Source organism: Rhinopithecus roxellana, chromosome 14 (genome assembly GCF_007565055.1).
Source record: "Rhinopithecus roxellana isolate Shanxi Qingling chromosome 14, ASM756505v1, whole genome shotgun sequence".
Taxonomy (NCBI): domain Eukaryota; kingdom Metazoa; phylum Chordata; class Mammalia; order Primates; family Cercopithecidae; genus Rhinopithecus; species Rhinopithecus roxellana.
In genome coordinates, this window is record NC_044562.1 from 56046391 (window position 1) to 56118479 (window position 72089).

At 41.6% G+C, this 72089-nt stretch overlaps 1 protein-coding gene across 1 annotated transcript; it reads left to right on the plus strand.

Moving 5' to 3' along the window:
• Window positions 1-6510: 6510 nt before the first annotated feature.
• Window positions 6511-23602, plus strand: DDX18 (DEAD-box helicase 18). Its single transcript, XM_010367918.2, has 14 exons — window positions 6511-6705; window positions 9598-9882; window positions 11798-11941; window positions 13304-13439; window positions 13790-13890; window positions 14004-14203; window positions 14289-14403; window positions 16766-16905; window positions 17137-17298; window positions 17665-17817; window positions 18470-18583; window positions 21501-21557; window positions 21844-22021; window positions 23127-23602. The coding sequence occupies exons 1-14, from the start codon at window positions 6621-6623 to the stop codon at window positions 23267-23269; spliced, it is 2013 nt and encodes a 670-aa protein (XP_010366220.2). The 5' UTR covers window positions 6511-6620; the 3' UTR covers window positions 23270-23602.
• The last annotated feature ends 48487 nt before the right edge of the window (window positions 23603-72089 follow it).

Genomic DNA, 72089 nt, shown 5'->3' on the forward strand with positions numbered 1-72089 from the left:
ATTAATTATCTCTCCCATTTTCTTCTTTCCCTTTCTCCTTTCTACCACCATTCTCCAAACTTGTTTCCTCTTCCTGTATTCTATATAACACATCCCAAGCTGGAAAATTCAGAAGCATTCTTTACTTTTCCTCTCGTTTTACTCCCACATCCAATTGGTCACCCAGTTATGTTCTTTCTTTCTCAGAAAATATATTTAAACTCATTCTGTTCTGACACTGTGAGCTTCATAACATCCCTGCTGAACTGCTGCAACAGTCACCTGATTGATTATCTCACCTCCATGCTCTCCACTGCTACCAGAAAGCATCTTCTTAAAACAGGATGCCAAACATTTATTGAGTGCCTGCTAAATGCTAGGTAATATGTGGGGCATAAAAGTCTAAATGTGACTAAAGATGTCTTTGACTCCTACTAAAGTGTGAGCACTTTGAGGGTGAGAGCTTTGGTTGATTTCTCTCTATCCCTAGCACCTAGCCTATTTCCCAGCATGTTATCCTTGATAGTCAATACTGGTTTGAAAATATGAATCAATGGAAAGTTCTAAGTGTGGGCGGTCTCTAAAGATAAATGAAATAACATTCCTGTCCTCAAGTAGGTAAAATTAGCTGAGAAGTTATAACGCAGGAAGGTAGTTTGATAAATTTCACAAAATCAGTTGGTGGGGAATCCGAATTCTCATTCATTTTCTTGGAGTAAAATAGCTAGGTAGAGCGTTGAGATCTAGTAGGTGCTTCCCTAAACCCATTCTCCAAAAGTGGTCCATTTTCAGAAATGTTTAAGGAAATAAGTTGGTGTGGTGATTGTAAAAAATATTATGAAAGGATGATCATGTAAATACCAACACTACTCCAAGAGGGTAAGGGGTTGGCAAGGAGGAGGGAGATCATGGGTTGTACTAGCTAAAATGAAGAACTAGTTTAAAAAGACAATGTGGTAAGGACCATGGGGTGGAAGTTAGCTTCTGGTTGGTGGTCACACCTCTCATTTATCCCCAAATACAAATTGTTTAGGAAATGGCAAAAATCACATTTCAGAAAATTTTCTTTACGCAATGTGGTATCCTGGATTAGATCCTAGGACAGAAAAAGAACATTAGGTGTAAGGAAGAGGTCTAGTTTCAGTTTTCTGCATATACAAAGATTAACTCAAGATGGATTAAATATTTAAATGTAAAACCCAAAATCATAAAAACCTTAAAGAAAACCTAGGCAATACCATTCAGGACATAGGCATAGGCAAAAACATCACGACGAAAACTCCAAAAGCAATTGCAACAAAAGCCAAAATTAACAAATGGGATCTAACTAAACTAAAGAGCTTCTGCACAGCAAAAGAAACTATTATCAGATCGAACAGGCAACCTACAGAATGGGAGGAAACCTTTGCAGTCTACCCATCTGACAAAGGCCTAATATCCAGAATTTACAAGGAAATTGAACACACTTACAAGAAAAAAACAAACAACCCCTTTAAAAGTGGGCAAAGGTTACGAACAGACACTTACCAAAAGAAGACAGTTATGCAGCCAACAAACATGAGAAAAAGTTCAACATCACTGACCATTATTTGAGAAATGCAAATTAAATCCACATTGAGATACCATCTCATGCCAGTCAGAATGGTGATTGTTAATAAGTCAGGAAACAATACATGCTGGTGATGCTGTGGAGAAATAGTAACACTTTTACACTGTTGGCGGGAATGTAAATTAGTTCCACCATTGTGGAAGACAGTATGGTGATTCTTCAAGGATCTAGAAGCAGAAATACCATTTGAACCAGCAATCCCATTACTGGGTATATACTCAAATCATTATACCATAAAGACATATGCACATGTATGCTTATTGCAGCACTACTTACAATAGCAAAGACATGGAACCAACCCAAATGCCCATCAATAATAGACTGGATTAAGAAAATGAGGAATATATACACCATGGAATACCATGCAGCCATACAAAGGATTGAGATCACGTCCTTTGCAGGGACACGGATGAAGCTGGAAGTCATCACCCTCAGCAAACCAACACAGAAACAGAAAATTGAACACCGCATGTTCTCACTCATAAGTTGGAGTTGAACATTGAGAATTCTTGGACACAGAGAGGGGAACAACACACACCAGGGTCTGTTGCAGAGTGGGGGGTGAGAGGAGGGATTTTAGAGGATGGGTCAATAGGTACAGCAAACCACCATGGCACACATATACCTATGTAACAAACCTGCACATTCTGCATGTGTATTCCTTTTATTCAGGAGAAATAAAAAGAAGAAAAGAAAAGAAAAAGGACATTAGTGGGAAAACTAGTGAAATCTGAATAAAGTCGAATTTAGTTAATAGTAATTTGCTAATGTTAATGTCCTTATTTTGATAAATGTATCATGGCTTTAAGTTGTTAACGTTAGGGAAAACTGGGTAAAGGGCACTGTCTTTGCAACACTTTTGGAAGTCTAATATTGTTCCACATAAGAAGTGTATTAAAAATAAATTCATTTCTGTCCTCTTATTTCCACAACATACTGGACAAGCAAGACTCAGTCTGTGATTCAATCATCAGTGGTCAGACTCTATGACTCAAAGGGAAGGGAAGTCAAATGCAGTTCATTTTAACATTGTCACTATGGCCTTATTCACTCAAGCTTGACCCAGCTCCTAGACTCTTTCCCCCTGCAAATCTCCTCCTATTCTCCTGGCTACAAATCTGCTCTTGATCCCTTGAATTGTTACTTAATAGCATATTCAGGCTTGTCTTTGACAGCCTTTTCTCTGACCTTAGATCTTTGTTTCCTCAAAAAATACCTCCCACCTGAGTAGCATGTGTCCTGCCCTCCCACTCATCCCTCTCTATTATCTTGCATTGTCTGGTTGTAATGTCTTCCCAACATTTAGCTTCATGTAAAGGTATCTTGTTCAATCACTTGGTTTACTTACACCTGTCTTCCCTTAACTAGGCAGTAATCTCTTTGGAAATAAGGACTTTTCCTGTCTTGTTTACTGCGGATTCCTGCGGCCTAAAACAGTACCTGGAACAGATAGATGGTATTTTTTTTTGAATTAATAAATGAATAAACTTCTTGAGAGAAAGGTTTCTGTTATATGTTTCTGTGTCCTCTCCAGCTCCTAGGACCACTGCAATAATAATGATTTGTCATGAATTGTGGTGATGTTCTTTAAAATAATCTCTCATTCTTATGTCCATCAGTTCACTGAAGAAGACCTTTCTTAAGTACCAGCCATCTGCTTTCTACTATGTAGAAATACACAGAACAAGACTCTGGTCCAGGAAAGTCAGGTCATGTGAAGGAGGCAACATCATGCTTATTTACAATAACATAGCACTTTTTAAGTTCCAATACACGACAGAGTGGTTAACCTTGTGGAAAATAGCATTTGAAAGTTCCTAGAAAATCACTTCAAGAGTCCTAATGCAGTGATTGGAGTGGATGAGTCAGTTATTTCTGGCTCACAATTCTATGATGTTGGTGAAATAGATTGATTTCTTTTCCCAGCGAAGTGGGACATTTGTTTTTTGAATGACAAGAAACCACACAAATCTGCTTTTTATTTTACAAACACTTGTCTCAGGTTTAAGGATCTCAAGTGAAAACTGAAAAAAAAAAACAGCATGAATAAGACCTGTTCTATGTTAAATTTAATTATTTTTAGTCAGGAAGTAAAACACAGCAACTCCTGGCCAGGCGCAGTGGCTCAGGCCTGTAACCCTAGCACTTTGGGAGGGGGAAGCAGGCGGATCACCTGAGGTCAGGAGTTCGAGACTAGCCTGATCAACATAGAGAAACCCCATCTCTACTAAAAATGCAAAATTATCTGGGTGTGGTGTTGCATGCTTATAATCCCAACTACTTGGGAGGCTGAGGCAGGAGAACCACTTGAACCCAGGAGGCGGAGGTCGCAGTGAGCCAAGATCATACCATTGAACTCCAGCCTGGGCAACAAGAGCAAAACTCTGTCTCAAAAAACAACAACAACAAAAAGACAGCAACTCCCTTCCTGGTTCTGCCTGCTGCTGGCTCAGTGCCAATGCACAATGAATACTGAATGACAGACTCCAACCCCAGACCCCTTCCCAAGGCTAGGATGTTGCTCCTGTCATGTGCTTCTTTTTCATTGCATCCATCATAGTTTACCATAATTGTTTAATTTTCTGTCTTCCCCATGTAAGCTCTGTAAGCTCCACACAGGTGAGCCAGGTCTATCTTGTCCACTATTTTATACCCAGGATTTAGCCCACGCCTACCACACACTCTTAGCACAAAAATGCTCAAAAAATAATTGCATCATGACTACATTATGCAATTGTTTTTTGGTGAATGACCATATTCTGAGGAGAGAGACCCCTGTGACAGAGAGCCCAAGCAAGAAGTTTTAAAGACTGAAACTCATTCTGAATAGATACTGGGATAGGCTCCAGCTGTGAGGAACAACAGACTTTTCAGAAGCATATGATTGTTACTTCACCCTCACAGATAATTTTTGAGTAGCTAACCCAATGACATTGCTTTCTTTGCTAGAGTAACTGCTGATGTGGCCTTAGAAATTCACTCTGTTAAAAATAACTCTCAACCCTAATTTTGAGAGTTGATTTGAAGTTATAATTTCTCATTCTTCTTCTAAAAATCCAGAAGAACTGGCATTGGTAGCTTTATCTACATTTCTTAAAAGGTTATCAATCCCTAACATTAAGCATTTCCATGCACCTCAAAGGATTGGCTTCTCTAATCTAAATGTCTTAAACACCTCGTAAATGTGTGTTTTTCTGGTTTTGAGCAAATGACTGTCAATCTTCCCTACTAGCTAGAAAAAGTCACTCTAGAAAAAAGAAAGTACCTTTCCATTACTACTACCAAAACACAGCCCCACAAATTTAAGTTACAACATAAAGGAAATAATAAGTTTTGAGCACTTTCTATATAGACGTCAGTTGTATCTATTTCAAAGTCACAGACCCAAAACTCACACATGTGATCATGTAAATATATATGTATGTACATAGAGATAGAGAAATAGATACATAGGTGTATACTGATATATATATAAATTTAAACTGGCATATGTATTTACACTGAGATAAATGTTTGTGTGTGTGTGTGTGTGTGTGTGCTTAAATTTCTGACTCATCCTTCAGCGTGCCTGATCACTAACAACTTAATCTAAGCACATGATTATTTGTCTTGGTTTTCCAGTCCAATCCAATATGATTTCCAAGTCCATTCTTTCACATTCTGTTTAAACTCCCTTCCAAGTTTGCTCCCTCTCTGTTCCTCCCTATAATCATGTCTAATCTCCAGGGTCTCATGTTCTGCCACTCCAAGTAAACAGGTTAATCCAGGTTTCATGGACTCTTCCAGTTGTTTAGCTCAAACTGATTATTATTAAGGGGAATTTTAGGGCATTGGGCCAATTTTTAAAGACAAATATGAATTTGTATGGAAATCTCTAAGTATTTTAATGTTGATAACAATTTTTAAAAAAATTAAATACTGTATGCATACCCCTGTCTTCCTCCCCATCCCAAAAAAAAGACGACTATTAGCTAGTCAGATTGCAATTTCTGTCCTGGACTCCTGAAGGGTCCATGGGTATACTTAGGGAATATATAAACCTCTTTTTCAAACTGCAGTCAACCTATTATTAATGTAGTAAAGTTAATTTAAATTCATAGCAATTAGTATTTTTAGTAAGTTAAAAAGAATAATTTAGGATGGAATGAATGGACTTGGAGGAAAAATAGAGTGAAAAGCAAGAATATTATTTTGAGAAATGTCATATTTATGTGTGTATGTGTGCCAAGTTACACAGAAATTGTATTTCTGAGGAGAGTGGCCAAACAAGTTTAGAAACGCATGTATATAATTTAGTTTTATTCAGTTTCCCAAATACAGTCATCCCTCAGTATCCACAGGGGATTGAGTCCGGGACCCTCTATGGGTACCAATATCTTAGGATACTCAAAACCCTTACAAACAATAGTGTAATATTTGCATTTATTTTACACCCAACCTCCAGTATACTTTAAATCATTTCTAAATGACTTGTAATACCTTATACAACCTAAATGCTCTGAAAGTGGTTATTAAACTGTATTATTTTTAATTGTTTTTTTTTTTTTTTTGTAATGTTTTCAATGAGGGAGTTGGTTGAATCCACAGATAGGAAACCCAGGTACAGGGAGGGTCAACTCTAATTCTGCACCCACAGAGGATAGGAACATAAAAATGCCGACTCCCTATGGGCTGCTTCCCCTCCACGCTCTTTCTTCAATCTTCCTGTAGGGGGTGCTCAAATGAGCTTTTAGTACAGCGTGAAGCCAGTGCACGGCCTGGCCTCCACTTCTCCAGGGGGCGATGTAAAGTTTTTGGTCGTTAAAGGTATCGTGCTGCGCGCGTCTGGAAGCATTTCCACTCTGGAGCATTCTCGTTCCGCCGGGTGCCAGCGTTCCTGTGACGCACTTCCGGTTGGCTGAGCTGCGCACATGTGACCGGAAGGGAAGTAACGTCAGCCTTGAGAACTGAGTAGCTGTACCGTGTGGCGCTTGTTCTAGAGAACTGAATAGCTGTACTGTTGGCGCCTTGTTCTAGGCACTTCTTGGACAGCATGTCTCACCTGCCGATGAAACTCCTGCGTAAGAAGATCGAGAAGCGGAACCTCAAATTGCGGCAGCGGAACCTAAAGTTGCGGGGTGAGATGCGTTGACTCGCGATGGCTGAGGAGTCCCACGCGCCAGTCCTGGCGCGTTCGGGCGGCCGGGGGCCCAGCTGCTCCGTGTGACGGAGGCAGCTTCCCCTGCAGAGTGTGTGACTGGGGAGAGTGAAAAGGCAGGCTCCACTCGGGGCCTGCGCTGCTGCCGACTGGTCGCGTGACTCCAGCGCTGCTCCTGACCTTTCTGAGCAATCAGTTTCTTCTTACAGCGTTAGAGCAAGAGGCCTCCCGGTTCACTTCTAGGCTTGCGGCTAACCCTGCCTTTTGCATTTCCACTTTACCTTTTGATCCCCTCACCACCTGCAAGTCGCACCTCACCCCATCCCTCTTTTCCGGTTAGGCTACATGGAACGTTCTCATTTCCACCCACTTTTCACATCTATGTAATTCCCATATTTCTTTCTCCGAAAGCCCGTCTGGCTGTTTCTAGAGCTTCTTTGGTACTATTGCCTTCCTCTACCCACCTCCACACACTCTCCTAGCACTTTCTCACAAAAGCTTCTACATATTTGTGTCCTGCGCGGTCACCTAAATGAAAAGGATTTTACATGAATGTCACCTTTCTTACTTACCTCATTTGCAGTCCCAGTGTCCTGACAATGGGGCCACAGATCTTGAAGTAATTTTGTTAACTTATTGTCCAGGTTGAGATATAAACTTCCCGAGGGAAAGGTTGAAGGCACAGTGCCTTGCCCCAGTTGGTTTTCAACAGACATTAATTGAAAAAAAATTCTGCAGGAGGCAATAGGTTTGTGAATTTTAGGAATATGTTTTGAAGTACTCTTATATTTCTAATTCCTATAGAATAATACTACAGCATTACTAACTACTTTTCAGTGCCTGTGTAAGTAAATTTGAACAAAAGATGGTGTTTTCTCTTTTTCAGTAAACAAACAGGGAGCCTTTGGTAAGGACATTCTCAGGTACAGTCATGTACATAATAGGAGGGGGGATACGTTGTGAGAAATGAGTCATTAGGGGCTTTTGTCGTTCTGCGAACAGCTTATAGTACACAAACCTGAATCTACTACACACCCAGGCTACATGGTATAGCCTGTTGCTCTTAAGCTGTCATCCTGTACAGCATGTTACTGTACTGTACTGAGAGAATTGTAACACAATGGTAAATGTATGTATTGCTAAATATATCTAACCATAGAAGAGGTAGAGTAAAAATACATGTACATATGACATGAGAGATTTTTTTTTTTTTTTTTTTTTTTTTTTTTTTTTTTTTGAGACGGAGTCTTGCTCTGCCGCCCAGGCTGGAGTGCAGTGGCCGGCTCTCAGCTCACTGCAAACTCCGCCTCCCGGGTTGACGCCATTCTCCTGTCTCAGCCTCCCGAGTAGCAGGGACTACAGGCGCCCGCCTCGTCGCCCGGCTGGTTTTTTGTATTTTTTAGTAGAGACGGGGTTTCACCGTATTAGCCAGGATGGTCTCGATCTCCTGACCTCGTGATCCGCCCGTCTCGGCCTCCCAAAGTGCTGGGATTACAGGCTTGAGCCACCGCGCCCGGCCGAGAGATTTTTTTTAAATGGTACATCTGTATAGAGTACTTACCATGAATGGAGTTTGCAGGACTGGTAGTTACCCTGAGCGAGTCAGTGCGTGGTGAGTGAATGTAAAGGCCTAGGACATTACACGACTATAGACTTTATAAACACTGTACACTTGGGCTACACTGTTTAGGTTTTTAATACTTTTATTCTTAAATTAACCTTAGCCTGCTGTAACTTTTACCTTATAAACTTGTTAAATTTTAACACTTAGCTTACAACACAAGCACATTGCGCAGCTGTACAAAAAGTTTCCTTTGTCCTTATTCTATGTGATTTTTGTTTTTTTTTTTTCTTTTTAAGCTTTTTGTTAAAAATGTAAAGACATGGACATATTCAGTATCACTGTCTTCCACCTCCATATCTTGTCCCCCTGGAAGATGTTCAGGGGCAACGATAGGCATGGAGCTGTCATTTCCTATGATAACAGTGCCTTCTAAAATACTTTTCTCCCTGAGGCTCTTTTACAGTTGATTCTTACATTTTTTTTAATAAGTGGAAGGAGTACATTCTAAAGTAATGATCAAAAGTATAGTAAATACATAAACCAGTAACATAGTTGTTTATTATCATGTATTATGTATTGTACATAATTGTGTGTGCTGTACTTTATGTGACTGGCATCACAGTAGGTTTGTTTACACTAGCATCACCGCAAACATGAGTAATATGTTGCACTACGACATTGCAACAACTGATGGCACTAGGTGATAGGAATTTTTTAGCTCCTTTATACTCTTATGGAGCCACTGTATATATTGTCCTTAATTCACAGAAATATCATTGTGCACGCATTACTGTATTTGTGTGTGATAAATACTGGGGCAAATAAGTGGTCTTATCAACTGAATTTTCAACTCACTGCGGTCTAGAAGAGTTGAGGTTGAATGTTTTGAAGTGGTATGAGAAATAGTACTTGTGCGAATGAGTTGTAAATGTCTTTTTCAATATATCAGTTAATCATATGTTTATCAAATATTTATGTTTATTCTGTAACTACCATTATCTGACCTCATCTGTTTAAATATTTGACCTCATTGAAGTTTTCCTGTCCTAGACTCCTTTTAAGGAGTCAGAGGTACGGTTTTTTGAAGTTAAGAAATCAATATTGCTTTCCCTTTTCCAGTATTGTCTCTTTAAGATAACTTACTTTCCCTGTAAGGGAACACCATAAAATTATAAGTTGTTTTAATTACATGAAAGAGAAGAAAAGCTAAATAATTCGTGTCAGGAAGCCATGGAAGTTCTCATTTGGGATTTCAGTGTTTATAAGTAAACTTCTTTGTCACAGTGTATGTTCTGTTTATTTAAACAGGGGCCTCAAATCTGACCCTATCAGAAACTCAAAATGGAGATGTATCTGAAGAAACAATGGGAGGTGGAAAGGTTAAAAAATCAAAACATTGTGTGAATGTGGGCTTATCAGAAACTCAAAATGGAGACGTGTCTCCAGAAGCAGTGGAAAGTATAAAAGTTAAAAAATCTCCCCAGATATCCACCGTATTAGCCAATGGAGAAACAGCAATGCAGTCTCCCAATTCAGAATCAAAAAAGAAAAAGAAGAAGAAAAAGAGAAAAACGGTGAATGATGCTGGGCCCGGTAGGTGTTCATTATCTTTGAACTTCAGCCATTTAGTTTTTCACAGACGGTTATTGTTCCTCTTTCTATTACTGTTGTGTGCACATGCCATATGAGAATTCCCTGTACTCAACCAGTATATTAGAGATCAGCCTGGTAGCTAATGAAAACGTTTTATTGGCAGAAGCGGGGAGTCCATTTCAACTTTACTCAAAATACTGAGGAATAGACTTTTAATTTCACTAACCTTGAAGAAAACTTCACTCTCAGAAAAGACTGTCCTTAGAGTTCTAGAAATTTTCTCCCTTTGAAAAGAGTTTTAGTTACAAAGTATATAAAGTAGGAAACTTCTGAATAAACAGAACATTAATTTCCAAGTGCTAAGAATGGCAGGAGGAAAAGGAAGGAGTATTTTTTGAAGGTGATGGAATTTCAGTAAGCTCGGATGAAAGAATGCACATTTTAATTGAGATTTGTACAAGCAGAGATTTCAAGGTAGGATAAGATAGGGGTCAGCAAACTATCCCTCCTTCTACCTATTTTTGTAAATAAAGTTTTACTGGGTCATAGCAGTACCTATTTGGTTGTGTTTATGGCAGCAGAGATCATAGGACGTGCAAAGTCTAAAACATTTACTATCTGGCCCTTTGTAGAAAGTTTGCTAATCCCTGAGTTAGAACATCCTATTCATGTATTTTACCTGAAATAAGAGTTTTATTTAGAAAGGAGCTTTGAACTTTCCCAAACATGCTACTGCCTTCATGATGCCTTCAAACAAAGGTCATTGTAATCCTGTTCTAAAATTTTTGCCTTCACAATTCTTGTTTTGAGTATGCCCCAGGAAGTGGTATCATTTCTGCTCTCAAACATTGAATCACAATGATGGGAGTTGTAACCCTATGGGTTTTTGTTTGTTTGTGTATTTGTTTCTTAATGAGATGGGGGTCTCACTGTGTTGTCCAAACTGGTCTTGAACTCCTGGGCTCAAATGATCCTCCCACCTCGGCTTCCCAAAGTGCTAGGATTATAGGTAGAAGTTGCCACACCCAGCCATCTTATGGGTACATTTTAAGAACTATTCCAGGGAAAACAAAATAAGCCATGGAGGCCATCTGAAGATATCTATGGCTTTTGAACATACAAGTCCTACAAAGTTGACTATTTCTTGGAGGGGTGGCCGTAAGGTACAGGGAAGAGACCAGTACTGGGCTACAGAGAGTCCTGGGTTCTATTCTAAGTCATCGCTAATTGCTAATTGCTAATTGCTATTCTATACATCGCTAATTGCTGTATATTTGTATATAAGCCCAGCATGTGGTTAATCTGTTTGACCTAGAGTCGAACATTGAAAAGAGAAATGAGAAGTAGGACTGAAAAGGTAGTTGGGGCCATGTGAAAGTTGTGAATGTAGAAATGAGAAGCTAGGAAGCTCTGCCTTTCCTCCCACCCTCATCCTTGATAGCCAAGGAGCAGTCCAGTGTATGTCATCCAGGCAAGTGGATTGTTGCCCTTTACAGTCTATCTCTAGTAACATGAAGAGCCTTTGATAGTAATTGGCGTGGGAGGAAAAATGAGTGCTTATAATGAGTTGTTAAAGATTATGTTAATCAGATATGCTTTCTTTCCCCTCAGTGGAGTATGTGAAACTTATAATTGGTATCTTTATACTGTTTAGTTGAACTTGTTAAAGTTTTACATGAGATGGTATAATACATTAAGAAGCCTAAATGTTTGGTCACCAAGTCTGTTTGTACCCTGGATTTTTAAATATAACCAGTCATTTTTCATCTAACAGAATTCTTAACAAAGTAACACAGAATATATTTAGCTTTTGAAAATACACATCTTTACATCAGAAATCTTCTGTTTTGTTGATCTCATTTGGAATTTTATTTTAAGGAAAAAATTTTTCGGGTTTTGTCTTTTAAAACCAAAGATGCAAAAAAAGCAAAAACTGAAAACGAAGGGGAATCTGAAGAAGAAAATGCCAAGACTCCTAAAGAAACAGAAAATAACGTGGAGAAGCCGGATAATGATGAAGATGACAGTGAGGCGCCCAGCCTGCCGCTGGGACTGACGGGTAACGTCCAGGAAGTTTTTTAGACATAACTTCTTTAAAATGTACCTCTCTTAGAGGATTATAGGTTTGAAGGTTCAGTTGTGACTTTTAGTTTACCCGGAAAAAGTAACTATCAACAAGAAACTTCTTTTGTAAATCTTTCTGCTGCTTTTTCTCTTTATCTTCTATTTTGTGGTGTTTTAGTTCTTTTTGTTCCTTATTATTTTGCTTTTGTCCATTCCTGACACTAAATATTTTGTATGCACACAAGCAGCTTCTATGATTCTTTGGTTTGTCCTTTTCTAAGGCTCATTCTATGTTGTAACAGGAAAATCATTGACCCTGTACCAGGTTAACCTCCTTTGACCTCTGTTCCTTTATAAAGTCAAGTTTAGACTAGAATTCACTACTCCTAACCAGGTATGTCAAGGAGTTAATTGAGTTTGTTTGTTTGGTTTGGGTTAGTTTGTCTGTTAAAATGTTGAGGCCCAACCCCAGACCTGCTTAATACAAATTGCAAATGTTTTGGTAGTAGCTCTCAAGCAGGGAAATTTGCCCCCCAAGTAAGATGAGTAACTCATCCTGGTTTGCCCAGAACTTTTCCAGTTTTAGCACTGAAAGTCCCACATCCCAGGAACCTCCTCTGTCCCTAGCCTACTAAGATCATCCTAAGCCTAGGAGACATTTTTGCTTCTCGGAGCTAGGGGCAGTCTGCTGGCATTTGGTGAGTGGAGGTCAGAGATGCTGCATAATATCATCTAATGCACAGGATAGCGTTTCACAACAAAGAATTATGCAGCCCAAATGTCAGCAGTGCCAAGGTCAAGAGTGATTGGTTTAAACCCTGGGCATGTGGAGTGTGGGGAACCCCCGGATGATTTTGATGCCTCCTGCTGAAGAACCACTGTACTACTTGATACGTAGACTCAGCCTAACATTCTGTGGCTGTATCTAACTCTTCTGTGTCTTGCTGGAGTGAGATTAACAGTTTTTTTTTTAATTGACTTAGCACTCCGTTTTTATTAATGTTCGATGTTTTCACTTTTTAGATCAGATTTCTTAAGCATTTCATTTATCTCTGGACTCTCATTATTTTCCTTGTCTTGGTATTTTTATTTTATATAAATTCCTCGGTTATACCTTCTCTCTACCCCTTGTTTTGTTACAGTATAGACTCTGGACTATAACTTACACAGCCAGTAACAATGGAGAAACTTGAAAGATAAAGGATCTTTTTGTTGATATTATCAGACATGAATAATTAAGGTTTAGCCTTTTCTTACTGTGGGAAGCCTTTCTAGGCAAAATAGATTTAGGCAACTGTAGCAATACTAACTTTTTAAAAAAAATAAATTTGCTAATGATAAATTGTCTTCTGTTTAGGAGCTTTTGAGGATACTTCATTTGCTTCTTTATGTAATCTTGTCAATGAAAACACTCTGAAGGCAATAAAAGAAATGGGTTTTACAAACATGACTGAAATTCAGCATAAAAGTATCAGACCACTTCTGGAAGGCAGGTATGATTAACACTGAAGCTTAGATATTGGCATCTACTTTTAGAACTAGTAGATTATAAAGAACATACCAGTATATTCTGTTGATTTTCTCCTATATGTTGGGTCATGTATCCAGCATACATTAAAGACTTTAAGTTAATTACTCATGTTTGAAGGAAAGTGTTGGAAAGATATTCACTGCTGTTACAGCACAGTTCTGACTTATGATTTCAGTATATAACCCAGGTGATCAGTTTCAGCGATGTAGACTTCTTGTTCATTTTCTAGCCTTAGTGCCTAAAGTGTGTGTGTATAGTACATCGTAAATGAGTAGGCTAAATGTCTTTCTCCTTTCCCTTTTTAATATTTAGGGATCTTCTAGCAGCTGCAAAAACAGGCAGTGGTAAAACCCTGGCTTTTCTCATCCCTGCAGTTGAACTCATTGTCAAGTTAAAGTTCATGCCCAGGAATGGTAAGCTTTCATCTGCTTGTTTCTGCCATTATTTTACTAGAGGTTTTTTGTAGCTGTTACGGACTCAGTGGTGACAACCACGTTTAGACTTTCGCCATATGTATCATTTTTAGGAACGGGAGTCCTTATTCTCTCACCTACCAGAGAACTAGCCATGCAAACTTTTGGTGTTCTTAAGGAGCTAATGACTCACCACGTGCATACCTATGGCTTAATAATGGGTGGCAGTAACAGATCTGCTGAAGCACAGAAACTTGCTAATGGGATCAACATCATTGTGGCCACACCAGGCCGTCTGCTAGACCATATGCAGGTAAGAGATGCAGTGCTTGTCTCATTGTCTTGTATGAAACATAAACTGACAACTAATAGTTGTTCTTTGTCCTTTGTTTTGTTAGAATACCCCGGGGTTTATGTATAAAAACCTACAGTGTCTGGTTATTGATGAAGCTGATCGTATCTTGGATGTTGGGTTTGAAGAGGAATTAAAGCAAATTATTAAACTTTTGCCAAGTAAGTAGGTAGCATCTGCATTTGGTTTGCAAGGTATCTGTTGGAAGTAGATAAGTAGATTTTCTGTTCCTACAGAAAATCTGTACTAATGCCAGAACTTTACCATAGCCAAGTGAGATAGTTGTGCCAGTTAACCTGAAAGGTAGTTTGGAATACAAGCGTCAAACTTATTAATAACTTGATATAGTAGTTTTGCTGTTTTAGAAGTTATAATGCATATTAAACAGTCTTCACATAGGTCCTGTCCTCCACCTCTTGCCCGTTCTTACCTCATCTAACATCCCCCAAGTAGCTGTAGATTTGTTGCCTTACTTGTACATACCTTGGTTATAGTACTTGCAACATTATGAACTGGTTATAACTAAGCCCATGGTTTCCCTCATTGTATAATTTATTTTTTAAAGCTTTATCAAAGTATAATCAACATAATTATATGTACATTTATAATGTCCAATTTTATGTTCTTTGATTTGTTTACCACTGTGACACCATCACTGCAATCAAGAAAATGAACATGTCTATCCCACTCAAAGGTTTCCTCCTGCCCCTTTTCAGTTTCTCCCTCCCACCCCTCCTTACACACACACCTCGTCCCCAAGTGAGTATTCATCTGTTTTCTGTCACTAGATTAGGTTGCATTTTCTGGAAATAAAGTTGCTGTGAACAGTCATCTACAACTCTTTGTAGAGACATTTATCTCCTTTTCTCTTAAGTAAACCTAGGAGTGTCATAGTTGGCATGTGTTTAGTATATGTTTAACTTTTTAAAAAACTGCCAGATGTTTTCCAAAGCGGCTATACCATTTAACATTCCTATGAGCAGTGCAAGAAAGTTCCAGTTCCTCCTGTTAAGTCTTGACCATCAGGTAATGTTAGCCCCAAGTTTGTTCTCTTTTAAAGTTGTGGTATTCTTGTCCTTTACATTTCTATATAAATTTTAGAATTGGTTTGTTAGTTCCCCCCTCTTCCCTCCAAAAAAGTCTTGGATCTTGATTGAGATTTTATTGAATAGAGATTACTGGAAGAAAACAGTATTAACTCATAATAAGGTATATCTCCATGTGTTAGATATTTTATTTCTCTATAATATTTGGGGGGGGTTAGGATACAGGTTTAGTCACATCTTTTGTCAGATTTATCCCCAAGTATTTCATTAAAATTTCAAATTCCAATTGCTCGTTGCTTTAATATATGTACATGCACACACACATACATATATACACACACACAGTTGAATTTTATATTGATCTTGTATCTAGCAAGACAGTTAATCCTGTACTGAATGAATATTCAGTATGGCTTTCCAGATGATTGTAGCCTTTTGGATTTTCTGTATAGGCAATCATGTACAGATAAAGACAGTTTCACCTCTTTATTTATTTATTTATTCATTTTCTTATCTGATTGCCCTGGCCAGAACCTCCAGTATGGTACTGAATAGAAGTGATGAGAGCAGACATCCTTGTCTTGGTTCTGATCTTAGGGGAAAGCATTCAGTCTTTTACCATTAACTACATATGAATTTAGCTGCAGGTTTTATATACATGCCTTTTATCAGATTAAGGAAGATCCCTTCTGTTCCTAGTTTGCTGAGGATTTTTAATCAGAAATAAATGATCAGATTTTTTTTTCTGTCTGCTGAAGTAATCATGTTTTTTCTTTAGTTAACATAGTAAATTGTATTGGTTGATTTTTCAAATGTTGAACCACCCTGCATTTGTAGAATAAACCTGCCTAGTCATGATCCATTATCCTTTTTATATATTGCTGAATTCACTTGACTAAAATTCTATTTTGAATTTTGCATATGTGCTCACGAATTGTATTGGTACATAGTTTTCTTTCCTTGTTAATGTCATGTCAGGTTTTTGAATAGTGTAATGACTGACTTCAAAGAATGAGTTGACATATAAGTATAATAATAATAAATTATAATTATATAATAATAAGTATAATAAATTATAATAATAAATCTCTTTAATTTATTAGAGAGTTTGTGAATAATTGATGTTTCTTTCTTAAATGTTCAATATAATTCACCAGTGGAATCCATTTGGGCCTGGAATTTTCTTTACATGAAGTTTTCAACTAAAATTTCTTTAGTAGATATGAGGCTATTTAAAGTGTTCCTGTTTTCTTCAGTTGTTTGTCTTCGAAGGAGTTTGTCTGTTTCATCTAAGTTCTCAAACTTACAGACCTAGTGTTTCATGATATACCTGTTTTACCTTTTGTAATATTTGTAGAATCCGTAGAGACATGATATTTCCCATTTCTGATATCTCTACCTAGAATATTTGTAGTTGTGAGGCAATTGTAAAGATTCCCTAAAAGATTGGGGTTATTTTTATACGTATCTGTTTCAGCACGTAGACAGACTATGCTCTTTTCTGCCACCCAAACTCGAAAAGTTGAAGACCTGGCAAGGATTTCTCTGAAAAAGGAGCCATTGTATGTTGGTGTTGATGATGATAAAGCTAATGCAACAGTGGATGGTCTTGAGCAGGTACTTTTTACCAATAACTGAAAACTGTAGGGATCTTACTTGGTGTTTTTATGTAATTGTTGGAAGGATCATTCAGAAAGCAAATGGGTTAATGAACTTTTAAAATGCCATAGGTGAGGCATGACAGTTTACATACCATGTTTATCAGTGCTGTTGATCAAATTGCACAAGTTAGGAAACGGAAAATGTCCACTTGGTTCATTTGTATCTGTCTCCTTAAACGCTTTCTAGGGATACGTTGTTTGTCCTTCTGAAAAGAGATTCCTTCTGCTTTTTACATTCCTTAAGAAGAACCGAAAGAAGAAGCTTATGGTCTTCTTTTCGTCTTGTATGTCTGTGAAATACCACTGTGAGTTGCTGAACTACATTGATTTGCCCGTCTTGGCCATTCATGTAAGTGATGATGATGAGCTCATTGAAAACAGGGTATGCTTATTAAGCCCTATAGATTGTAGGATTGGAGGTATTGCCCTCTCCTCCAAACATTGTTCTGAGTAGTTTGATCACCACTAAGTGATGGATCCTGTGTGAAGGATCTCAGCTGGGTGTGGAGGGGTATGAGGACTTCGGAAGAGTACAAGACAACTCAAGCCCCTCCTTGAGGGGCTTGCAGAACAGTTAGGGAAATAGGACACAGGCCAAGGGATGAGCTCGAAATAAAGTAAGGTAACAGTTCCACAATTTGGGGGTTCTGCTGCTGGACTTCCTAGAGACCATCTCAAGATTCCAGCTCTAAAGGATGTTTTTATTTAATTCTAGGGAAAGCAAAAGCAGAATAAGCGTACAACCACATTCTTCCAGTTCTGCAATGCAGATTCGGGAACACTATTGTGTACGGATGTGGCAGCAAGAGGACTGGACATTCCTGAAGTCGACTGGATTGTTCAGTATGACCCTCCGGATGACCCTAAGGTAACTGGCATCATTGGGGTATCTTCAGAATGACTCTGCATTAAAGAGTTCACTTATTCTCCCAGTTCCCTGACAGAAACTGCAATCCACATTCAAGGTAAAGATCCCTACTATACAGTGACTGCAGTATTTCTCTGGTATTGATAAGTATTTAAGGCTTTTCGGGGCTCAGAGGGGCTGTGCAAGAGGATTGAGAAGTATCAGTGGGACTTAAGTTATGAAAATGAAATCTTTGGAATGATCTCGTAAGAAGAGCAGATGCCTGAAGGAAATAAAATTGCTTAAGGAGGTAGATAAGCTTCTGTAGTATATGTGGTAGAATAAGCTTCATTGAGAAGTATTTTCAGCAAACAATAGATTAAAGCCGTTTTGATGATGAAGCACACATAAGACTCATTTTATTAGATCACTGTTAATGCAAACATCATGTCCAGCTGTTTTTTTTTTGGCCTCAATCATTGGCCTGTTGGGGGTGATGTGCGCAGAGCGATTCCTGGCCCAGCTTTGTAGGGGTGTGGTAAAGGTGTGTGTGGCCCAGCACCGCAGGAGTGCACCATCTCAGTACAGACGTGCGCATACTCAGGATACAGACACACAAATGGGCTCATGCGGAAGTCACTGTGTTAACTCAGGTTTTCTTTCTCCACCAAAGGAATATATTCATCGTGTGGGTAGAACAGCCAGAGGCCTAAATGGGAGAGGGCATGCCTTGCTTATTTTGCGCCCAGAAGAATTGGGTTTTCTTCGCTACTTGAAACAATCCAAGGTAAAGATCTTTACTTGGAGAAAAGTTTCTCTTAGTGTAGGGATTGTTAGCAAACACCATTTCTACATGTGTCGGAGGAGTCTCGAGTCTGGACAGTGCTATTACAGCCATTCTTGTGGCAATTAAGCAAGTAAGGTTTTATGTACTTCTAGCCCAAGAAGTGAGTACAGAAGGAACTGCCCACATGTCTCGGCTTTCTAGCTCTGTTACCCAGCAACGCCTCTGTGTCCCAGCCTCTCCTTTCCCATTCCCTCCAGCCCTCTTTTAAACCTTCTCCACTCCTTTGAAGCTCCCTCACACCTAGTCATCTCTGCCTCTGCTCCCCCTCTTTCCTCTTACCTCGTATGAAGCAGTGGGGAATCCTCGTTCACTCTAGCCTCTGCCTCCTCCACTGCCCTCTGTCTCCTATTCATCAACTCTTGGCCTATAGTCTCTTTGCAGTTGGCGCTTTCCCATCTCAAATTTCTCACTGTAAAAAAGTAACTTGAACCTAAAACCTATTCTTCTACCCCTGTCTGCAGGATAGCTACTGTCGCCTTTTCTCAGTCTGCCTTATTGGAAAAATGGTTTATATTCTTGCCATTTACCTCCCTTTCAGTCCCCAACCAGCCTAATTTGGTTTTAGCTTTCTAGTGTCACACCAGAATTGAATCCATCAGAACCCTAGGTGGCCTCTTTATTTCTAGGCCATGGGGATGCATATCACGCCTTTTCCTCCCTGACATTTCCATCCTCATTGGCCTTTCTGGCATAGGCTTCCTCTACCCTGGAACCACAGGCAGTTACCTGAAATTGCTCTACAGCTTTTGCATACTTTCTCGAGAATGCTTGGTTTCAGCTAGCCCCTGTCTTTGCTGGGAAGCTATCTCTGATCTCCTGCCCTCCTCCTTGTTTCCATAGCACAGGTGCTCATCGGGTTAACATGTCTTTTTTTTTATTATTATTATGCTTTAAGTTCTAGGGTACATGTGCGCAATATGCAGGTTTGTTACATTTGTATACATGTGCCATGTTGGTGTGCTGCACCCATTAACTCGTCATTTACATTAGGTATATCTCCTAATGCTATCCCTCCCTCCCCTCCACCCCACGATAGGCCCCAGTGTGTGATGTTCCCCACCCTGTGTCCAAGTGTTCTCATTGTTCAATTCCCACCTATGAGTGAGAACATGCGGTGTTTGGTTTTCTGTCCTTGCGATAGTTTGCTCAGAATGATGGTTTCCAGCTTCATCTATGTCCCTACAAAGGACATGAACTCATCCTTTTTTATGGCTGCATAGTGTTCCATGGTGTATAATGTGCCACATTTTCTTAATCCAGTCTATCATTGATGGACATTTGGGTTGGTTCCAAGTCTTTGCTATTGTGAATAGTGCTGCAATAAACATACGTGTGCATGTGTCTTTATAGCAGCGTGATTTATAATCCTTTGGGTATATACCGAGTAATGGGATGACTGGGTCAAATGGTATTTCTAGTTCTAGATCCTTGAGGAATCGCCACACTGTCTTCCACAATGGTTGAACTAGTTTACAGTCCCACCAGCAGTGTAAAAGTGTTCCTGTTTCTCCACATCCTCTCCTGCACCTGTCGTTTCCTGACTTTTTAATGATCGCCATTCTGGCTGGTGTGAGGTGGTATCTCATTATGGTTTTGATTTGCATTTCTCTGATGGCCAGTGATGATGAGCATTTTTTCATGTGTCTGTTGGCTGAATAAATGTCTTCTTTTAAGAAGTGTTTGTTCATATCCTTTGCCTACTTTTTGATGGGGTTGTTTTGATTTTTTTCTTGTAAATTTGTTTAAGTTCTTTGTAGATTCTGGATATTAGCCCTAGCCAAAATTGACAAATGAGATCTAATTAAACTAAAGAGTTTCTGCACAGCAAAAGAAACTACCATCAGAGTGAACAGGCAACCTACGGAATGGGAGAAAATTTTTACAATCTACCCGTCTGACAAAGGGCCAATATCCAGAATCTGCAGGTTAACATTTCATTACTTATCTTTCTCCCCGACAAAACGGCAAGCTCTCTGAGGGCAGAGTCCAGGACTTAGGCACCTGTTTTCTCTCTATCACCTAGCACAGGCCTGTTGCTTTTCTAATTATTATTATTATTATTATTATTATTTTTTTTTTTTTTTTTTTTTTTTTTTTTTTTTTTTTTTTTTGAGACGGAGTCTCGCTCTGTCGCCCAGGCTGGAGTGCAGTGGCCAGATCTCAGCTCACTGCAAGTTCCGCCTCCCGGGTTTACGCCATTCTCCTGCCTCAGCCTCCAGAGTAGCTAGGACTACAGGCGCCCGCCACCTCGCCCGGCTAGTTTTTTGTATCTTTTAGTAGAGACGGGGTTTCACCGTGTTAGCCAGGATGGTCTCGATCTCCTGACCTTGTGATCCGCCCGTCTCGGCCTCCCAAAGTGCTGGGATTACAGGCTTGAGCCACCGCGCCCGGCCTGCTTTTCTAATTATTTAATGAGTGATAACTGATGGCAGATCCATCCCGTAGGAGTTTGTGGTCATCATGGCCTCCGGTGTCAGAAGCCTCAATACAGGACTATGGGGTATTAGGGCCCCTCTTCTGACATGGAGAAAAGGGGCTGATGGCCCTTCTGACTAGAAGCTTCAAACTGTTTCATGGTTCCAAATAGTCAGGATTATAGAGATTCTTACAGAAAAGTGCTTTACTGACTCTATCCCTATCCAATTCCTTGCCTTTCAGAATAAATGAAGTTCAGATTGCCTAACTCAGCAGAGCAAAGATGAAACTTTCCCATCAACATTGGGATACTAGAAAAAGCAGATTTTCCTGTCTGTCCTGAGGGAGTTTCATAGGCCGGTTCATCCTTCCCTGTCTTCAGTACCCAGTATCAGAATGCCGATCATCCTGGTTTACTAATCTTAATACTTTTGATTTCTAGGTTCCATTAAGTGAATTTGACTTTTCCTGGTCTAAAATTTCTGACATTCAGTCTCAGGTATGTGCTTTTTAAACGTTTTCGTGAGTAGGCAGGAACCTTGTCCCAGCACTCTCTTTATAGTGATTCATTGGGCAATCACTGTCCTTTAAAGTCTACCCTGTTGTAAAGTGAGGATCAGACTGTGTGGTGTATAAGGTTTCTTGCTATTCTAGTTACCACCGCTCTATGCCCTCTTTAAATGTTTTCTATGGAGTGGCTTTGCTCTAGGATATTTGAAATCTGGTGTTTTGCAGGTTGTTGTTTGTTTTTAATTTATTAAAACCAGTGTTTCTTTCTATTTCAGCTTGAGAAATTGATTGAAAAGAACTACTTTCTTCATAAGTCAGCCCAGGAAGCATATAAGTCATACATACGAGCCTATGATTCCCATTCTCTGAAACAGATCTTTAATGTTAATAACTTAAACTTGCCTCAAGTTGCTCTGTCATTTGGTTTTAAGGTGCCTCCATTCGTTGATCTGAGTATCCTTTTCTTTAGTGAAGTTACCCTGGAACTAAGAAACAAAAGCTTTGGGGACAGAGGGGCATTTTGGGCTTTGCAATGGATTAGTATGTTTTCTGGCTCAGACTGGAGGCTCCAGTGTTCGCCCTACTCAATGTCTGCTTGTCTGTGCTAGCACAGGACATAGAGGTTGGATGGGGTAAGCAGGGATTAATCATTAGGATGGGGTGACAGGGACAAGGCAGCTTATGCCTTGAGCCTTCAAAAGACAAACTTGACTGTCAAGGAGAGACAGAGACAGTTGTGTGTTCCAGGCAGAAACACAGGTAAGAAAGCAAAACTTCAGTGTTTGCTGAGTTCGCACTGTGCTGGTACTTAGGTGAATGGGATGTTTTGAAGCTAAAGAGAGGATGGGACCTTTCAAGGAGTTTTAATCCTCTTAGAGCCCCCGGAGGGTTTTATACAAGAAAGTGGCAAGTTCAGCAAAAGAAAATAAAACTTAGGTGTTGCTTAAGATAAAAGGCAGAAGGAGTACTTCCAGTTGCTTCAGTTGTGATTTAAAATTTGTGCCTTGCAGAAGAAACTGAGCAGCTGAAATGAGGCCTGTGCTTCACTGCCATTGGGAGTAACTTCTGAGGGGACTAGAGGAGCAAATTTTGGGTCACCATCCCCATTTTAAGCATTGAGTAAACTGAAATGAATGAATGTCGAGTCCTGTGGAAGAAAGAGCAGCTCCTTCACTTAGGCATTCCTAAATCAATTCCGAGGAGAAATATAGTCATTCGTTTTGACACAGGAGGTGTTTTTTTAATGTGCTCCTATCAACTTCCTGATTAAACTCATAAATCCCTATTCACTGTCATGAATTTCATTGTGTGGAAGAAATAATTAATATGACTATTACACACCGAAGTTTAAAATCATACCTGCTAGTTTAAGTCCACAGTCACGTGGCCACTCCTAATTTTCTGGAAATTTGTTGCATAGGCTTATGTTCCCACATTTTCATTGTTGAGAATGGGGTTGTGGAGGGACAGCAGTGTTCATGCTGACTTTTTCTCTTTGTAGATGTTAGATTGGACTTCATTATCTTTTTTGCTTGATTTCCTTAACATTTGCCTCCAGACGTCAACAGCAATGAAGGCAAGCAGAGAAAGAGAGGAGGTGGTGGTGGATTTGGCTACCAGAAAACCAAGAAAGTTGAGAAGTCCAAAATCTTTAAACACATTAGCAAGAAATCGTCCGACAGCAGGCAGTTCTCTCACTGAAGACATGCCTTTCTTTCATCTTGAGTAACTTTGTTCTAAAATGAATTTTTTTTTTCCCTTGATTTGACAGGATTTTTGTAGACTTTAGAATTTGGACTTACCTAACAAGAGTATAAATTGACTTGGGTTGCAAGCACTGAGCACTGTTACTTCTGTCGGGTCTCTCTTTTATTTTTGGGACATAAAACAGGCTTTAATTTTCTTGGTTGCCCAAGGGCAGAGTAAGGAATATATGGTCTTTCTTGTGATTATATAATATTTTAATTTTAAATATCCCTTCCTCATACACAAAAATGTATGTTACTGTTTTAATATAATTCTTTTTGTACCTTTCCTTCTTGTTTTGTGAAGACTTTTGTGGCATGGATTGCTGTGCTCACCACTGTAAAAGGTGACCTAGTATACTGGGCAGCTGGTGGCAGTGCAGAAAAGAGTCTCAGGTTATTTTTTGTTTTCTGTTATTTCTTGGACCTTGACAGTATCTAATGACTCCTCCTGAAAATGCTGCAGTGTAGAAGAGCAGAGAGCTTTGGGAAATACCTAAGAAGCACCTTAGGATTAGGGTGGCATTGCTTTTATAGAGTCTTGATTTTAAAGCAATGGGCCTTTCTCAGGTGTTTCGTTTTTTGGAGCAAAAACTATGGTTTGTAATTAGAATAAAGTGTCACTAAGCAGTTATAACGTTTGATGGGTGGAGGGTAGGAAGAGGATGGAATTGAGATGTTTGAGCCTCATTTACATCAATAGAGGTGTAATGTACTGCATTTCTTCATTTGGTAGCATAGCAAAGACTTTAAAAACACGCATACAAAGAATGGTGATGCTCCTCATTCAGATTTGTTTAATTCAAGGTGGTTTGGATTTTGATAAGCCTTTGCACTCTATAGAGTACTTAGAAGACAAGGGCAACTTACTTGGAGTTAGAGCCAGGCCATCAGACAGTGCCCAGCACACATTAATGTTAGCTTCTTTCTGAGAAAAAATACGGCCCTGAAACAAAAAATACATCTGCTGTGAGGATTGAAAATGAACAAAGTTAGAAAAAAACAGCAAAGTCAGTGATTTAGTCAGGTGAGTTTTTTGTTGTAGGAGCAGTTGATTCGTGTATTTTATGTAGTATATAACTACAAGATAGTACATTTTTTAGCAGTTCAAAACCAAAGTTGCTAGCATCATTTTGCTGTTGTGCCAGTTAATCATAGGATCCCATTAAATTAGTGCGCTCACATCTAATGTAGAGAAAACTGTTTGGTAAAGAACATTCCAGTAGGAAAAGAAAAGAACAATCTTCCATTTCTGGACTTGGCCACCATCACCCTGGTCGGACCTGTCCTGGGCTTCCAACCTTGACTGCTGAGCTTCTGGCTTAGCTTCTTGGGTTCCTGATTTCCTGGTGTTTAATAACTCTCTCCAGGATCATGTTTTTCTGATTTTGTTTTTCAGAAATAATGTTTTTTAAAAGACAAAAACAAAGGGAAAAATATTTAATTACTGAAGAGAAGTAAATACTATTGGTATTTTGTACATAATCTAATTTTTATATGCATGTTGGTGCTTTTTAATTTTTTTATCGAAAATGAAGTCATCTACCTACTACTTATAACCAGCTTGTTTCAAAACATGTTTTTTCCTGTGTCATTAAATAATTACCTCAATGTTGTATTTCGTTTATGGATACTTTGTTGACCCTTACTTGGTCTGCCAGGATTTACGTTCAAGATACCTACCTGATTGTGCCAGACTGGCTCTCCGTATCTCAGTATGTCTGGTGCTCCTACTGGTCTTGAGATTGTTTATCTCTAGTATGAGTCAGTCTCGAGAGGTTTTGTAAGAAAAGCATATAAACAAAGTGGACAGGGTTGGCCCTGCTATATAAGAACTTACTTCAGGTCCATTAGCAGCCTCATCCATGATCTCCATTACCTGTAGTCAACTGTGGTCTAACTAGGTCAGCACAGTACAATAATACACTTTGAGAGGCCACATTTACATGACTTTTATTACAGTATATTGTAATTGTTTTATGTTAATCTCAGTGTACTAATTTATAAACTAAACTTCTGTCACAGATAACGTATAGGAAAGAATATATAGAGGGTTCATTGTTGTCCACAGTTTCAGACGTCCACTGGGGGTCCAGGAATGTATCCCCGGAGGATAAGGGGGAACTACTGTACTTGCTGGGTGCTGTTTGTGATTGTAGTGGCAGAACGGTCCAGGACCAGACTTGACCAGCCTGGCCAAATTCAGATATGAAAGAGCCAGTTACTAGTATCACGTACCGTGAATGAAAGCAGCACCATCTGCAAGGCTCATGCACAGTAAGGGCTTCATATGTTCCTGTGCTAAGAGCACATTTGGTAGCAAATGTGAGCGTTTGATAGGTGGGATTAGGTGGCTGCAGCCATGAAGGTTTGAAGGCAGAATGTGAGGTGGGGGAGCCAAGCACATCACTACATGCCGGTAAGTCTTTGGGTCCTGTGGGCTGCACGTGATAAGATTGCTATGTCTAAATTTATTTAGTCTCAGCCAGCCTTGTATAAATAAAACAAGATACCCAAAACAGGATTTCTAAGTTATACAGGGTTTATAAGTGAGAGCTCTGTAACCAGAATGCCTGGATTCAAATTCCAGCTGGTGCCACTTGCTAACCTCGGGGCTGATTCAGGAGTGATGCGAAAGTAATAATACCTCCTTCAAAAGGCGGTGCTCAGGACAGTGCCCAGGTGCTGAGTGCTCTGTCTATGGTACCTGCCTCCGTGCGCCTTACACGAAAAACTTGCTGCCATACAGTGGCAGATACAGAGGCTCATCCTAAACCCTGAGCCATTCTGGGCTTTGGCATACAGGCAGGATTTCTAGCAGTCTGGATCATTTGGAATTCTGGAGGGCAGACTTGGGCTTTGGAAAGTGGTCCAATCCTGCAGCACCTTCCTAAGGTAGCTGTCAAGTATATTAATGCTGTTTTCAACATTACTGAGTGTGGGGTGGCAGCAACAACAGTGTAGTGTGCCTTAGGATAACCTAATTCATCATAAATTAAAAGCCTGTTAGATGTCATAAACTGCTGAGGACACAGAAGAATATGCCCAGATCCTTCTTAGGATGGATACAGATTAGAGAAGGTAGGCATAAATTGTTGCAATATTGTTTTCCAAATGATGTGATAGATGCAAGCAAATATTCCAGCTATTTTTATTAAGCCTGGAAATCCTCCATCCTCGGATGCAGGCAAATATTCCAGCTATTTTTATTAAGCCTGAAAATCCTGCGTCCTCGGATCCTAGTAGTGGACTATGATTTTCTTGCCCCATCTCTAGGAGATTCTGATTCAGTAGGCCTTTGCCAGGGTAGAGGTATGCAGGTGATGCTTATGCTCAGCTAGGTTTGGGAGCAACCAGACTAGAATCCATTCACATACAGACTCTTAGTAAATGTTTTCTGCTCTCATCTTGCAAACTCAAAGTGCCCAGCAAAGGAAATAGTGTTAGTATGTTGTAGTCATTCACAAACTAGGGCTGCCCGGAAGAGAGACAGGCTGGGGCTTTCGAGAGAGAACCAGCTGTGTTTCATTTGAATGCCTGGTGTCAGAAGTAGGACAGCCTAGCTTCATGGAATCTCCTTGCACCGGACAAAACCTCCGTATCTCTCAACAGTGCTCCATTCAATCCCTGTCCATTGTTGTTGGACCAGACATGAAACCAATTTGCCTTGGCCACGTGTCTTTGAGAAAAAAAGCCACTCTCCCTTCTGGGAATCAGAGCACGTGTACCTTTAATATAAGAGGGGAATGTGGAAAATTCTAACTGGATGATCACTTTTCTGTGGAGGGAAAAACACACTTTTTGTTTTGAGGGGCTACCCAGTATCAAACTTTTTTTTTTTTGAGACAGTCTTGCTCTGTCACCCAGGCTAGCGTGCAATGGTGCGATCTCGACTCACTGCAACCTCCATCTCCTGGGTTCAAACGATTCTCCTTCCTCAGCCTCCTGAACAGCTGGGACTACAGGTGTGTGCTACCATGCCCGGCTAATTTTTTTTTTTTTTTTTTTTTTTTTTTGAGACAGAGTCTGGCTCTATCGCCTAGCCTGGAGTGCAGCGACGCAATCTCGGCTCACTGCAAACTCTGCCTCCCAGGTTCACGCCATTCTCCTGCCTCAGCCTCACTAGTTGCTGGGACTACAGGTTCCCTCCACCACACCCAGCTAACTTTTTTGTATTTTTAGTGGCGATGGGGTTTCACTGTGTTAGCCAGGGTGGTCTCGATCTCCTGACCTCGTGATCCGCCTGCCTCGGCCTCCCAAAGTGCTGGGATTACAGGCGTGAGTCTGTTGGCCAGGCTAGTCTCAAACTCCTGACGTCAGGCGAACCACCCGCCTCGGCCCCCAAAGTGCTGGGATTTCAGGTGTGAGCCATCTCGCCTAGCCCGCATCCAACCTTTTATTTGGAGACAATACCTTTCAAGTACTGGTAGTTTGCTGAGATCACCTCCCATCGGACGAGCAAAAATGCCTCCCATGCAGCCAGGGTGGGGCTGTGACCTGGGTTTGACTAATCACATACACTTGCCCAGAGTAAATCAGTTACTAACTAATAAAACAGGAGCAGAAACAGTAGACGTAGCAACTTTCTCATCCAGGGTCCAGAGGCAGCTGTGTTGGGAACAGGCAGCTCCGCTGTGGCACCAGGCAGCAGCCGCACTCACACCAGGTTGAGTGTGACTGAGTGTGTGCCATGACTGGCTGGGTTCCTGCGCTTTAGCTACCTGCCCTTGTTCCTGCCTATTTTGCAAGCCTAGTTCTGCAGCCATTTCATATCTTTTCAATGCATTCTGTTTCAGTTTAAATTTCTCAGAGTGGCTTTTTGTTGCTCATAATTAGCCCAATGATGTAATAGCCGCTAAGGTTTGGTTTCCCTCTCCCTCTTGTTAAAGTGTCCAGGTCGGCCGGGCGCGGTGGCTCAAGCCTGTAATCCCAGCACTTTGGGAGGCCGAGACGGGCGGATCACAAGGTCAGGAGATCGAGACCATCCTGGCTAATACGGTGAAACCCCGTCTCTACTAAAGAATACAAAAAACTAGCCGGGCGACGAGGCGGGCGCCTGTAGTCCCAGCTACTTGGGAGGCGGAGGCAGGAGAATGGCGTGAACCTGGGAGGCGGAGCTTGCAGTGAGCTGAGATCCGGCCACCGCACTCCAGCCTGGGCGACAGAGTCAGACTCCGTCTCAAAATAAATAAATAAATAAATAAATAAATAAATAAATAAATAAATAAATAAATAAAGTGTCCAGGTCGCTTGCCACCATTCGTGCCCTCCCTGCCTGGAGCCTCCTACCCCTTGGCACAGGGAAAATTGGACATTTTGAGCAAGGCCAGGACTTTGAAACATCTAGGGCAAGGATGCGTCGAAAAAAGAACAAGTGGCAAACTCACCACCTAGGGGCAGGTCATGGGGAAACTGCTGTGGAGGTTTGGGAGGCAGGCAAAAGCGGGATGCTTGGCATCACTGGGAACCTCTAGAGGAGTGTCCACAGCTGGGAAAGGGGGAGCCAAGAGTTGTCAGCCCTCCCAAGGCAGCACTTTCTGGAGTCAGGCAGAATATACAGGAGGCTTGGGGCAAGTGACTTCCCTGCTCTGTGACTCAGTTTCCTTATCTGTAGAACGGAAGGAATGAATACACAAGGATTAGGTGCATAGAGTCAGGCCAAGTCTGGTCTTAGAAACAAGAGCTAACACACTATTATCAGGAACATGAGAAAAACGACGTTTTCTAGGACTTACCGGTTTCTCACACCCTCTCCCCACCATCAAAATCATGGTTTCAGAGGCATTAGGCCAAAAACGCCAAAAGGAGCCTCCTTCTGGGAAGTCTCCGGCCTTTCCGCGGCTCCCAATGTCCCCGGCAGAGGGCTCTCGGCTGTGCCGACTCAGGACAGCGGCTGCGCCGACTCAGGACAGCGGCTGCGACGGGGCCAGCTACGCTTGTCAGAGGAGCAGCTGGTGATTTTGACCTGCATTTGCTGGCAGAGGAGCGCTATAAAGGGTTCATTTTATCCAGCTTGAGGAAGGAAAGGTTGGAGTATAGGGGAAGAGTGGGACAGACACGCGACTCGGTCATGCCCAGAGCATGCGCTAAGGGGGACTTGGAGAGAGGATTCTGACTCCCAGACTCTTGAGGCTCTGGACCAAGTGCCCCCTGTACTTTAAGCGCTGTAAGCCTGCCGGCAGCCCTGGGAAGGACAGTCTTACCCGGACGTCACAGTGAGGGAGCAGAAGCGCAGAGTAAACCGCAGATAGGAGGGCGCCCAACCTGGGCGCCAGCGCGGTTTGCTCAGCCCTAGGGCCGGGCGCTTTCCCGCTCCCTGACCGCCTCCTCTTCCTCCTCAGGCAGAGCTGCCATTCCCTCCCTGCTGCCCCCAGGGAATGCTGCCGATGTCCTCAGATGCGGGCAGGAGGAATCTGCCAGCGCCTGAGAGCCTGGCCCGAACCAGGGCTGCAGGTGCTGGGGCAAAGGTAGAGGATGTGGCCTCCAACCCTGAGACTCCAGTACAGAGGGTTACTAGGGCGGCTTTGGGTGAGGAAATAGAAAAAGGTCAGACGCCCTAGGAGCAGCGCCCTGGACTCCATTCTGATAAGACGTATATTTGTTTGGCTACTAAGAGTAAGAGCCTGGGGGTGCAAGAGTGATTCCAGCAGCCTCCGACAAACTTATGTGTGAGGGATCTGAAGAAAATCCAGGGGGAAATGTACCACGGAGAGAAAATTGCCATCTCAAGGACTGAACGCTCAAGAACGGCTTTGGGTGGGCTCCGCGTTGGAATTGAGTCCTGAAGGATGTTCTAATAGCAAAGGGGGGAAAGGAAGGGAGAAGCCAAGGCATGCAGGCAACATGAACAGCATGAGCCAAGGCAAAGGGGCAGCGTGGGGCTGGACCCTGGAGTCCGCTCTTGCCTGAATTCTGGTGCTGTCACTGACTAGCAGGGAACCTCCCTGTGCCTCAGCATTGCCACCCAGCCCTTATACCGTAAAATTTATATGAACTAGCATTGTGAGCAGTGCAGAAATATTAGCTGCTATTAGCAGAGCATGCTGTACACTTTGAGTTATTGTAAGAATGAAATAAATCAACAAATGCAAAGCAGGTTTTGCATAACAAAGACTAAACAAGTGTTAGCTCCTTTCTTCCCTTCCCACCTGTAAAAATGCTGTCTTATGATGTCCTTTAATTATTTTGTGTGGTTAAACTTCAGCTTATTGGCCAGTTCATCCTTGTAGATACAAGTATTTTTAAAGCCTCCAATTTTAATTTCCTCACAGACCATTTCTGTACTTGTCCTTACATCTACTTCATATTGAAATTTTCTCTTTCTGTTTCTTTATGTCTCTGCATCTAGACCAGTGGTTCCCAATTGAGGTCAGTTTTGCTCTGCAGGGCACACTTAACATCTGGAGACATTTTTAATTGTCCTGACCGAGAGGAGAATGCTACTGGCATCTAGTGGGCAGAGGCCAGGGATACTAGTGAACATCCCGCAGTGCCCAGGATGCCCACCACACAGATTATCCAGCCCCAAATGTCAATAGTGCCGAGGTTATGAAACCCTAATGAAGACAATTCTTGAAGGCATAGACTGAATCTTATTTATCTTTGTTTCCCTCATGTCTCACAAGCAGAGTATGAGTTTAGCAAATAGGAGTTGAACAGAAATCAGGAGGAGGTGCTGATTGACAGGAAAAAAGAAAGATTTCGTTTAGAGTTGAGAATTCAGCTGGACAGCCAGAGGGGCTCTGGCATGGAGACTGGAAGTCAGAAGAGAATTTGCAGCAAGACATTTAGAGCCATTTATCCAGCCATCATAATTTTATTGAGTAACTATTTTGTGTGAGGCACTGTACTAGATGCTGTGGCAACAGAGACAAGCAAGGCAACCCCTATGAATAAGGCACTCCTGGTCTACACATAGTGGGAGAAACACAGAAATTCATCTGTTCTGAGCGGAGCCAGTGGGAGCCCAGAGGATGGACACCCAGCGTGGTCTGAGGAATCATGGGCCAAAACAGGAGGCATCAGTAGAGATCTCTGGTAAAGAAGAGTGAGGGCTGGAAGGATATTCCAGGCAGTGGGAACAACTTACACAAAGTGAGAATGGTGGAAATGCCTAGCAAGGCTGTAGTGAGAGAGTCATGAGGCAGAGGAGTGAGGTGCATAGCAGGGAATAGCAGGTGGGGCCAGAGCAGTAAAAATGACCATTGTTCTATTTGAAGAAGGGTAGGATGCATTTATAGGTTTTTGGCTATTTCTCTTTTTGGTAATAGCATCTATATTCTTTAGAGGATTATCTCTTCCCCCTCACTCCTCTCCTAGTGGAGGTACAGGCATGAGAAAAAGCTAAATCAATGACATGTTCTCAAATATAACTTACAATCCCAGGAGTCATGATGAAATTGTTGAAAAAAAAAAAAATAGTTGAAGCTCACTAACCTTAGTATTGCATTTCAATGAGATTGTCAAATAATTCCTGTTTCCCAGGTCTCTAGAGCTGCTGAGTTTCTGACTTCTCTAAGCTAGGTTCGCAAGCCTTCCCTTCAATTCTGTGAGCCTTTTTTCCCCCATTTTTCCTTAAGTTACATAGTCACTTTCTGTTACTTACAACCAGAGTAACTTAATTGATAAAGTCAGTGAGGAAGGAATAGAATGCAACAAATGGCTTAAAAACAGAAGGCCGTGCGTGATGGTTCATTCCTGTAATCGCAGCACTTTGGGAGGCCAAGGCAGGTGGATTGCTTGAGCTCAGGAGTTCAAGACCAACCTGGGCAACATGGCAAAACCTCATCTCTACCAAAAATGCAAAAAATTGTCTGGGCGTGGTGACTCACACCTGTAGTCCCAACTTCTCAGAAGGCTGAGGTGGGAGGATCGCTTGAACCCGGGAGGCGGAGGTTTCAGTGAGCAGAGATTGAACCACCTGGATGACAGAGTGTGACCTTGTCTGAAAAAAAAAAAAAAAAAAAGAAGGATAATCAAGACAATGAACTAACACAGAAGCCATAGTGGACTTTCTTCAATATTTTAAGAAAGGTGAAAAATAGCAGAAATTTAACCTCTCAAAAATACTAGTCCCATTGCCTATTCTTCCTCAGTGACAAAGCCCCTGATTTCATCTAGGCGCGTGGCTGCCCAGAAAAAGACAACCCTGTCTGGCCCCTCTTAAACCTAATTGTAGCTATCTAAGTTCTAGCCAATGATATGTCAGAGGAAGTACCATGTATTGCAACTACTTAAGTAGCCTAGAAAGATGTGGTCACATCCCCTTGGGTTGTTACCTTCTTTGTGTCATTTTGATCTCTCTGGCTGGAAAACAGAAATGATGTCTGGAGTGTAAGCAGCCATCTTGGGCTAGAAGACTACATGCTAACATGGTGACACACCACCCAGAAAGAATCTGAGTAGTCGATGATCACAGAGCTACCGTGTCACCACTAGACTGTCTACCTCCACATTTTATTTGTGTGACATAGAAATAAAGTTTAAGCTTTGTTTTTTTTCTGGGATGTATGTGTGTGCACATGTGCATATCTGTCTGTCTCACGTGCAGTGAGACCTAATTCTAACTCATATGCAGATATGATGGGGGAACTTTGCCACAAGGTATCATTGTGGTATGATGGCTGTGTCTTGCTCCCCTTCAGGATCCAAAATGGAAAGCTTGTCCTTCTTCCTATTCACCTGGATGCCAAACAATGGGCCCGAGACCCTGGCTCTGCCGTGTGGATGCTCCCACTCAGGACTTTGGATGTGCAGTGATTCCTACAGAAAGGGCAATGAAGATGCCTAGACCACAGCCACACGGTCTCCATCACAGCAGTGGTGTTCTGTGGAATGGGTACTAATTTTCTGGCCACATTTTCTGTTAAAAACTGGTTGTTGAGCTGTCCAGTTGTCTTGGTCCAAGGGGTGCTGGAGTGGCCTGGGATGGCAGTGTTGTTTGCTTTTCTTAGGATGGAACAGACTCAGGCATATTTTTGGTCAAAGTGAAAGAAGAATTCAAAGGTGAGAGAGGTTGAAGATTAAAAAGGGAAAATGTGGGTATTTGATGAAGCAAAGTCACACAGAAAGCTGGCAGGCAAGTCTGATTTTCTGAAGTCTGATTTTGGATTTTCAGATCCAAAATCTGATCCAAAACCGAAGCTCCAAAATCTGAAACTTTTTGAGCACCAACACAATGCTCAAAGTAAATGCTCATTGAAGTATTTTGGATTTCGTATTTTCAGATTTGGGATCCCCAACCAGTGTAATGCAAATATTCAAAAAAAAAAAAAAATTTAGTCTGAAACACCCCTGGTCCATGTATTGCAACTTCATTTTTGAATACAGGATACTCAGCCTGTATGACACTTTCCTGTTGGACCCTCTTTCCTACCCCAAATAATACTTAATACGTGTTTGTTTTAAAAGAGCCACTCTGAGCGTCTTTGGCTATAAGGAACAGAGTCACATTCTAGCTCCCCTGGCACCTGCTTCACAGGAGCCCATGTGAGAAGACCAGGTTCTCGTCAGGACAGCCATACCTGAGAGCTGTTGGGGTCTGTGATCTGCTGAATAATGACCTCTCAATGATCTTCACATTCCTAATCCCCAGAAACTGTGAATACATTACTTTATATGACAATGGGGATTTTAAAGATGTGATTAAGTAAACAGTTTGGAGATGGAGAGATTTTCCTGGATTATTCAGATGTGCCCAATGTAAACACAAGGGCCCTCATGAGAGGGAGGCAAGAGGGGCAGAGAAGATGCTGTGACAACAGAAGCAGAGGACAGAGAGTCACAGAGAGATCTGAAGATACTGCATAGCTGGCTTTGAAAATGCAGGAAAGGGCCATAAGCCAAGGAATACAGTGGGCAAGAAAGAAACAGATTATTCCCTAGAGCCTCCAAAAGGAACTTAGCTGTGTTAACACTTTCATTTAGCTCAGGGAGACACAGTTGGGACTTCTGATTATTATAAGATAATACATTTCTGTTGCTTCACACCACTAAGTTTGTGATAATTTGTTAGAGCTGCAGTAGGAAACTAATATAGTATCTTTCCTTTCTTTCTAGTTAAAGGACTTACTTGTACATGTACACATTTCTCAGGAGTCCTGTCAACCACTGGGAAGAAAGAGGCTGGACTTCTGCATTGAACCCAGAAACAGGGTTTCACAGCAGTGGAAATCTGGGGTTAAATATCAGTGGAACCTTACACGACTTGAAGAATCTTTAATACAAGCTAGGTTTTGACCCCAAATTAGACATTTGGCAGCCTCTCATTACAGTCTATCTTGCAAACCTCGGTGTGGCAGGGAATCAAATTTACCCACACTCCCTACTTTAAAGGATTGTCCTCTGATCATTCCAGTTGGGTTAAGCCCTTTCTCATCAGTCGTGAACACAGCAATGTACCTGCCTTTGTTTTCCTTAATTCTTTCAAGTGCCTTTGGGTAATAAATGGTTGGGTACTCAGGTTTTTAGTCCAACATTTTTTTCTTCAACTCTAGGTAATTGCTTTACTTGCCAGAATAGGTTACCATAGTAATATTTTCTGAGCAATAAGTGAACTGAATTGTACTATTGAGGAAGCCCAGGAGAAAAGTACTAATAACAACCTGAGAAAGTCTAATCACTTTATGGAGCCTCAGGGCTGTTAAGAGGGGGATAAGATGGACTCCCTGGGTGATTAGGAAGTGCTGCTGCCAGCTCACATGGGACGCAAGATGACAAGCTGCCCATGGTCCCCAAAATCCCCCATCTCCTCATTATCCAAGTCCCCCATCCAAGCTGCTCAAATGACAAAAGACAAATGTAAATTGGGAAAACATATTTGAAATCCATATCAAAAAGGTGTATTCACAAAGCTCTCCAACGGGAGGCCTCGGAAGATGGTGACAGCGATACCAGAATCATGTTTGGAGCTTCCAGGGTGCTCATGTGAAAACAGAGCAACCAAAACTGAAAAGTCATGAACAACAAAAGTAGGTGACAAAGTGTCACCTTGAATCCCAAAATCCAAGTGGGTGGGACAAAGCACCAAACTGCCACAGGCCCTGCTTGTCATCCGCAATGTCTGGAGGAAGTCAAGGGGAGCCATGGCCTGGAACAGGAGAACCCAGAATAACCAATGGAGGCCAGTGTGAGAATCTCAGTGGAAACTGGGAGGTCCTTCTCTCTCTGCAGTGTGCGCAAGTCGGGCGCCTGCCAGGTGATCTGAAGACGTTGAAGGAGTCTAGCCCCTGTGAATGTTTTCTTGTTTTACTTTTGTCCCTATTTATTTATTGAGATAGGGTCTCACTCTGTTGCCCAGGCTGGAGTGACTTTTTGGGCAATCCTCCCACCTTAGCCTCCCAAGTAGCTGGGACCACAGGCACACACCACCAAGTCCAGTTAATTTCTTTTTATGTTTTGTAGACATGGAGTCTTGCTTTATTCCCAGGCTGATTTTGAACTCCTGACTTCAAGCAATCCTCCTGCTTTGGCCTCCCAAAGTGCTGGGATTATCTTTTCTTTTTATAACTTTTTATGGGTATCTTTTTTGGGGATATAATTTGCATACTATATAATTTACCCATTTAAACTGTATAATTTAATGGTTTTATACATATTCACAGAGTTGTGCAACCTTCACTACAATTTTTGAACCTTGTCACTGCCTCAAAAACAAAATCTATATGGTAGTTCCCCTTACCTGATGTTTCAGTTTTCATGGTCAGTTACCCACAGTCAACTATGGTCTGAAAATAGGTGAGTACAGTATGATAAAATATTTTGAGAGAGAGAGACACATTTACATAACTTTTATCATAGTATATCATTATTATTGTCCTATTTTACTATTGCTGAGTTTCCTACTGTGACTAATTTATAAATTAAACTTGATCATATGTACATACGTATAGGAAAAACATCATCTGTGTAGGGTTCAGTACTCTCCATGGTTTCAGCCATCTACTGGGGGCCTTGGAATGCATCTTTCAATGATAAAGGGGCACTACTCTACCCATTTGTAGTCACTCCCCATTTTCCTCTGTGTCTAGCTACTGATAACCACTGATCTAATTTCTGTCTTTATAAATTTGCCCATTCTGGACATTTCATATAAATGGATTCATACAGTATGTACTGTTTGGTGCCTGGCTTCTTTCACTTACCTTAATGCCTTCGAGGTTCACTCATGACGTAGCATGTATCAGTACTTCATTCCTTTATATAGCTGAATAATATTCCATTGTATGGACATACCACATTTAGTTATCCATCCATCTGTTCATGGGCATTTGGGTTGCTTCCACATTTTGGTTATTATGAACATAGCTTTTTTTTTTTTTTTTTTTTTTTTTTTTTGAGATGGAGTCTCGCTCTCTCACCCAGGCTGGAGTGCAGTGGCCGGATCTCAGCTCACTGCAAGCTCCACCTCCCAGGTTCACACCATTCTCCTGCCTCAGCCTCCCGAGTAGCTGGGACTACAGGCGCCCGCCACCTCGCCCGGCTAGTTTTTTGTATTTTTAGTAGAGACGGGGTTTCACCATGTTAGCCAGGATGGTCTTGATCTCCTGACCTCGTGATCCGCCCGTCTCGGCCTCCCAAAGTGCTGGGATTACAGGCTTGAGCCACCTCGCCCGGTGAACATAGCTTTTATGAACATTCATGTATAAGTTTTTCAATTCTTTTGAGAGTATAGCTAGGAGTGGAATTGCTGGGTAATATGGTAATTCTATGATTAGCTTATTGAGAAACTGCCAAACAGTTTTTCACAGCAGCTGCACCATTATATATTACATTTCATGAGGGCTGCAATTTTTTTGTATCCTTGCTAACACTTGTTATTAATATTTTTCATTTTTCTTATAGCCATCCTGGTGGGTATAAAATGATATCTCACTGTGGTTTTGATTTGCATTTTCTTAATGACTAATATCACTTAGCATCTTTTTAGGTGTTTGTTGGCCATTTGTATATATCTTCTTTAGAGAAATATCTATTCAGGTCATTTGCCCTTTTGAAAACTGGGAAACTTAAATTGCTGAGTTGAAAAAGTTCTTCACATATGTTGGATACTAGACTCTTATCAAATATATAATTTGCAAATATTTTCTCCCATTCTGTGGGTTGTCTTTTTACCTTCTTACTAGTGCACAACTTGTCAACTTGTCCTTTGATGCACAAGTTTCAAATTTTGACAAGCCTAATTTATCCATTGTTTTCTTTTGTTGCTTGTGCCTTTGGTGTCATAGTTAACAAACCAGCGCACAAGCTACTGCTCTGAAGATTTTCCTCTGTGTTGTCTCCTAAGAGTTTTATAGTTTTAACTCTTTTTTTTTTTTTTTTTTTTTTTTTTTTTTTTTTTTTTTTTTTTTTTTTTTGAGGCAGAGTCTCGCTCTGTCGCCCAGGCTGGAGTGCAGTGGCCGGATCTCAGCTCACTGCAAGCTCCGCCTCCCGGGTTTACGCCATTCTCTTGCCTCAGCCTCCCGAGTAGCTGGGACTACAGGCGCCCGCCACTTCGCCCGGCTAGTTTTTGTATTTTTAGTAGAGACGGGGTTTCACCGTGTTAGCCAGGATGGTCTCGATCTCCTGACCTCGTGATCCGCCCGTCTCGGCCTCCCAAAGTGCTGGGATTACAGGCTTGAGCCACCGCGCCCGGCCTATAGTTTTAACTCTTAACTTTCAGTCTTTGATAGATTTTGAGTTAATTTTTGCATTAGGTGTGAGGTAAGGATTCAACATCTTTCTTTTACTTGCGGATATCCATTTGTTCCAGAACCATTTGTTGAAGAGTGTTCTTTTACCCAATGAATGGTGTTGGCACTGTTCAAAAATCAATTGACCATTGATATACGAATTTATTTATGAACTCTCAATTCCATTCCATTGGTGTATTTGTGTATCCTGATGCCAGTACCATACTTTTTTGATTACTATCGCTTTGTAATCAGTTTTGAACCTGTGAATTATGAATCACTCAACTTTATTCTTTTCTCAACATTGTTTTGGCTATTCCAGGTTCTTGAGATTCCACATAAATTTTAGGACGGAGTTTTCTATTTCTGCAACAACAACAAAAAAAGACTGTTATGATTTTGATATGGATTGCATTAAATCTGTAGATTGCTTTGAGAAGTACTGATATCTTAATAATATAATATTATCTTTCAGTGTATGAATATGGCATGTCTTTTCATTTATCTAGGTCTTTTAAAATTTCTTTCAGCAATGTTTTTTAGTTTTCATTTACAAGCCTTGCATCTTTTTGGCTAAATTTATTCCTACATATTTTATACTTTTTAATGGTATTATAAGTAGAATTGTTTCTTAATTTTATTTTGAATTGTTCATTGTTTGTATATAGAAATACAACTCAGTTTTAAGTGTTGATCTTGTATCCTGCAACTTTGTTGAATTAATTAGCTCTAACTATTTTTTGTGGATTTTTTAGGGTTTTCTATATACAATATCATGTCATCTGCAAATATAGTTTTACTTATTTCTTCCCAATTTAGATGCCTTTTATTTCTATTTCTTGCTTGATTGCTGTGGCTAGAACTATGCTTAACCGAAGTGGCAAAAGTTAGCATCCTGATCTCGTTTCTAGTTTTAGAAAGAAGGCTTTCAGTCTTTCACCATTGCATGTGATAGCTATGGTTTTCCATATACGTCGATGGTCCCGTGTCATGTTGAGGAAGGTCCCCCCAACTTTTTTTTTTTTTTTTTTTTTTTTTCTGAGACAGAGTCTCACTCTGTCACCCAGGCTGAGGTGCAATGGCATGATCTTGGCTCACTGCAACCTCCACCTCCCAGGTTCAAGCGCTTCTCATGCCTCAGCCTCCCAAGTAGCTGGGATTACAGGCATGGGCCACACCTGGCTAATTTTTGTATTTTTAGTAGAGGCAGGGTTTTGCCATGTTGGCCAGGCTGGTCTCACACTCCTGGGCTCAAGCAATCTGCCCACCTCAGCCTCCCAAAGTGCTGAGATTATGAGCCACCACCATGCCCAACTGGAAGTTCCCTTTTAATCCTAGTTTCTTGGATATTTTTCTTGAACTGGTGTTGAATTTGTCAAATGCTTTTTCTACATGCGAGTACAACTTTTTTTTTTTTTTTTTTTTTTTTTTTTTTTTTTTTTTTTTTTTTTTTTTTTGGAGACCAAGTCTTCTCTGTCGCCCAGGCTGGAGTACAGTGGTGCGATCTCAGCTCACTGCAACCTCTGCCTCCTGGGTTCACGCCATTCTCCTGCTTCAGCCTCCCGAGTAGCTGGCACTACAGAGGCACGCTGCCATGCCCGGCTAATTATTTTGTATTTTTAGTAGAAACTGGGGTTCACCGTGTTGCCCGGGCTGGTCTGGAACTCCTGAGCTCAGGTGATCTGCCTGCCTTTGCCTCCCAAAGTGCTGGGATTACAGGCGTGAGCCACCACGCCTGGCTGCAAGTACAACTTTTTAAAGAATTAGAAACAATACTCAGAGGTTGTCTTGTCCCTTCTCCTATTTCATGCTCAAGCCATGCAGGAAAGGGAATCAAGTTTTATTTTACACTGTGATTAACCGTAATTAGCCCTTCTTGAAGTCATTAATGAAAATAATAGTTAATATTTGTCCAAGAAAATGTTTAAAGAACAACGGAGAATTTCCAGAATTCGTCTTGGAAATTTGTCATGACAGAGTGAGGGTTGGGGCTGGTTGTGGTGACTTCCATCACCTGTATCATTTCACGCAGGATACACTAGACGTTCCATATCTTGTCAACTGGATATAAATGTTACTCAAAAAAGACAATAAGGACTAGCATTTCTTTTGACTAGATGAGTTCAACTGTCAAATGGCTCGGGAAACAGCCAAATCTCCACTGGACCGTACAGGCAAACACAAGAAACCTGAAAAAGAGAAACAGAGAAAACAAGAAAATCCTCCATGACAAAATCATCTGAGAGCTGAAAAGCAAGTGGGATGTAGTGCTTCGTAACACAAAAGATAAGCTCCTTTAAAGCAGTGAAAGTCCCGTTAAGTCTTTGTGATATTTTTTCATTTCTTCACACATGATTTAAAATTCACCTATTTCCAAAAAGAGGTACAATGAAAAAAGAAGACAGTAAACACTAAAAATAGAGATAATTTATAAAATTATAACAAAGTAAGGGAAAGATATATGCAATTAATAATTAAATATGAGCCACAGTGAGATACAATGAACACTGACTGAGATGGCTATAATTTTAAAAGAAAAGAAAAAATGGAAAATAACAAATGTTGCAAGGATGTGAAGAAATTGTAACCCTTACACATTGCTGGGGGAGTGTAACATGGTGCAGCCACAGTAGAAAACGTTTCACCAGTTCCTCAATAAGTTAAACATAGGATTATCGTATGACCCAACAATTCTACTCCAAAGGAAATTAAAACAGGGACTCCACCAGGTACTTGTACGTCTATGTCTTTGCAGCCTTATTTACATAACCAAAAGATGTAAACAGCCCAAGTGTCCATCAACAGATGAATCCAGAAATAAAATGAGGTTTATATATTTCAACTGAAGATGAAAAGGGATGAAATGCTACAAGATGCATGAACCTTGAAAACACTTTGCTAAGTGAAAATAGCTGGCCACAAAAAGACAAACATTATACAATTTTACTTAAATGAAGTATCTAGAATAGGCAAAACTCATGGAAAAATAATGTTAATTAGAGGTTACCAGGGGTTGGGAGAAGGGAAAATGAGGAGTTATGGCTTCATGGTTAGACAGTTTTTGTTTGAGGTGATTTTAAAAAAAAGTTTGGGAATAGTGGTGGTGGTTGCATATGTTGTAAATGTAATTAATGCTACTGAATTGTACACTTTGAAATGTTTTAAATGACAAATTTTATGTTTATAAAACATAATACGTATATATATGTGTGTGTGTATGTATATATATGTAAAACCATAATAAAAAATTAAACAAATTAAATACAGCTCTAAGCATCCTGATGCCCAAGGCAAAGCAGGGAAATGAGGCTTCCATGCTAACAAGTTCAAGGCTGCTGGCTCTTGTCCATATGGGCTAGATACCCTCCAACTGAGGACAGTTCTGATACCAACTGTGTTGCACACCAGATATGCAGCCCTATTCACACCCATTGGTGACAAATTATAGCAACTGTGAATGGCTCAGGGCAAACCATTTGCCTTCATGAGAAAGAAACTCAGAGTGAGGGGGTGTGGCCTCCTTGTTGAGGTTAGTTCATCTTCCCCCAAATATGTGAAGTGGGATAATTTGGGGAGCAACAGTGAAAGGGACCGATATGCTCTGGGCCTTACCAGGCAACAGCACTTTGGGTCCACTGGAGGGATGGGGTCTGGAAGCCCCTGGAGCCTCAGGTTCCAACTCCCCACTCCTACCCCCATCTTCCCTGTTTAAAAATTCCATCAGGCAGAATTGAGCTCTCTTTGGCAATTCCAGTTAATCTGACCAATTCCCTCAAAATGTTTGTTCTTGTCCTTCCCCGTTGCCCTTGCCTGGGTCCTTGTTCCTTTCACTCCCCACTTGGATCTGTGGAAATTGTCACCCTTTTAAAAGGTTTCCTCCCTTCAATGTAGTCCCAGCACTAACTCATCATATAGACTGCTGGTAAAATAATATTCCTACACATACAAATGCAATAGGAAAATTCTGGTGCCGCCCAGCAGCCTCTCTCCAACTCCCATTATAATGTGCCAACAGCCGGGAGGGGGAGGTGTCATTGCAATGGAGCTGTCCACAGTTGCTACAACAGTCACACACCTTGTGAGACTTGAGTCGCTGTTCTATTAGGTTGGTGCAAAATTAATTGCTGTTTTGCCATTCTAATAGCAAAACCACAATTAATTTGCCACCAAGTTGTTATACTCTATAACAAAATAAAAATGTAGTAATTTTTTAAAAAAATAAGTAAAATTAGGAGTGATTGTTTCAACTACTGGTAACAGCTATCATCATGAAACCTCTGCCACCAGCCTAAACAATTATTCAGCATCACTTCCACCTAAATAGCATTCAAGTCCTTCTTCTGCACCACTATGTCTCATTGTTCCTCACTGCTTGGGGAGCTCAGACATTTCAACCTGGCTGTCAAAGTTCTTCCAAATCTAACTAACCACCATCTAGCTTATCCAAACCACATGTCTGCTTTGCCCACATAAAACTCACCGTGTCACAAACTAGGGATGTTCATTCTCAAATTGCTTAAGCAATTCTCTTACCTAAAGTCCTCAGCATTGTTCCTGCTCCTTTTCAAGTCCTACTACCCATGAACAACAGCTCTCATTCCACCTCCTCCAGGAAGCCTCCCCGACTACTGTCTCCTATTGATTTTTTTCATCATTGATTTTTTTCCTCATAAATATGTTGTTTGAATGGAATGCTAAATTATGACCTTTCATTTGTCACGATCTTTTATCGTGATGGACCTGTTGAGTGTACATTTCTTTTGTCCATTGAATTGTATCTTCTTTATCCTACCTCATCATGATTCTTGTAGGTCAGGTTCCCTAGGTCACGGACACTGAGATGGGGATTGGTATGCAGGGAATGAAGGAAGATGTGGGCCAAAGGGGAAGCTGAGACATGACAGTTTTGACAAAAATTGCAGCTAACCCCACTGGGAAGTTCTGAAGCTGGTCAGACCCTTCTGAGCCTTAAGTTGGGGCTGCGGCCTGGGCCTTTATATGCTGTGTTGATTATGTCTGAGGGCTGCTCCTGAAACAGGCAGTAGCCTTGTGTGAGGTGATTCCAAAAGAGGCTGTTTGTGGAAGCTTTCCCAGCAGCCAAGAAGGGGAGTGATACTGTTTGCCTGTGTCCCCACCCAAATCTCAACTTGAATTGTATCTCCCACAAAGGGACCCAGGGGGAGGTAATTGAATCGTGGGGGCCAGTCTTTCCTGTGCTACTTTCATGATAGTGAATAAGTCTCATGAGATCTTATGGGTTTATCAGGGGTTTGCACTTCTGCTTCTTCCTCATTTTCTCTTGCCATCGCCATGTAAGAAGTGCTTTTCCCCTCCTGCCATGATTCTGAGGTCTCCCCAGCCATGTGGAACTGTAACTACAATTAAACCTCTTTTTCTTCCCAGTCTCAGGTATGTCTTTATCAGCAGCATGAAAATGGACTAATACAGGGAGGGACGGACTACTCAGTCCTTCAGTCCTGAAAGGGGGATCTTGGTGTCAACTGTGATGGCCTTGAAAAAAAGAAAACAAAAGGAAAGGAGGAGAATGGAGGAAGAAGAGGAAAGAAAGGAAAACATCCATCACACTTGCTTGTCAGGTCTTATTTGAAACAGAGTGTGCCAAGGCAGTCACTCCCTATAGGACAGAGGTGAGCTGCAAGAAGGCCATGGGAATAATGTGCAGAGCAATGAAGCCTCCCGCCCACAGTGACTGCACCAGCAACCTGGTGGTGACCAGGCAGGCATTTGCATCTGCTGGGCTCCAGAGCTCCCCTTCTTTCTTCACTCAGTGACAGCAAACCAAGCCTTGGGTCACATCATTACTGGGTAAGTATGTGGAGATGCTGAAAGAACAGTGGGAGCAAAAAGAACAAGGACCTTGAAAGTCTTCTGTTTTCTCTATAACCCTTAGAAACCAAAAGAAAATTTCACAGTAGGAAAATAATCCATTGCACAAACTGCATTTTTAAAGATGAAAGCCGGCCGGGCGTGCTGGCTCACGCCTGTAATCCCAGCACTTTGAGAGGCCAAGGCAGGTGGATCATCTGAGGTCAGGAGTTCGAGACCACCCTAGCCAACATGGCGAAATCCCGTCTCTACTAAAAATATAAAAATCAGCCGGGTGTGGTGGCACACGCCTGCAATCCCAGCTACTCGGGAGGCTGAGGCAGGAGAACTACTTGAACCCAGGAAGCGGAGGTTGCAGTGAGCTGGGATGGCGCCATTGCACCCCAGCCTGGGCAACAAGAGTGAAAACTGTCTCAAAAGAAAAAAAAAAAAGTGAAAGGTAAGTTTGCTCAGAGGAAGGGGATCCAGAGACTGGATTTCTATAAAGTCCAGAAAAAAAGTTCAGATTTTGCAAGATTAAAAGCATGTACGTGGAATGTGCTGGAATCAGAAATTATAAACATCAAAGAAACTCTGAGGAGGAGGCGTGGTAATGACTCTCTCCTACCACCCATAGGAAATCAAATTCCAGCAAAGAGAAAGATCAATACAGGAGAAGAGAGTCTGGGCGGAGAAAGCTAGGGAGCACTGAGGGAACCTGGGCAACTTGAAAGTATTACTCCCTCCTTCCGAATTCCGAGGTTCATTTACGGCTGCCAGTCAGCACACCAGGGAAACAGGAACCACCAGAACCTTTCTGTGCAGCTGGAGAATTTGAATTCGTTTCAGAAACTCCCTGGAGGAGAAGAAAGGCAAGGGTTTCCAGAAATCAGAATACCTTGGCCCCAGGGTCTTGGGCAGAATTGAAATTTTCATCACAGAACGTGAAGTAAGATAGTGAATGAGGGGTTTTTCTTAGAATCTATACTTAAACTCATGCATTTTTTTTTTTTTTTTTTTTTGAGACGGAGTTTACGCTATTCTCCTGCCTCAGCCTCCCGAGTAGCTGGGACTACAGGCGCCCGCCACCTCGCCCGGCTAGTTTTTTGTATTTTTTAGTAGAGATGGGGTTTCACAGTGTTAGCCAGGATGGTCTCGATCTCCTGACCTCGTGATCCGCCCGTCTCGGCCTCCCAAAGTGCTGGGATTACAGGCTTGAGCCACCGCGCCCAACTCATGCATTTTTTGAAATATTTCATGCTTTTCTCTAAAACTTTATTGCTTTCATTCACCGACAAGCAATGCATGAGTCAGATATTTCTTTATGGCCCTCTAAAGTCATCCTATTAATCTAGACATTAAACTTACAAGTATCATCTTGTCTTGATTTATTTTTCTAATCTATACTTTTCTCAGTGATGTGTTTCCTAATTGACATTTCCAAATTACAAGCCTTGGGGTTCTTTTAATCATTTTGGTTTTTAAGCACTTTTTTATTTTGCTTCTCCCAAGTTAGTTAGAAATTGCAACTACTGGTTATTCCAGGCCTGATGGTTCAGTTACAGGATCTGGGACTAAATTCCCTGGTCCTGGCTACCCTGAACCTCACACAGCTCTGAGTAGGGGAGTAAATTAGCCTGCAGGGGGAACGTGGGTAATTCTCGACCGCATTACAGGCCTCCTTCCCAATTTCGCCTTCCTACAAGCAGCTTAAAATGCGGGAAAGATCAGCTGAGACATACACTCTACATGCTCGTCTCTCTCCCCACCTTATCCTGCTTCTATCCCCTCACCCCTCCTGATGGGGGAGGGAGGAGAGCCCAACAGGTGGAAAGATGAGCCAGTAAGAATTTCAGACCCAGTGGAGTCCCCTCCCCTGGGATGTGACCTGTTTGTGCAGGATGCTTGCAGTTATTGGGTGGTCTTTATTATCATCGCTTACTCTGGGAAACTTTTCATTCTTGACCCAGAGTCTTCATTAGAGATCTTTTCACAAGAAAAAGGGCATTTTTAAGAGTTGAGATTTGAATGCATGGAAATTTTTTAAAAACTACCTTTGGTCATGTGAAAAGAAAGCAGCTGGCAAGGTGGTGGGGGAAGGAGCCCATCTGCTAATTAAAACTCCAAGAGTAGTAGGAGGAACAATTACTCGAAGGCATTATCTCTCCCCACGTTCCTGCAAACAAATTAGCTTCAACACCCACACACAATAGGAAAACCAATGCCAATCCTGCCTAGGTGTTTCCTTGAACTTGTTTTTTCTTTCCTATCTCCATCTGATCCTTAACACTGCTTTGATAGTGGGTTGGAGATAAGCCCATTGCTTATCTGGAGAAATGATTTCTACCCACTTTTATTCTAAAGCAAATCCACGACAGTGAGGAGGCTGGAACCAACATCAAGCCCAGATCCATTTCCGCACATAGAGCAAAACTCTTTTGCTTGAGTACCAACAACAGTAGTTTATAACATAGGAGAGGAGTGTGCCTTTAACTATTAAATTTCAGTGTAAAATATAATTAAAGGTTAAAACAGTTTTATGAAGGCAGATGACATTATGGCCTGTATTAATGTGTAGAGGATGTGCATCCATTTATTTCCAACTGAAGATATAATGGGGTACCTGACTGAGACTAGATCAAATGATTTTGGTTTTATTCTTGGTTGCTTCCAAGTTTTGGCAAGTATGCAATTATGAATAAATGTGCTATAAACAACCATGTACAGGATTTTTTGTGTATATAACTTTATTTTTCTCCACATGATTTTCTAAAATCTTGATGAAGACAAGCAGTGGCTGAGGAAGAAAGATGGCTAAAGTTGGCAGGCATTTTTTCAGTTTCTCTGGAGGCAGAGGTCTGAATTTCACCTGTGACGTCAAACAATTTCTTTGTCTAAGCCTTTTGGTAATGCCAAAGTAAAGCAGCAATCCCTTCTGGAACAAAGAGGTTTAGGAGCATCAAGGAAGGAAAATGGGCTGCTTGGCCCCATAAAATAGCATTTCTCTATATGTGGCATGCTTCTCTGCTCATCACTTTCCCTTTAGGGGAAAAAATTTATCTAAATGTGGACTTAGACTATCCCTAAAAAATTTTTGCTTGTTCCTCAGAGGTGTGTGTAGGTGTGCATGTGTGTTGGTGTGTGTACACAGACATTCTTGTTCAGGAACTTACCCATCTGTGTGGTTAGTAGCAGAATGAAGCTATGATGGGAGTAGGAAGGATGCGGTGGCATGTCTTCATCACATGCTTTCTTTTTTAAACTTCACACACCAGGTATCCTGGCAGATTTAATAACTCTGACTTCAGGAAAGGTCCCTCTTTTGGAGGTTTTGCATTGTCTAGGAAAGGGGAGGGACTAAGGCAAGGCCTTAGAAGGATCGTTTGTTTCTGATGGGAGTAGACATTCTAGGTGCCAGATACCCTGGAAATGGGCTCGAATGTGAGGTCTGAGGAGTTGAGGCTCAAACTTGAGGGTGGAGAGAAATCCTCAAGGGCCTTTGTATTAAGGAGATGTTTAACCCTTCCAAAATTGTCATTTGGAACAGCCATATCCAGTGTCTGGTGGTTTTCTCTGATTCCTTGTAAAAAACATTGATTCTCACATAGGGCACTAAGGCAGGGCCCGGCCAGTGCTGCAGACCTTTTTCTGGGAAACCACAGGAGGGAAACCTGGTAGGACTAAGACTTCCTGGTCGAACGGGACATTTAAGAGAGGACATACCAGCTAGAGACGTCTGAATTATCTACATCAGTCGTTCTCAACAGGTTTGAATCTGCTCCTAGGAGATAACTGGTGGGGTCGGGGGTGGCTACTGGCATACAGGAAGTAGAAAACAAAGATGCTGCTAAACATCCTACAACATACTGGATAGTGCCCCCCACACCAAAAACAAAGAATTATTCAGCCCAAAATCTCAATAGTGCTTATGTTGAGAATCCCTGACCCAGGAGGAGGTAGTAAAAACATTTATATGTTCATACATAAATACAATAAAAGCTGAATCTCAAAAGTATTAATAACGTTGATCTAAAAAGAAAAGTTTACTTGACAAAAGACAACCCAAGGGATATTTATTGAGAGTCTAATGTGTGCCAAGTTTTGTTCCAGTTTCTAGCAACCAAGACAACTTCTCATGGAATTGATGTTCTAGTTGGGAGGGAAGACCTTTAAGATATCATATATATTTCAGATCATAATTATAATAACAGCCCTTGTGAATTGATTCACTTAATACTCCCAACAACCCTATGAGATTTGTGCTGTTATAATATCCATTTTAGAAGACACTGAGGCAGAGGTAAGTGGCTTGTCCAAGATCCACAACAGATAGTCAGACCCTATCTGGCTTCTTCAGAGCATTTAAAGTTCCTCTTATGGTCAACGGACTTTAGAGTTTAGCTACATGATGTGGGGGGGTATGACTTAATTACTCTTGATTCTTCCTTCATGTGTGGCATGGAGGTAATAAAAGTATCTCACAAGATTGTGTAAAAACTGAGTGTTTTGATTTACTGAGAATGCTTAGAACAGTGTTTGGCATACAGTGAGAGTTAATAGGTTATATAGGGAAATGGAAAGTAGATAGAGAATGACTGAGAACCCTATTTACACCCATGGTTCCCAAAGCATGGTCCCTGGATCAGTAGGACCAGCATCCCCTGGGTACTTGTTAGGAATGTAAATTGTTGGCCCCTAGCCCATACAATGAGAAAAACCCAGAATCATACAGAAAAACCATCCCCCAAATTGAGAGGAAACATAGAAACCAAAAAGTGACTCAAACAAGTACAGCTTGGTGAGTAGATGACTTTATTAAGACTTGCATACAAGGCATTCCTGGGCAACAGCAGGGCAGCTCTAGAGATATGTACCCTCTCCAATCTCTAAGCAGTTTTAAGCTAATTTTTCTGGCTGTTTGCCTACTCTGTGTGTGTGTGTGTGTGTGTGTGTGTGTGTGTGTGTGTGATGGCACTGTTTTCCTTAGTAGGGTCTCAGATACTCCCTGGGATGTTTGAGCTACCAGGGACACCTGCCCCTCGGTGGGGCACCATGGTCTTGGCTCATCACCTCTAGGGTTCTGGCAGCAGACATATACCCTTAAGTAATCTGATGGGGGACTCATCACATTACAGCCCAGATATGACTCTGGGGTGGCCCCAGCAATCTGCTTTAACAAGCTTCCCAGGTGACTCTGATGTTGGCTGAAGTTTGAGAACCCATGAATTAGGCCATTCTGAGGAGGTGATGTTTGGGCTGTGGTACAGGAGTTTGTCTTGACCCTGCCCTAATGCCTTCCCTGACTACAAACCTTTGAAAAGAACCAAAACTCGGTATATGCCCTCCCTTCTCTTGTGCTGTTTCTTTAATTCCACTTGACTTTATGCTTAGATAGCTTCTTCTCAGCTTCGAAGACCAGATGTCTTCCCTGATATCCTTAAACACCCTCAACTGTTCTCCATCCTCAGTAAGCTGGTTCTTGGTTCTCTTCGTATCTTTCCTCATTCATTCATTCATGTGAGTTTATTAGGCCTGAGCCAGGCCTTGGGTGAGGTGGAAGTGGGGTGCATGGCAGGGAAAGCTGAGAGACGCTTGGTGCCCAGCCATATCCTTGGGGAGCCTGCCATCTAGTAGAGAGGCAGAAGTGCTTCCCTGTGTCAGCACCAGCTTCTGGCGTCAGTCACAGCAGGGGCACCAGCTAGGATTGGGACTGGGGCAGATGTAGGGATCAAGACCACCTTTTCAAAAGGGGTAACACTTGGTCTGAGACTCAATGAGCAAATAGAAATAAAAAAGCCCTGATAAAACAATATTAAAAATCATCTGGAAGAACACACAAGGGAAATAATATCGAAGAATGAATGTTTTTTAATAACAGCAAAAAAGGTAACCATGGGAGATACATGGAATTACTAAAGGCAAAGAATCAGCTAAGTGAAAGTGATAGAAATGTTCTATGTATACTTTCTTTAAAATCAAAAATTGACAAGCCTGAAGTGAATGAACAGCCATCTAGTCAACATTGGGTACTCCCTGATTATTCTTGGGTTTTTTTTTTTCTTGTTGTTCTTTTGCCTCCAGGCATTTGCTCACCCTCCTCTCACCAAGTATGCCTCCTTCCTCTGCTCCCCATACTTGCTGGTGAAAGTCTTCCTCACATTTAAGGTTCAGATCAAAAGTTGCCTCCCTCGGAGGCCTTCTCTGATCCTCCTCATTGGAAGTGATTTCTATCCCCAGCAAGGCCAGAAACCCTTGTTTGTACTACTAATCAATGGTTAGCACATTTTGCTGCATTGTGAATAAATAGATTTTATTCTGTGATAGATGAAAGGCCTCTGGGATCAGGATAGCATCACACCTGTTTTTGTATGACCAAGATGTCTTGCCCTCAGTAATCAGTCCCTTCCCTGGATAAGATTATACATAACATGGCCGGGCACAGTGGCTCACGCCTGTAATCGCAGCACTTTGGGAGGCTGAAGTGGGCAGATTACGAGGTCAGGAGATTGAAACCATCCTGGCTAATATGGTGAAACCCTGTGTCTACTAAAAATACAAAAAATTAGCAGGCTATGGTGGCAGGTGCCTGTAGTCCCAGCTACTTCGGAGGCTGAGGCAGGAGAATGGCTTGAACCTGGGAGGCGAAGCTTGCAGTGAGCTGAGATAGCACCACTGCACTCCAGCCTGGGCGACAGAGCAAGACTCTGTCTCAAAAACAAAAACAAAACAAAACAAAAACGATTATACACAACATGCAGGTGAGAGGGCCAAGCCACCATCTCCTGCTACATTCAACAACCACCTCAGGTGGATCAAAGAATCACACTTTCAATCTAGTCATAAACTTTAATAACACAAATGGAGGATAGGAAAGTGATTTATGATTACTAAGTTGAATATATTAATGGGGACAAGAATTAATGTGTTTTATTATGTAAAAAATTGTTCAACAAAATGTAATAAACACGAAGAGTAATAAAGAGAAATTATGTGACAAAAAACTTATTAAAATATGTTATCTAAATGCATTAAAGTTGATAAATATTCATTAAATCAACACCCATATTCCTTTATAGAGTAAAGTGAATAAACAACTTTTATGCGAGAATACATAGATAATAAACACCATATACAAATATGTAGCATTTTTAGCAATTAAAAATGCAAATCAAACCAGACAGAGTGGCTCATGCCTGTAATCCTAGCACTTCAGAGGCTGAGGCAGATGGATCACTTGAGGTCAGGAGTTTGAGACCAACCTGGCCAATGTGGCGAAACCCCTTCTCTACTAAAAATACAAAAATCATCTGGACGTGTTGGTGCGCACCTGTAATCCCAGCTACTCAGGAGGCTGAGGCAGGAGAATCGCTTGAACCCGGGGGCAGAGGTTGCAGTGAGCCAAGATCGCACCACTGCACCCCAGCTTGGGCAACAAGAGTGAAACTCTGTCTCAAAAAAAAAAAAGCAAGCCAAAACACATCATTATACACCAATTAAATATTGTTTTTAATGATAAAAAGATTTGCTTTAGCAAGGCTGTTCGTTTCTTTTTTTTGTTTCTCTAAAGCCAGGGCTAAGAAAACTGACACCATTAAATTTTTCTGAGGTACAATTTGAAAATGCGTAAAAAGAACAGTTACACCATTCCTATATTTTAACTCCATAATTAAATTTGGGAGAAAATGTATCAAGAAAACAAACCCAGGCAGTGCACCTGTAATCCCAGCACTTTGGGGGGACCAAGTAGGCAGATCACTTGAGGTCAGGAGTTTGAGAGCAGCCTGGACAACATGGTGAAACCCATCTGCACTAAAAATACAAATATTAGCCCAGCGTGGTGGTGCATGGCTGTAATCCCAGCTATTTGGGTGACTGAGGCAGGACAATCACTTGAACCCAGGAGGTAGAGGTTGCAGTGAGCCAAGAAGACACCACTGCACTCCAGCCTGGGTGACAGAGGGAGAATCCATCTCAGAAAAAAAAAAAGAAAAAAAAAGATACAAAAAAAGAAAAGAAACCCAAAAGAGAAAAAAATTGCTAATTGTAATTTTTAAAAATCAGTAAACTGGGAGGCTGAGACAGGCAGACCACGAGGTCAGGAGATCAAGACCATCCTGGCTAATATGGTGAAACCCCGTCTCTACTAAAAAAAAAAAATACAAATCAGTAGCATTTCTATATTTCAATAGCAAATAATCTGAAAAAATAAATTTAAAAAGTTATTCCACTTACAATAGTTACATATAAATTAAATACCTAGGAATTAAGGAAGTAAAGGATCTCTAGAATAAAAACTATAAAAGGTTGATGAAAGAAATTGAAGATGGCCGGGCGCGGTGGCTCAAGCCTGTAATCCCAGCACTTTGGGAGGCCGAGATGGGTGGATCACGAGGTCAGGAGATCGAGACCATCCTGGCTAATACGGTGAAACTCCGTCTCTACTAAAAAAAATACAAAAAAACTAGCCGGGCGAGGTGGTGGACACCTGTAGTCCCAGCTACTCGGGAGGCTGAGGCAGGAGAATAGTGTAAACCCAGGAGGCAGAGCTTGCAGTGAGCCGAGATCGCACCACTCCACTCCAGCCTGGGCGACAGAGTGAGACTCCGTCTCAAAAAAAAAAAAAAAATCAGTAAACTGAATGCCTGTCGTGCACTGTGCAGGGTTGAGGTTTTACCCTACTTGCAAGCTAACAAGCTACCCTGTTACAATTTCATAGACGCTGGCAGAAGACATTAGACTACTGAGTCAGAGACAACAAACTTTAATACTCTAGGCAAAAGCCATAGCCAGAGCTTCATCTTTGTTTGTGATAGCTCTCCATGTTTCCCAATTCTCATGTCATGCTGAATGCCTACCCAGTAGTGAGCAGAGTCACAGAGAGAAACGCTGAGCTTGGGATTCACCACTTGAACATTAAGTGGAAGCAAGCTTGCCCCTTGTCCAGAGGAGAGGTTACTTCATCTTTTAAGGTTGCTCGCTACAAACACAACACTCAGGAATGGCCTAGGAAATGAGCAGTCAGGGCCTTGCATTCTTGGGACACATGAGGAGAAGGTTCAGGGGATGCTCAGGGCCTATGAACCACGTCTCCCAACAATGCCTCATTCATTTGTTTAACTCATTCCAACGTATTGAGTCACCTACTATGTGCCTGGCACAGAACAAGATGCTAAGGATATTTCAGTGAACGAATTCCCTCCCCAAGAAGAGCTTATACTTTAGTGGGGGAAGTCATCTAGATAATGGAAAGGGAATTAAATAATAATATGATGTCACTTCTGTGAAGAGCTATGAAAAGAAAGAGTGGTAGGATAGAGGGGTGGGAAATGGGGGTCAGAGAGCTGAGTCCCAGCCATCAGTCTCAAAGCAAGTATCTCGGTCTGCTCAGACTGCTATAACAAACACCTTAGACTGGGTGCCTTAGACAACAGAAATGTATTCCTTGCAGTTTAAGGGGCTGGGAAGTCCAAGATCAAGTTACCAGCAGATTCATCTTCTACTGAGTACCCTGTTCCTGGCTTGTGGGCAGAATCCTTTTCACTGTGTCTTTCCATGATAAGGAGAGACAGAGTGAGGTCTATGGTGCCCCTTATAAGGACACTAATTCTATCATATCAGGGTATTACCTCGTTGTAGGCCCTCTCTCCAAATACAGGCACATTGAGGGTTAGGGCTTAAATATATGAATCTAGGGCAACACAATTATGTCCATAGCAGAAAGTCAACAAATCTCTCTTCATTTCTTCTTCTGCAAATGAGAATGATGCCTAAAATGACTGTGGGTAAGATCAACTGAAATAAAGTGGTGAAAGTGTTTTGTTGTTACAAACATTTTAGAGAATAAAACTATCTAAAAATATAATCTACCTCAAAGATCAGAAGATAACTGAATCTAAGGTTTAGACTAGAAGTTAGAAAGAGCAGGAACAGTCATCATTTACTGAACACTTAATCCTGTGCTACTGGCTCTAACTCTAGTTTTATAATGATCTCGTGACAAGTATAATTATCCCCACTTTTAAGATAAGGAAAGTGTGTCTCAGAAAGCCTAAGTTGCTCAGAGTCTCCCAACTGATAAATGGTACCCTATAAAAAGTGGAACTATGAAGACAATATATAATAACACAAAAAGTGCTAACAGAAATCTGCAAAATAAAAAATTGATTTTACCTATAAAAAATATAGGTGGAGGGGGGTGCAGTGGCTCAGGCCTGTAATTCCAGCACTTTGGGAGACCAAGGCGGGCGGATCACGAGGTCAGGAGATTGAGACCATTCTGGTTAACACAGTGAAACCCCATGTCTACTAAAAATACAAAAAAATTAGCGGGACGTTGTGATGGGCGCCTGTAGTCCCAGCTACTCGGGAGGCTGAGGCAGGAGAATGGCGTGACCCGGGGAGGTGGAGCTTGCAGTGAGCCACTGCACTCCAGCCTGGGTGACAGAGCGAGACTCCATCACAAAAAGAAAAGAAAAAGTATGTGGATAGGGACAAAAGATGGAAGTAAAAGCACATGATACATCTGGCTAGTGCAATATGAATGTTTTACATTTCTAATATTCTTTGCTCTTATTATAATGTTTGTTCAATAAAATGAAGAGATATTATAAAAATATTTCAAAGGCTAGTCTTCCTTTTCTTCTAACACATTCTCTTCAGCAGGTCAATTTTCTCAAAATCTTCTCAATTCCAGCTTTCTCCATGATCAAGTCCAAACCTGCTTCTTGGGGTTTGCACCTTGTAAGTTTCATAGCCCCTTTCTCCCCCATTCCCAGGTCATTCAGGCACCAGCCAGGTCAGCCTGCTTGAGGTCTAACCCTTCTCACCTTGACAAGAGAAGGGGCGGTTTGGGCTCTGTGTTCTTTGTGTTTCTATTCTACTCCCAGGAACACAGATTGAGATTGAGTTAATAATGATTGAAGTATTTTTTAAGTGTGAGAGGCTGGGGGAATTTCACTTTTCTAATTGGTTCCTACTTTTGCCCAAGGCTCAACAAAAATAACTCCAGTTTGAACCTGGATGTGAAGACATATAGGTCAGGAACGTCAGAAACTGAAAGGACAGAGCTGGGTGGAGCGTGTGCGTATGTTGGAGGTGGGGGCATGATGGGGGAGGTTAGAGTTGGCGAAGATGATGGTATAAAGTGTCCCTCTTCCAGATCTCTGCCAGATTGCTCAGAAGCCGCGTTCTTTCCGCATAGAGCCAGCGAATGAACTTCTCAAGGCGCTACCAAGCCCTCGCCGGGCAGACTGCTGGAAACGAAGCGGCAGGATGGGGCTGGGCTTAGGAGCTTTCTGTTTCGCATACCCCAATACATGGGTTTCCTACTTCAGGTATAGGTAGAATCGAGATGACAGGAAACCAGAAGCCCCTGGCTGGGGCAGGGCGGTACCCTTGTTTCCCAGTGTCAAACCGCGCCACCAGCAGGTGCGAGGGGTCCGCGGAGGTGACGGCAAGGGACTTTCTCCCCAATTGTAAACCTTTCGCGGAGACTACCTCAGTTAGGATTCTCTCTGCTTTGCAGAGGCTGGGAAACCAGCGGGGACAGAGTTGAAGGCCCGGCTCCTATTGGTGGGTTCTCCAGCCACCCCCCACCGGCTTCCGCCCACCCCTGCCCACTCCAGGTGCAGCTCATCTCCCGCCGCCGCTGGGTGGGGGAGGGGGCAACTCTCCAAGCACAACCTGAGCTGGGTCACTCGGCCGCGCTGATTCCCAGCCCCCTGACAGTCGGTGGCACCCGGGACCGCTAAGAGAGGTGGTGGGAGGGACTGGTGAGGGGGAGCTAGACTGAGGGGTCCTGCTCTTTTACCCTTTCTACTGGAAAAGAGGGTCTACGGGGACTGCAGGCTTAAGTGCCAGAGGTGGGCTGTTGCCCGCAGGAGGGACCAGGGTAGGACGACTTGCAACCCTCTCCTACCCTCCCCCAGCTGGCAGTACCCCCTCCACGCCCCCACCTGCCCGGTCCACGCCAAGCTCACTGACAACTCGTGCGCTCCCTGCCTGGAGCTGCGATCCCGAGGGCCATGGAAGCCGCTAAACTTTCAGTGGCCACCGCCAGCGTTGCCCCTGCCCTGGGACCCAAGACCTGCAGCAGTAGCCCAAGCCCGAGCCGGATACTCAGTTCGACCCCGGGTAATGCCGTCCTGCCGGGTCGGGAGACGACCTTCTCTGTCTTCACGGTGCTGGTGGTGACGTTACTAGTGCTGCTGATCGCCGCCACTTTCCTGTGGAACCTGCTGGTTCTGGTCACCATCCTGCGGGTCCGTGCCTTCCATCGCGTGCCGCATTACTTGGTGACCTCGACGGCTGTCTCGGACGTACTAGTGGCAGCGCTGGTGATGCCACTGAGCCTGGTGAGTGAGCTGTCGACCGGGCGACATTGGCTACTGGGCCGGAGCCTGTGCCACGTGTGGATCTCCTTCGACGTGTTGTGCTGCACGGCCAGCATCTGGAACGTGGCGACCATCGCCCTGGACCGCTACTGGACCATCACGCGCCATGTGCAGTACACGCTGCGCACCCGCCGCCGCGCCTCGGCGCTCATGATCGCGCTCACCTGGGCGCTGTCTGCGCTCATCGCCCTCGCGCCGCTGCTCTTTGGTTGGGGCGAGGTGTACGACGCTCGGCTCCAGCGCTGCCAGGTGAGCCAGGAACGCTCCTATGCCGTCTTCTCCACCTGCGGCGCCTTCTACCTGCCGCTTGGCGTGGTGCTGTTCGTCTACTGGAAGATCTACAAGGCAGCCAAGTTTAGTTTCGGCCGCCGCCGGAGAGCTGTGCTGCAGTTGCCGGCCACCATGCAGGTGAGGGGTGGGCTGCGGAATGTTGCTTTGGGGAAGGGTTTGCTAGAGAAGGAGGCATCTTGGCGAATGGGGAGAGTGGGCGGAAGCTTGTACGATTGGAGCGCGCTCCTACCTGGGGCGCGCGAGGAAAAGTTTGCCATCAGTTCTTCTGAAGTGTACACCGAGGGGCTAGTCACCGGCGCATCTGGCACGCAATCGAGGGCTTCGCCAGCTGCGTACTTGGTGCGAGCAGAGGAAAAGGTTTCACCATCTGCACATTAGGGAGCTCGATCTGACACCGACCCAGGGCGCACGATATGGCCGGTGGGGCTTGTAGGTTCAGCCTGTCTCAGTAGCGATGAGGGCACAGCCTGTTACCTGCACTATCTGTTGTTTTACCCCCTGAAATGCCCGTGTCCATGTGAGTCCTGGAGCCGCGACTTCCTGGTCCCAACTAGACCTAGAGGGGATGCAGTGGACTGGGAATTCGTCTTGCAGAAATTCCTGTGGTCAATCACACCTTATTTTCTGTCTCTACGGTACCCCAGTCTATCCCCTGCAGTTCAGAGACTATCCCCCAACTCTATTAGCCAGCACCCTGCCAAGGGGAAAAGTGAGGATTTTAAAATATAATAATCGGTGTCACTTTACTTTTCTTATCTCAACCCCAGAGTTATCCTCTAGTGATTTAGGAAAGAGAACCATGGATTCAAATCCCAGCTTGGGACATTAGGACAGCTGCTTAATATCTGTGGGTCTCATTTCTTCATCTTTAAACATGTTCATTCCTCATTCATAGGGCTCTTGGTGAGGATTACGTGAGATGAAGAATGTAAAGCCCCTGGCATAGTGGCTGGCATACACTGGGTGGCAGACTGGAGAAAGAAGGGGTTCAACAGGATATTGCCTGGCAATCCATAAGGAGCAGGAAGACAATGCTAGAAATGTAATGAGATGAGCAAAATTGCAATCAGCAGATCTTCTCTCACCGTATTTATTATTCTGTCTGAAGCTTCTGCCTTTTGGCCAGGATCTAATAGTTGCTCAGCATCCTTCTCACTCTGGAAGCCTCAACTTTCCCTTTTGAGGGTCTCAGGTATTTGAATTAACATGCTCCCAGTCCTTTAGATTAACAGGATTTATTGTCCTTTGCAGATACAATACATGGGGGAGGGAAGCAGTGCATGGAAGAGGAAAAAAAAAAAAAAACAAGGAAAGTTTTTTGTTGCTAGTTTTGTTTTAATTTTGGAAAATTAACTCAGATACTTAGGCTACCAGACAAATACATGCGAATTTAAAAGTAGGCCTTTTTTCTTCTTCATTAAATGGCAGAGGAATTTTGCAGCATAAAATAGGAATGTCAAGACTATAATTGGAAAGTGTTGGTGAGGGAGAGCTTTATTCAGAATTAATGATGTTCTCTGAAAGGTCCCTTGGAAATGCCTGGGGTGATTATAGCTTTTCTGTCTGATTGCCAAGGTAGGGCTGACTTTTAATAGCTACATCAATCCAATGTGCAGTTAGAGAAATCAGAGTAAAATGGATGCTGGAAAAGCTTGCCAAGCCTTATTTTAGTGTTCATTTTTGACAGCTCCCATTCAGGCAGGTGACATAAGGAAGAGGTGACTGGATGAGAGGCTGGCCAATCTGGAGTGTCGGTTAGTGGATAGAGAGAGCTCTGAGAGGCAGAGGAAGTATAAAAATGTAGCCACTCCCAGCAGGAGGACCTGGGGTAAGCCCTTCCCCACTTTGGGCCTTAACTACTCTAGCATGCAATATTGTTCTAAGTCATGTCTAAGGGCCTTGAATCACAGGATGCTGAGATTGTAGATGGAGTAGTATTCAGGGGCATGCTGCTTCTTTGGGTCACAGCAAGCCCTCACTCAAGCTTCTGGGTAATGTTCCTGAGTCCACGTTGGCAAGCCTTCTGGCAACAAGACATCTAAACAAAAGTGTAAAACACTGCGCTAGGAATACTTTCTCTCTACTTTCCCCCACCTGCATCTTTCTACACTCCAGGGGAAATGAGTTGGATTGAGTTTAGGCTCTGCAAAGTGTCTTACTGTTTTCTGTAGGGAACAGGAGCCTATATGAAGCCTGAAGGCCTCTGTTGATGAGGCTGTGTAAAACCTTCATCTTTTTCAGAATTCTGTGTCTAGGTCCCAACACTAAAGTATTATAAGAAAGTGGTCTTATCAGAATGTACTTTTTGGGCAATGATTGATCCTTTGGGGCAAAACGCAGTTTTTGAAAGTTGAGAGGGAAAAAAAAATGTTTACTGAGTGAATTGTCTCTTCCAGACACATTTCTGATGCTTTACATTCACCCTTTCATTTCATTCTCACAATTCAGTAAAGTTGGCATTAAGTCTGTATTAGTCAGGATAAGTTAAGGCGTGCTGTGGTAACATGTAACCCCAAACCAGAAGTTTATTTCACTCTGACTTAAAGTTCAATGTGGGTCTGGTGGCCCACCTGCATAGCTCTCTTCCAGGCAGTCTCTCATGAATTAGGGTCATTTATCATTTTTAGCTATGCTGTCTTGCACATTTGCCTTCCCGATATACTGTGGGAGAAGAGCTACATATGGAGATATACCAGCTTTTCACTGCCTTACCCTGAACTGGAAACATGTCACCACTATTTGCAGCCCATTGGCAAACGATTGGCAGTGAATTGGAGCAGAGCATGTGGCTATCTGGTGACCACTGTCTTTGCCAAAAGGCCCTCATTTTACAGATGAGAAAACTGTGGTAAGGCACTACAAACCTAGTTCATCCAAAACCACACAGTTACTAGGTAGAGAGGCTGAAGGTTGGACCAGATCTAAGAATCACTGTTTTCGGCCAGGCGCAGTGGCTCACGCCTGTAATCCCACACTTTGAGAGGCCGAGGCAGGCAGATCACGAGGTCAAGAGATCAAGACCATCTTGGCCAACATGGTGAAACCCCATCTCTACTAAAAATACAAAAATTAACTGGGTGTGTTGGCACGTGCCTGTAGTCCCAGCTACTCGGGAGGCTGAGACTGGAGAATCCCTTGAACCTGGGAGGCAGAGGTTGCAGTGAGCCAAGATCGTGCCTGACGACAGAACAAGACTCCGACTCAAAAAAGAAAAAAAAAATCACTGTTTTCATTACTCCATGCTGTCTCCAGGGACTTCACTTCTGAGGCCTGCCCCTCTGCTAATGGGTGTCTCAGTTTGAGAGGAATGAGGCAGTCATAGCCCAGTCAAGGTGGGTCCCACAAAGCAGGATCTCAAAACTATTCATGTGAACTCTCCTTTCCAGGAGAGCTGAACACAATCGAGTACAAAAGCCTTGCCTGCTTCTATCAGGGGACAAGTTTAATTCCTGCCCTGGTGTCTTTTCTTTCAACATGTTAAACTGAGACTCTGAGCATCCCATGTACAGTATAATCTGCTCACCACCCCAAAGCAACCCCCATGGGTTACAATTACTTCCTACTGCCCTTTGCCCTTTACTGTTCAGAAAAGAAGAAACATTATTTCTTTGGCTTTTAAAATGTGACATCAAAAGGGTTTTTTTTTTTTTTTTTTTTTTTTTTTTTCTGTCTCTCTTTTCTTTGCTATTGCTTGTTTGACTTCTGTGTGCAATTTGATGCTGGGACCTAGTTATCCATCAGGCATAGTAGTCATACTATTTAGAACTAGAATTCTTTTAGGGACCCATAGAAATGTTTTAATTTCTTTTAAAATTAGAGGAAAAATGAATATAACAGTAATGAATATAGGCCGGGCGCGGTGGCTCAAGCCTGTAATCCCAGCACTTTGGGAGGCCGAGACGGGTGGATCACGAGGTCAGGAGTTCGAGACCATCCTGGCTAACACGGTGAAACCCCGTCTCTACTGAAAAACACAAAAAGCTAGCCGGGCGAGGTGGCGGCGCCTGTAGTCCCAGCTACTCGGGAGGCTGAGGCAGGAGAATGGCGTGAACCCGGGAGGCGGAGCTTGCAGTGAGCTGAGATCCGGCCACTGCACTCCAGTCCGGGTGACAGAGCGAGACTCCGTCTCAAAAAAAAAAAAAAAAAAAAAAAAAAACAGTAATGAATATATTATAATGAATCCAGTCTTCCTTATACTTGCTTATACTAGTCTTTAAATTAACATAACTTTAAGTATTTCTTAATGAAGGAAGGGATACATGAAGGCAAAGATGTCTGGGGACCACACAAATTATAACGAAACCTTGGTTAATATCTTGCCCTCATTCTTTTTTTTAATTGTACTATTGCTTTCTTTTGAAACTTTTTAAATACAATTTTTAATAGCTTTTAGGCTACAAGTGGTTTCCGTTTACATGGATGAATTATATCATGGTTAATTCTGAGATTTTAGTGCAGTGGTCACCAGACTAGTATCCCCTTCTAAGTCTCCAAAGTCCATTATGTCACTCCGTATGCCTTTGCATATATTCATAGCTTAGCTCCCACTTATCAGTGAGAACATATGGTACTTGGTTTTCCATTCCTGAGTTACTTCTCTTAGAATAATGGCCTCTTGCTTCATCCAAGTTGCAGCGAAATACATTATTTTATTCCTTTTTATGGCCAAGTAGTATTCCATTATGTATATAACATTTTCTTTATCTCCTCATTCGTCGATGGGCACTTAGGTTGGTTCCATATCTTTGCAATTGTGAATTGGGCTCCTGCACTCATTCTTAATCCATAAATATATATTGGGAGATAATGTACACAGTGGTTAAGAGCATGGGACTTGGAAACAAAGAGACATGGGTTTCTATTTTTTTAACTGCCACTGATTAGCACTTCAGCCAAGTGACTTAATCTACATCTACAAATCTGCATATGTAAAATGGAAATATTACCACATGTCTTATAATAATCTTGTGAAGAGCAAATGAAATTCTAGCATATGTGGAATCCCTCAAATAGTAAACCATAAATAATAGCTACCACATTACTTTTGTTATTTTTCTATTTCTCTTATAAATAATAAGAAAAGTATTATTTTATTTCTCTTATTGCTATTCCTTATAATCAGAGGTAGATTATTTATTGCTTGTGTAGAAAATTATCCCACAGTTTAGTGGCTTAAAAGAACAAACATGTATTAACTCACAGTTTCTGTGGGTTGGGTATTGGGAATGGCTTAGCTGGGTGGTTCTGACCTGACATCTCTTTTGGCTGTAGGCAAGATGTTGCATGGGGCTGCAGTCATTCAAAAGCTTGACTGGGGCTGGAAACTTTGCTTCCAAGATGGAGCACTCACATGCTTGTTGACAAGAGGCTTCAGATCCTTGAGAAAAGGACATCTCCAAAGGGCTACTTGGATGGTACTACATGATAGCTGACTTTCCCCAGAGCAAGCCATGCAAGAGAGTGAAGCAAGGAGGAAATGCAGTACCTTTTATGACGTAGTCTCAGAAGTCACATATGATTATTTTCTACTCATTAGCAGTGAGTCACTAAGTCCAGCTCACACTCAAGAAAAGAGGAATTAGGCTTCATCTTTGGGAGAAGTGTTTTCCAAAAAGTGTTGAACGCAGTGTTCAAAATTACTTGATTGACTTACTGATCTTATGTATCAGGCAATGTCCTCTGAGGTTTCTAAGAGAATAAGCAGTTTCCTGATCCCAGTGGATTTTTAGTAGATTATAATTATAGAATTATAGATGCAATAAAGTCTTATAAGTGCTCTGCTAGAAATCTGTCCAAAGTACAATGGTATTTGAAAGATTTAATAGTGTATGGGAAAGCACTATGTAAGCTGTGAAGGGCAAAGTAAATGTGAGGTATTGAGCTTTAGGTTTTATGTCAACTTGGAGCATAGATTTTAGATAATGCTGTATTACAAAAATTTGACTCTCTAAGTCAAATTTTTTTGTTGACATTTTGTTTGAACAATGACACACTGACATAAAGGTTACCTGCACTAGGCCCCAAGTGACCCAAAATCTATACAGAGCCCTTTATGTTTATATATTTATTTTAAACTGACAAATAATAATTGTATATATTTATGGGATACAATGTAATTTTTAAAAATTTTGTATTTTTAATTTTTGTGAGTATACAGTAGATTTATATTTTTATAGGGCATGTGAGATATTTTGATACAGGCATGCAATGTGTAATAATCACATCAAGGTATATGGGTTATCCATCACCTCAAACATTTATCTTTTTTTATGTTACAAACAATCCAGACCAGGCGTGGTGGCTCATGCCTGTAATCCCAGCACTTTGGGAGGCCAAGGTGGCCAGATCAAGAGATCGAGACAATCCTGGCCAACGTGGTAAAACCCCATCTCTATTAAAAATGCAAAAATTAGCTGGGCGTGGTGGTGCGTGCCTGTAGTTTCAGCTACTTGGGAGGCTGAGGCAGAAGAATTGCTTGAACATGGGAAGACGAAGATTGTAGTGAGCTGAGATCGTGCCACTGCACTCCAGCCTGGCAACAGAGCGAGACTCTGTCTCACAAAAAAAAAAAAAAAAAAAAAAAAAAAAAATCCAATTATACTATTTTAGTTATTTTTAAATGTACAATCAATTATTTTTGACTATATTCACCCTATTGTACTATCAAATGCTAGATCATATTCATTCTATCTACCTGTATTTTTGTACCCATGAACCCTTCTCTCTTACCACCTCCCACTACCCTTCCTAGCCTCTGGTAGCTATCATTCAACTCTCTATCTCCATGAGTTTAACTGTTTAAATTTTTAACTCTCACAAATAAGTGAGAACATGTGAAGTGTGTCTTTCTGTGCCTGGTTTATTTCACTTAATGTGATGACTTCCTGTCCCATCCATGGTGTTATGATGGGATATCACTGTTTACATGTATGTACCACATTTTCTTTTCCTTCATCTATGAATGACCACTTAGGTTGTTTTCAAATCTTGGCTATTGTGAATAGCACTGAAATAAACATGGGAGTGCAGGTATCTCTTCTATGTACTGATTTCCTCTCTTTTCGATATATACCTGGCAGTGAGATTGCTGAATGATATGGTAGGTCTATTTTTAGTGTTTTGAAGACCCTTCAAACAGTTCTCCATAGTGTCTATACTCATTTACATTCTCACCAACAGTGTACAAAGGTGCCCTTTTCTCCACTTCCTCACCAGCATTTGTTATTGCCTATCTTTTGGATACAAACCATCTTAACTAGGGTGAAATGATATCTTATTGTAGTTTTAATTTGCATTTCTCTGATGAGCAATGATGTTGAGCACCTTTTAGTACACCTGTTTGCTATTTGTATGTCTTTTTTTTAGAAATGTCTATTCAAATATTTTACTCACTTTTTAATCAAATCATTTGATCTTTCTCTATAGAGTTATTTGAACCCCTTATATATTCTGGTTATTAATCCCTTGACACATGGATAGTTTGCAAATATTTTCTACCATTCTTTGGGTTGTCTCTTTGCTGATTGTTTCCTTTGCTCTGCAGAATCTTTTTAACTTGATGTGATCCCACTTGTCCATTTTTGCTTTGGTTGCCCGTACTTGTAGGGTATTACTCAAGAAACCTTTGCCATATCAAATGTTCTGGAGAGCTTCCCCAATGTTTTCTTGCAGCGGTTTCATAGTTTCAGGTCTTAGATTTAAGTCTTTAATCCATTTTGAATTTATTTTTACATATGACAAGAAGTAGGGGTCTAGTTTCATTCTTCTGCATATGGATATTCAGTTTTCCTAGCACCATTTATTGAAGAGACTGTCCTTTCCCCAGCATATGTTCTTTGAAACGTTGTCAAAAATGAGTTTGCTGTAGATGTATGGATTTTTTTCTGGATTCTCTATTTTGTTCCATTGGTCTTTGTGTCTGTTTTATGCCAGTACCATGCTGTTTGGGTTACTATAGCTTTGTAGTACAGTTTAAAGTCCAGTAATATAATTCCTCCAGTTTTGTTGTTTTGTGTTTTTATATAAATTTTAGGATTGTTTTTTCTATTTCTGTAAAGAATGTTATTGGTATTTTCATAAGGCTTGCATTGAATCTGTAGATTGCTTTAGGTAGTATGAACATTTTAACAATATTTATTCTTCCAATCAGTGAACATGGAATACCTTTCCATTATATTATGGAAATTTCTTTTTCTTTTTCTTTTTTTCTTTTTTTGAGAAAGAGTCTCACCCTGTTGCCCAGGCTGGAGTACAGTGGCATGATCTCAGCTCACTGCAACCTCTGCCTCCTGGGTTCAAGTGATTCTCCTCCCTCAGCCTCTCAGGTAGCTGGGATTACATGTCATCTTCAATTTTTTGTTTTGTTTTGTTTTGTTTTGTTTTTGAGATGGAGTCTAGGTCTGTCGCCCAGCCTGGAGTGCAGTGGCCGGATCTCAGCTCACTGCAAGCTCCACCTCCCGGGTTTACGCCATTCTCCTGCCTCAGCCTCCCGAGTAGCTGGGACTACAGGTGCCCGCCACCTCGCCCGGCTAGTTTTTTTGTATTTTTTTTAGTAGAGACGGGGTTTCACCGTATTAGCCAGGATGGTCTCGATCTCCTGACCTCGTGATCCACCCATCTCGGCCTCCCAAAGTGCTGGGATTACAGGCTTGAGCCACCGCGCCCGGCCATCTTCAATTTCTTTCATCAACCTTTTATAGTTTTTATTCTAGAGATCCTTTACTTCCTTAATTCCTAGGTATTTAATTTATATGTAACTATTGTAAGTGGAATAACTTTTTAAATTTATTTTTTCAGATTATTTGCTATTGAAATATAGAAATGCTACTGATTTTTATATGTTGATTTTGTATCTTGCAACTTTACTGAATTTGCTTTTTAATTCCAATGATTTTTCAGCGGAATCTTCAAGTTTTTCCAAATCTGCAAACAATGACAATGTAATCGGACTTCTTCCTTTCCAGTTTGGATGCCCTTTATTTCTTCCTCTTGTCTGATTGCTCTAGCTAGGACTTCCCATACTATGTTGAATAACAGCAGTGACAGTGTCCTTGTCATGGACACTGTCCTTGTCATGATCCAGTGTCCTTATCGTGGACAATGTCCTTGTCATGTTCCAGATCTTAAAGGAAAGACTTTCAGTTTTTTCCCATTCAATATGATACCAGCAGTGTTTCTGTCTTTTATGGCTTTTATTGTGTTGAGATATGTTATTTTCTATACCTAATTTTTAAAGGGTTTTTATCATGAAAAGATGTTGAATTTTATCAAATGTTTTTAAAATATCAGTTGAAATGATCATATGGTTTTTGTCCTTCATTCTGTTGATATGATGTGTCACACTGACTGATTTGCAGATGTTGAGCCATTCTCGCATCCTGGGATAAATCCCACTTGGTCATGATGACTGATATCTTTAATGTGTTATTGAATTTGATTTGCTAGTATTTTGTTGAGGACTTTTGCATCAACATTTATCAGGGATATTGGTCTCTAGTTTTTTTTTTTTTTTTTTTTTTTTGAGACGGAGTCTGGCTCTGTCTCCCAGGCTGGAGTGCAGTGGCCGGATCTCAGCTCACTGCAAGCTCCGCCTCCCAGGTTTACACCATTCTCCTGCCTCAGCCTCCGGAGTAGCTGGGACTACAGGCGCCCGCCACCTCGCCCGGCTAGTTTTTTGTATTTTTAGTAGAGACGGGGTTTCACCGTGTTAGCCAGGATGGTCTCGATCTCCTGACCTCGTGATCCGCCCGTCTTGGCCTCCCAAAGTGCTGGGATTACAGGCTTGAGCCACTGCGCCCGGCCTAGTTTTTTGTTTGTTTGTTTTAATGTGTATTTGTCTGGTTTTGGTCTCAAGATGATACTGCCCACCACAGAATGAGTTTGGAAGTATTCCTTCCTCCTTTATTTTTCAGAATAGTTACAGTCGGTTTGGTATTAGTTCTTCTTTTAATGTTTGCTAAAATCCAGCAATGAAACCATTGGGTCCTGGGCTTTTATTTGCTGGGAGACTTTTTATTATGGCTTTGTTCTTGTTACTTGTTATTGATCTGTTCAAGTTTTGGATTCTTTATGGTTCAACCATGGTAGAAGCCTATCCATTTCTTCTAGGCTTTCCAATTTATTGGCGTATAGTTGCTCATAGTAGCCTCTAATAATCCTTTGAACTTCTGTGCTCTCGGTTGTAATGCCTCCTTTTTCATTTCTGATCTTATTTATTTGGGTCTCCTCTCTTTTTCCTTAATCTGGTAAAGGTTTGTTGGCTTTGTTTATCTTTTCAAAAGACTAAGTCTTCATTTTCTTGATGTTTTTATTGTTTTCTTCATTTCAATTTCATTTATTTCTGGTTAGATCTTTATTGTTTATTTTCTTCTAATTTTGAGTTGGGTTTGCTCTTGCTTTTCTGGTTCTTTAAAATGCATCATTAGGGCTTTCTGTGAAGGTTTTTTTTTTTTTTTTTTCTTTTTTGATGTAGGCAATTACACCTATAAATTTTCCTCTTAATACTGCTTTCACTTGTTTCATAGGTTTTGGTATATTGTGTTTCCATTATCATTTGTTAAATCTTTTTTTTTTTTTTTTTTTTTTTTTTTTTTTTTTTTCAGACAGAGTCTCACTCTTTCACTAGGCTGGAGCGCAATGGCAGGATCTTGGCTCACTGCAACTCCACCTCCCGGGTTCAAGCGATTCCCCTGCTTCAGCCTCCTGAGTAGCTGGGATTACAGGCATGCACCACCATGCCCAGCTAATTTTTGTACTTTTAGTAGAGACAGGGTATCACCATGTTGGCCAGGATTGTCTCAATCTCTTGACCTTGTGATCTGCCTGCTTCAGCCTCCCAAAGTGCTGGAATTACAGGCATGAGCCACCGCACCCAGGGTATAAATTTTGAAATTCCTTCGTAATTTCTTCATTGACCCGCTGGTCATTTGGGAGCATATTGTTTAATTTCCATGTGTTTGCATAGTTTCCAAAATTTCTGTTATTGATTTCTAGTTTTATTCTATTATGGTCAGAGAGGATACATAACATAATTTCATTTTTTTAAAAATTAATTAACACTTGTTTTGTGGCCTAACATACTGTTTATCCATGAGAATGATCCATGTACTGAGGAGAAAAATGTATATTCTGCAACTGTTGGATGAAATATTCTGTAAATATCTGTTAGGTTCATTTGGTCTACAGCACAGGTTAAGTCCAAAGTTGGTTTGTTGATTTTCTGTTAATGCCCAAAGGCTCTCAGGCAGTTTCAGAAATTAGTTCAGAAATCAGCTTTATGGATCTGAGTGGTCCAATGTTGGGAGCACATAGATTTATAATTGTTATATCTTCTTGCTGAATTGAACCCTTTATTTTATATAATGACCTTTTTGTCTCTTATAGTTTTTGCCTTGAAATCTATTTAGTTGCATATAAGTATAGCTACTCCTTTTTATTTGTTTTCATTTATTTATTTATTTATTTTTGAGATGGAGTCTCACCCTGTCACCCAGGCTGCAATGCAATGGTGTAGTCTCGGCTCACTGCAACCTCCACTTCTTGGATTCAATCAATTCTCCTGCCTCAGACTCCTGAGTAACTGGGATTACAGGTCTTGCCACCCCGCCTGGCTAATTTTCTGTATCTTTAGTAGAGACGTGGTTTCACCACAGTGGCCAGGCTAGTCTCGAACTCCTGATCTCATGATCCTCCCACCTCAGTTTCCCAAAGTGCTGGGATTACAGGCATGAGACACTGTGCCTGGCCTCCTTCTTCTTCTTCTTCTTTTTTTTTTTTTTTTTTTTTGGTTTCCATTTGCATGGAATTTTTTTTTCCATTTCTTTATGTCTATGTGCGTCTTTATAGATGAAGTGTATTTCTTGTGGGAAATAGACTGTTGGCTCCTGTGGTTTTTTAAAAATCATTCAGCCACTCAATCTCTTTTGATTGTAAAGTTTAGTTTATTTACATTCACTTATTATTGATAAGTGAAGACTTACTTCTGTCATTTTATTACTTGTTTTCTGGTTGTTTTGTGGTCTTTTTTCCTTCCTTCTGGTCTTCCTTTTAGTGAAGGTGATTTTCTTTGGTGATATGTTTTAATTTCTTGCTTTTTATTTTTTGTGTATGTGTTGTGTGTTCTTTTACTTGAGGTTACCATGAGGCTTGCAAATAATATCTTATAACCCAATATTTTAAACTGATGCCAACTTAACACTGATTGCATAAGCAAACAAATAAGCAAAAAGAAAATGAATAAAAACTTTACACTTTAACTTTGTTCCCCTGCTTTTTAACTTTTGGTGTTTCTATTTATATTGTATGGTACTATGTCATAAAGTTGTCATAGTTTTTTTTTTTTTTGGTTTATCTTTTAGTCTTTCTGCTCAAGATTGAGTAGTTTATACACCACAATTACAGTGTTATAATATTCGGTGCTTTTCTATGTACTTACAATTACCAGTGAATTTTGTGCCTTTGGGTGATTTCTTATTGCTTATTAACCCACCTACCTTCCTTCCTGCCTGCCTTTCTTTTCTCTCTTTCTCTTTTTTTTTTTTTTTTTTTAAGATGGAGTCTTGTTCTGTCACCCAGGATGGAGTGCAGTATCTTGACTCTCTGCAACCCCCCACTCCTGGGTTTAAGCGATCCTCCCACCTCAGTCTTCCAAGTAGCTAGTGTGAAAGGGTACCTTGGGGCCCCAAAATCACTAAACTAAAGGGAAAAGTCAAGCTGGGAACTGCTTAGGGCAAACCTGCCTCCCATTCTATTCAAAGTCACCCCTCTGCTCACTGAGATAAATTCCTATCTGATTCCCTGCTTTGCAGAGGCTAATCAGAAACTCAAAAGAATGCAACCATTTGTCTCTTAACTACTTATAACCTGGAAGACTTCTCTCCACTTCAAGCTGTTCCCCCTTCCCAGACCCACCCAATGTTCATCTTACATATGTTGATTGATGTCTCATGTCTCCCTGAAATGTATAAAACCAAACTGTGCTCTGACCGCCTTGGGCACATGTTGTTGGGAACTCCTGAGGCTATCATAGGTGCACATTCTCAACCTTGGCAAAATAAACTTTCTAAATTAACTGAGATCTGTCTCAGATTTTCTGGGTTCATACTAGGATTATAGGCATGCACCACCACTCCAGGCAATTTATTTTTTTTATTTATTTTTATTTTTTAGTAGAGGTGGGATTTTGCTATGTTGACCAAGCTGGTCTCAAACTCTTGGCCTAAAGTGATCTGCTCACCTTGGCCTCCCAAAGTGCTGGGATTACAGGTGTTTGCCACCATTCCCAGCCTATCCTTTTCTTTCTGATTGAAGAACTCCCTTTAGCATTTCTTATAGGACAGGTCTGGTGCTGAAATCTCTCAGCTTCTGTGTAGTAAAGGTTTTATTTCTTCATCATGTTTGAAGGATATTTTTGCTGGATGTGCTATTCTAGAATAAAAGTTATTTTCCTTCAGCATGATACATATGCCATGACACTGTCTCCCGAAATGTAAGTTTTACACTGAAAAGTCTGCTGCCAAATGTATTGGAGCTCCCTTGTAGGTTATTTCTTTTCTCTGAATGCTTTTAAGATCTTTTCTTTATCCTTGACTTTTGATAGTTTGATTATTAAATGTCTTGAGGTAGTTTTATTTGAGCTAAGTCTGCTTGGTAATCTATAACCTTCTTGTACGGGGTATTCATATATTTCTCTAGGTTTGGGAAGTTCTCTGTTACCTCTTTGAATAAACTTTATACTTCTCTCTCTCTCTTTCTCTCCCCCCTCCCTGCTCTCTCTCTCTCTCTCTGCCTCCTTTTGAAGATGAATAGCTCTTAGATTTGCCCTTTTGAGGTTATTTTCTAGATCTTGTAGGTATGCTTCATTCTTTTTTATTTGTCTCTTTTGACTGTGTATTTTCAAATAGCCCATGTTTAAGCTTACTTCTTCTTTCTTCTACTTGATCAATTCTGCTGCTAACATACCCTTACATTCTTTAGTATGTCAGTTGCATTTTACAACTCCAGAATTCTGCTAGATTCTTTTTAATTACTTCAGTCTCTTTGTTAAATTTATCTGATGAGATTCCAAATTCTTTCTTTGTGTTATCTTGATTTCATCGAGTTTCCTGAAAAGAGCTATTTTGAATCATCTATCTGAAAGATCACATATCTGTCTCAACAGGGTTGGTTCCTGGGGCCTTATTTAATTGATTCGGTGAAATCATATTTCTCTGCATGATCTTGATGCTAGTAAATGTTTGTTAGTATCTGGACATTGAAGAATTATTCATTTATTGTATTCTTCACAGTCTGGGCTTGTTTGTAGCCATCCTTCTCGGGAAGGCTTTCCAGGTTTCCAAAGGGACTTCAGTGTTGTAATCTAAGTTTTTTTTTTTGAGACATGTAATTGGTGGAAACTAATTTGCATCCAGTCCTCTAGTTGCAAAGGAATCTGGGGAAAGTAGTCTTGAGCTGTCCAAGAAGACAACATAGACAGCAGAGAAGGTAGGAGTGGATGCTAAGTGCTGCCTAGGGTTTGCTGAGGGGTGACACAAGCAGTCCCTTGGCTGCCCTGGCTGGTGTCTCACTAGGTTACTTGACCCCAAAGTCCACTGGCTCCAAGTCCAGCAAAGCACCAGGACTTGCCCAGGAATTATAGTTAGTCCTTGTGGCCCAGATTGCCTTTTAAGTTTGTTTTGATCCCCAGAACACTTTAGGCCTGCAGTGGTGGGACTTGCCAGAATTCAGGTTCTGACCACCGGTATGGGCAGTTCTCCCATGGCTAGGCTAGGGTTGGTCTAAATGCTTCCTCTGTAGGCATCAGCTGAGTTCTGCATGGCATTGCTTTCTGCTGTGACAAGGCAGCACTGAGTTTTAATGCAAGTTTCACAATCACTGCACTTTCCCTCCAACAAGCACACAGATTCTCTCTCCACACCGCATAGCCACTGCCAGGGGACACCGAAGGGGTAGTATCAGCAATTCAGGACTGTCTTTCCTATCCTCTTCAGTGCCTCTTTCAGTGATACGAAGTTAAAACCAGAAACTGTGATCACTCACTGTGATGGCTAATACTGAGTGTCCATTCGATTGGATCGAAGGATGAAAAATATTGTCCCTGGGTATGTGTGTGAGGGTGTTGCCAAAGGAGATTAACATCTGAGTCCATGAACTGGGAGAGGCAGACCCACCCTCAATCTGGGTGAGCACCATCTTATCAGCTGACAACGTGGCTAAAATAAAAGCAGGCAGAAGAACACGGAAGGACTTGAGTCAATGAATCTTCTGGCCTTCATCCTTCTTTCTGTGCTGGATGCTTCCAGCCCTCAAATATCTGACTCAAAATTCTTCAGTTTTCAGACTCTTAGACTTATACCAGTGATTTGCCAGGGGCTCTTGGGCCTTTGGACACATCCTGAAGACTGCACTATCAGCTTCCCTACTTTTGAGCTTTGGGGACATCGGCGGGCTTCCTTGCTTCTCAGCTTGCAGATGGCCTACTGTAGGATGTTGCCTTGTGATCATGTGAGTCAATACTCCTTAATAAACTCTCCTTCATATATACATCTCTCCTATTAGCTCTGTCCCTCTAGAGAACCCTGACTAATACCCTCACCAAATT

Excerpts from the sequence above, each read along its gene's own strand:
- DDX18 (XM_010367918.2), top strand. The coding sequence starts at position 6,621 with ATGTCTCACCTGCCGATGAAACTCCTGCGTAAGAAGATCGAGAAGCGG. Across the intron at positions 16,906-17,136 it reads CAGTGGATGGTCTTGAGCAG|GGATACGTTGTTTGTCCTTC; the intron begins GTACTTTTTACC and ends AACGCTTTCTAG. Across the intron at positions 17,818-18,469 it reads ACCCTCCGGATGACCCTAAG|GAATATATTCATCGTGTGGG; the intron begins GTAACTGGCATC and ends TCTCCACCAAAG.